General features: G+C 48.6%; 2 protein-coding genes across 2 annotated transcripts; one reads left to right on the top strand and one right to left on the bottom strand.

Moving 5' to 3' along the window:
* Window positions 1–24,384: 24,384 nt before the first annotated feature.
* Window positions 24,385–30,842, bottom strand: pcna (proliferating cell nuclear antigen). Its single transcript, XM_041209013.1, has 6 exons — window positions 30,450–30,842; window positions 28,438–28,535; window positions 27,529–27,596; window positions 26,748–26,942; window positions 25,756–25,879; window positions 24,385–24,709 (listed from the first exon to the last, which is right to left on the bottom strand). Exons 1-6 carry the CDS (start codon window positions 30,668–30,670, stop codon window positions 24,630–24,632), a joined length of 786 nt encoding a protein of 261 aa, XP_041064947.1. The 5' UTR covers window positions 30,671–30,842; the 3' UTR covers window positions 24,385–24,629.
* A 3,595-nt stretch (window positions 30,843–34,437) lies between these two features.
* On the top strand, window positions 34,438–69,855 carry cds2 (CDP-diacylglycerol synthase (phosphatidate cytidylyltransferase) 2). The gene is made up of 13 exons (XM_041209330.1): window positions 34,438–34,632; window positions 45,571–45,692; window positions 49,091–49,187; window positions 51,265–51,362; window positions 53,034–53,173; window positions 55,115–55,173; window positions 55,705–55,787; window positions 56,785–56,872; window positions 58,001–58,069; window positions 59,136–59,288; window positions 59,533–59,652; window positions 61,852–61,955; window positions 63,146–69,855. The coding sequence occupies exons 1-13, from the start codon at window positions 34,582–34,584 to the stop codon at window positions 63,267–63,269; spliced, it is 1,308 nt and encodes a 435-aa protein (XP_041065264.1). The 5' UTR covers window positions 34,438–34,581; the 3' UTR covers window positions 63,270–69,855.
* Window positions 69,856–70,243: the final 388 nt, after the last annotated feature.

The following is a 70,243-nucleotide window of genomic DNA, read 5'->3' as shown; positions in this document are numbered from 1 at the left end:
TGATGTATGGGCCATGTGCAGCAGTGAATAAAGGCCCGAGTGCAGAAGTGAAGTATGGGCCCGAGTGCAGCAGTGAAGTATGCGTTCAAGGGCAGAAGTGAAGTATGGGCCTGGGTTCTGCAGTGATGTATGAGCCTGAGTGAAGCAGTGAATAATGGGCCCGAGTGCAGCAGTGAAGTATGCGTTCAAGGGCAGAAGTGAAGTATGGGCCTGGGTTCTGCAGTGATGTATGAGCCTGGGTGAAGCAGTGAATAATGGGCCCGAGTGCAGCAGTGAAGTATGGGCCCGAGTGCAGCAGTGACGTATTGTCCCGAGTGCAGCACTGAAATATGGGCCCTAGTCCAGGAGTAAAGTATGGGCCTGAGTGCAACACTGATGTATGGGCCCGAGTACAGCAGTGAAGTATGGGCCCGAGTGCAGCAGTGAAGTATGGGCCAGAGTGCAGGAGTGAAGTATGGGTCCAAGTTCAGCAGTGAACGATGGGCCCCAGTGCAGCACTGAAATATGGGCCCTAGTCCAGGAGTGAAGTATGGGTCCGTGTGCAGCTGTGAAGTATGGGCCCGAGTGCAGCAGTGAAGTTTTGTCCCGAGTGCAGCAGTGAATTATGGGCCCGAGTGTAGCAATGAAGAATGGGCCCGAGTGCAGCAGTGAAGTTTTGTCCCGAGTGCAGCAGTGAATTATAGGCCCGAGTGTAGCAGTGAAGTATGGGCCCGAGGGCAGCAGCGAAGTATGGGCCAGAGATGCAGCAGTGAAGAATGGGTCCGAGTGCAGCAGGGAAGTATGGGCCCGAGTGCAGCATTGAAGTATGGGTCCGAGTGCAGCAGTAAAGTATGGGCCCGAGTGCAGCAGTGAAGTATGGGTCCGAGTGCAGCATTGAAGTATGGGCCCGAGTCCAGGAGTGAAGTATGGGCCCGAATGCAGCAGTGAGGTATGGGTCCGAGTGCAGCTGTGAAGTATGGGTCCAAGTGCAGCAGTGAAATCTTGGTCCGAGTGCAGCAATGAAGTATTGGCCCGATGCAGCAGTGAAGTATGGGCTCGAGTGCAGCAGTGAATTATGGGCCCAGGTGCAGCAGTGAAGTATGGGCCCGGGTGCAGCAGTGAAATATGGGCCCGAGTGCAGCAGTGAAGTATGGGCCCGAATGCAGCAGTGAATTATGGGCCCGGGTGCAGCAGTGAAGTATGGGCCAGAGTGCAGGAGTGAAGTATGGGTCCGAATTCAGCAGTGAACGATGGGCCCCAGTGCAGCACTGAAATATGGGGCCTAGTCCAAGAGTGAAGTATGGGTCCGAGTGCAACACTGAAATAATGGCCCGAGTGTAACAGTGAAGTATGGGCCCAGGTGCAGCAGGGAAGTATGGGCCCGAGTGCAGCAGTGAAGTATGGGTCCGTGTGCAGCAGTGAAGTATGGGCACGAGTGCAGCATTGAAGTATGGGCCCGAGTGCAGCAGTGACGTATGGGCCAGAGTGCAGGAGTGAAGTATGGGTCCAAGTTCAGCAGTGAACGATGGGCCCCAGTGCAGCAGTGAAGTATGGGCCCGGTGCAGCAGTGAATTATGGGCCCGAGTGCAGCTGTGAAGTATGTCCCCGAGTGCAGCAGTGAAGTATGGGCCCGAGTGCAGCAGTGAAGTATGGGTCCGAGTGCAGCAGTGAAGTTTGGGCCCGAGTCCAGGAGTGAAGTTTGGGCCACAGTGCAGCAGTGAAGTATGGGCGCGAGTGTAGCAGTGAAGTATGGGCCCGGTGCAGCAGTGAATTACGGGCCCGAGTGCAGCAGTGAAGTATGTCCCCGAGTGCAGCAGTGAAGTATGGGCCCGAGTGCAGCAGTGAAGTATGGGTCCAAGTGCAACAGTGAAGTTTGGGCCCGGGTCCAGGAGTGAAGTATGGGTCCGTCTGCAGCTGTCAAGTATGGGCCCGAGTGCAGCAGTGAAGTATGGGCCCGAGTGCAGCAGTGAAGTTTTGTCCCAAGTGCAGCAGTGAATTATGGGCCCGAGTGTAGCAATGAAGTATGAGCCCGAGTGCAGAAGTGCAGTATGGGCCTGAGTGCAGCAGTGAAGTATGGGTTCCAGTGCAGAAGTGAAGTATGGGCCCGATGCAGCAGTAAAATATGGGCCTGGGTTCTGCAGTGATGTTTGAGCCTGAGTGAAGCAGTGAAATAAGGGCCCGAGTACAGCAGTGAAATAATGGCCCGAGTGCAGCATTGAAGTTTGACCCCGAGTGCAGCAGTGAAGTATAGGCCCGATTGCAGCAGAGAAGTATGGGTCCGAGTGCAGCAGTGAAGTATGGGCCAGAGATGCAGCAGTGAAGTTTGGGCCCGAGTGCAGCAGTGAAGTATGGGCCCGAGTGCAGCAGTGAAGTATGGGCCAGAGATGCAGCAGTGAAGAATGGGTCCGAGTGCAGCAGGGAAGCATGGGCCCGAGTGCAGCATTGAAGTATGGGTCTGAGTGCAGCAGTGAAGTATGGGCCCGAGTCCAGGAGTGAAGTATGGGCCCGAATGCAGCAGTGAAGTATGGGCCCGATGCAGCAGTGAAGTATGTGTCCGAGTGCAACAGTGAACGATGGGCCCGAGGGCAGCACTGATATATGGGCCCTAGTCCATGAGTAAAGTATGGGCCCGAGTGCAACACTGATATATGGGCCCGAGTGCTGCAGTGAAGTATGGGCCCAAATGCAGCAATGAAGTATGGGCCCGAGTGCAGAAGTAAAGTATGGGCCCGAGTGCAGCAGTGAAGTATGGATCCGAGTGCAGCAGTGAAGTATGGGCCCGGGTTCTGCAGTGAAGTATGGGCCAGAGTGCAGCAGTGAAATAAATGCCCGATTACAGCGGTGAAATAAGGGCCCAAGTGCAGCAGTGAAGTATGGGTCCAAGTGCTGCAATGAAGTATGGGCCGGAGTGCAGCAGTGAAGTATGGGCCCCAGTGCAGCAGTGAAGTATGGGCCCGAGTCCAGGAGTGAAGTATGGGCCCGAGTGCAGCAGTGAAGTATGGGCCCGGGTTCTGCAGTGAAGTATGGGCCTGAGTGCAGCAGTGAAATAAATGCCCGATTGCAGCGGTGAAATAAGGGCCCAAGTGCAGCAGTGAAGTATGGGTCCAAGTGCTGCAATGAAGTATGGGCCGGAGTGCAGCAGTGAAGTATGGGCCCCAGTGCAGCAGTGAAGTATGGGCCCGAGTCCAGGAGTGAAGTATGGGCCCGAGTGCAGCAGTGAAGTTTGGGCCCGAGTGCAACAGTGAATTATGGGCCCGGGTGCAGCAGTGAAGTATGGGCCGGTGTGCAGCAGTGAATAAAGGCCCGAGTGCAGAAGTGAAGTATGGGCCCAGGTGCAGCAGTAAAGTATGGGCCCGAATGCAGCAGTGAAGTTTTGTCCCGAGTGCTGCAGTGAAGTATGGGCCCAAATGCAGCAATGAAGTATGGGCCCGAGTGCAGAAGTGAAGTATGGGCCCGAGTGCAGCAGTGAAGTATGGGCCCGGGTTCTGCAGTGAAGTATGGGCCTGAGTGCAGCAGTGAAATAAATGCCCGATTGCAGCGGTGAAATAAGGGCCCAAGTGCAGCAGTGAAGTATGGGTCCAAGTGCTGCAATGAAGTACGGGCCGGAGTGCAGCAGTGAAGTTTGGGCCCCAGTGCAGCAGTGAAGTATGGGCCCGAGTCCAGGAGTGAAGTATGGGCCCGAGTGCAGCAGTGAAGTTTGGGCCCGAGCGCAACAGTGAAGTATGGGTCCGGGTGCAGCAGTGAAGTATGGGCCGGTGTGCAGCAGTGAATAAAGGGCCCGAGTGCAGAAGTGAAGTATGGGCCCTAGTCCAGGAGTGAAGTATGGGTCCGTGTGCAGCTGTCAAGTATGGGCCCGAGTGCAGCAGTGAAGTATGGGCCCGAGTGCAGCAGTGAAGTTTTGTCCCAAGTGCAGCAGTGAATTATGGGCCCGAGTGTAGCAATGAAGTATGAGCCCGAGTGCAGAAGTGCAGTATGGGCCTGAGTGCAGCAGTGAAGTATGGGTTCCAGTGCAGAAGTGAAGTATGGGCCCGATGCAGCAGTAAAATATGGGCCTGGGTTCTGCAGTGATGTTTGAGCCTGAGTGAAGCAGTGAAATAAGGGCCCGAGTACAGCAGTGAAATAATGGCCCGAGTGCAGCATTGAAGTTTGACCCCGAGTGCAGCAGCGAAGTATAGGCCCGATTGCAGCAGAGAAGTATGGTTTCGAGTGCAGAAGTGAAGTATTGGTCCGCGTGCAGCAGTGAAGTATGGGCCCGAGTGCAGCAGTGAAGTTTGGGCCCGAGTGCAGCAGTGAAGTATGGGCCCGAGTGCAGCAGTGAAGTATGGGCCAGAGATGCAGCAGTGAAGAATGGGTCCGAGTGCAGCAGGGAAGCATGGGCCCGAGTGCAGCATTGAAGTATGGGTCTGAGTGCAGCAGTGAAGTATGGGTCCGAGTCCAGGAGTGAAGTATGGGCCCGAATGCAGCAGTGAAGTATGGGCCCGATGCAGCATTGAAGTATGTGTCCGAGTGCAGCAGTGAACGATGGGCCCGAGAGCAGCACTGATATATGGGCCCTAGTCCATGAGTAAAGTATGGGCCCGAGTGCAACACTGATATATGGGCCCGAGTGCTGCAGTGAAGTATGGGCCCAAATGCAGCAATGAAGTATGGGCCCGAGTGCAGAAGTGAAGTATGGGCCCGAGTGCAGCAGTGAAGTATGGGTCCGAGTGCAGCAGTGAAGTATGGGCCCGGGTTCTGCAGTGAAGTATGGGCCTGAGTGCAGCAGTGAAATAAATGCCCGATTGCAGCGGTGAAATAAGGGCCCAAGTGCAGCAGTGAAGTATGGGTCCAAGTGCTGCAATGAATTATGGGCCGGAGTGCAGCAGTGAAGTATGGGCCCCAGTGCAGCAGTGAAGTATGGGCCCGAGTCCAGGAGTGAAGTATGGGCCTGAGTGCAGCAGTGAAGTTTGGGCCTGAGTGCAACAGTGAAGTATGGGCCCGGGTGCAGCAGTGAAGTAGGGGCCGGAGTGCAGCAGTGAATAAAGGCCCGAGTGCAGAAGTGAAGTATGGGCCCGAGTGCAGCAGTGAAGTATGCGTTCAAGGGCAGAAGTGAAGTATGGGCCTGGGTTCTGCAGTGATGTATGAGCCTGAGTGAAGCAGTGAATAATGGGCCCGAGTGCAGCAGTGAAGTATGCGTTCAAGGGCAGAAGTGAAGTATGGGCCTGGGTTCTGCAGTGATGTATGAGCCTGGGTGAAGCAGTGAATAATGGGCCCGAGTGCAGCAGTGAAGTATGGGCCCGAGTGCAGCAGTGACGTATTGTCCCGAGTGCAGCACTGAAATATGGGCCCTAGTCCAGGAGTAAAGTATGGGCCTGAGTGCAACACTGATGTATGGGCCCGAGTACAGCAGTGAAGTATGGGCCTGAGTGCAGCAGTGAAGTATGGGCCAGAGTGCAGGAGTGAAGTATGGGTCCAAGTTCAGCAGTGAACGATGGGCCCCAGTGCAGCACTGAAATATGGGCCCTAGTCCAGGAGTGAAGTATGGGTCCGTGTGCAGCTGTGAAGTATGGGCCGGAGTGCAGCAGTGAAGTTTTGTCCCGAGTGCAGCAGTGAATTATGGGCCCGAGTGTAGCAATGAAGAATGGGCCCGAGTGCAGCAGTGAAGTTTTGTCCCGAGTGCAGCAGTGAATTATAGGCCCGAGTGTAGCAGTGAAGTATGGGCCCGAGGGCAGCAGCGAAGTATGGGCCAGAGATGCAGCAGTGAAGAATGGGTCCGAGTGCAGCAGGGAAGTATGGGCCCGAGTGCAGCATTGAAGTATGGGTCCGAGTGCAGCAGTAAAGTATGGGCCCGAGTGCAGCAGTGAAGTATGGGTCCGAGTGCAGCAGTGAAGTATGGGCCCGAGTCCAGGAGTGAAGTATGGGCCCGAATGCAGCAGTGAGGTATGGGTCCGAGTGCAGCTGTGAAGTATGGGTCCAAGTGCAGCAGTGAAATCTTGGTCCGAGTGCAGCAATGAAGTATTGGCCCGATGCAGCAGTGAAGTATGGGCTCGAGTGCAGCAGTGAATTATGGGCCCGGGTGCAGCAGTGAAGTATGGGCCCGGGTGCAGCAGTGAAATATGGGCCCGAGTGCAGCAGTGAAGTATGGGCCCGAATGCAGCAGTGAATTATGGGCCCGGGTGCAGCAGTGAAGTATGGGCCAGAGTGCAGGAGTGAAGTATGGGTCCGAATTCAGCAGTGAACGATGGGCCCCAGTGCAGCACTGAAATATGGGGCCTAGTCCAAGAGTGAAGTATGGGTCCGAGTGCAACACTGAAATAATGGCCCAAGTGTAACAGTGAAGTATGGGCCCAGGTGCAGCAGGGAAGTATGGGCCCGAGTGCAGCAGTGAAGTATGGGTCCGGGTGCAGCAGTGAAGTATGGGCACGAGTGCAGCATTGAAGTATGGGCCCGAGTGCAGCAGTGACGTATGGGCCAGAGTGCAGGAGTGAAGTATGGGTCCCAGTTCAGCAGTGAACGATGGGCCCCAGTGCAGCACTGAAATATGGGCCCTAGTCCAGGAGTGAAGTATGGGCCCAGGTGCAGCACTGAAGTATGGGCCCGAGTGCAGCAGTGAGGTATGGGTCCGTGTGCAGCTGTGAAGTATGGGTCCAAGTGCAGCAGTGAAGTCTTGGTCCGAGTGCAGCAATGAAGTATGGGCCCGATGCAGCAGTGAAGTATGGGCCCGGGTGCAGCAATGAAGTATGGCCAGAGTGCAGCAGTGAACTTTTGTCCCGAGTGCAGCCGTTAATTAAGGGCCCGAGTGTAGCAATGAAGTATGAGCCCGAGTGCAGAAGTGAAGTATGGGCCTGAGTGCAGCAGTGAAGTATGGGTTCCAGTGCAGAAGTGAAGTATGGGCCCGATGCAGCAGTAAAATATGGGCCCGGGTTCTGCAGTGATGTTTGAGCCTGAGTGAAGCAGTGAAATAAGGGCCCGAGTACAGCAGTGAAATAATGGCCCGAGTGCAGCAGTGAAGTTTGACCCCGAGTGCAGCAGTGAAGTATGGGCCAGAGTGCAGCAGTGAAGTATAGGCCCGATTGCAGCAGTGAAGTATGGGTCCGAGTGCAGCAGTGAAGTATGGGCCCGAGTGCAGCAGTGAAGTATGGGTCCGAGTGCAGCAGTGAATAATGGGCCCGAGTGCAGCAGTGAAGTATGGGTCGAAGTGCAGCAGTGAATAATGGGCCCAGGTGCAGCAGTGAAGTATGGGCCTGAGTGCAGCAGTGAAGTATGGGCCCGATTGCAGCAGTGAAGTATGGGTCCGAGTGCAGCAGTGAAGTATGGGCCCGAGTGCAGCAGTGAAGTATGGGTCCGAGTGCAGCAGTGAAGTATGGGTCCAAGTGCAGCAGTTAAGTCTTGGCCCGATGCAGCAGTGAAGTATGGGCCCGAGTGCAGCAGTGAAGTATGGGTCCAAGTGCAGCAGTGAAGTCTTGGTCCGAGTGCAGCAATGAAGTATTGGCCCGAAGCAGCAGTGAAGTATGGGCTCGAGTGCAGCAGTGAAGTATGGGCCTGAGTGCAGCAGTGAAGTATGGGTTCCAGTGCAGAGTGAAGTATGTGCCCGATGCAGCAGTAAAATATGGGCCTGGGTTCTGCAGTGATGTTTGAGCCTGAGTGAAGCAGTGAAATTAGGGCCCGAGTGCAGCAGTGAACGATGGGCCCGAGTGCAGCACTGAAATACGGGCCCTAGTCTACGAGTGAAGTATGGGCCCGAGTACAACACTGAAGTATGGGCCCGAGTGCAGCAGTGAAGTATGGGCCAGAGATGCAGCACTGAAGTATGGACCCGGGTGCAGCAGTGAAGTATGGGCCAGAGTGCAGCAGTGAAGTATGGGCCAGACTGCAGCGGTGAAGTATGGGCCCAAATGCAGCAGTGAAGTATGGGTCCAAGTGCTGCAATGAAGTATGGGCACAAGTGCAGCAGTGAAGTATGGGTCCAAGTGCAGCAGTGAATTATGGGTCCAAGTGCAGCAATGAAGTATTGGCCCGAGTGCAGCAGTGATGTATGGGCCCGAGTGCAGCAGTGAAGAATGGGTCCGAGTGCAGCAGGGAAGTATGGGCCCGAGTGCAGCATTGAAGTATGGGTCCGAGTGCAGCAGTAAAGTATGGGCCCGAGTGCAGCAGTGAAGTATGGGTCCGAGTGCAGCAGTGAAGTATGGGCCCGAGTCCAGGAGTGAAGTATGGGCCCGAATGCAGCAGTGAGGTATGGGTCCGAGTGCAGCTGTGAAGTATGGGTCCAAGTGCAGCAGTGAAATCTTGGTCCGAGTGCAGCAATGAAGTATTGGCCCGATGCAGCAGTGAAGTATGGGCTCGAGTGCAGCAGTGAATTATGGGCCCGGGTGCAGCAGTGAAGTATGGGCCCGAGTGCAGCAGTGAACTATGGGCCCGAGTGCAGCAGTGAAGTATGGGCCCGAATGCAGCAATGAATTATGGGCCCGGGTGCAGCAGTGAAGTATGGGCCAGAGTGCAGGAGTGAAGTATGGGTCCGAATTCAGCAGTGAACGATGGGCCCCAGTGCAGCACTGAAATATGGGGCCTAGTCCAAGAGTGAAGTATGGGTCCGAGTGCAACACTGAAATAATGGCCCAAGTGTAACAGTGAAGTATGGGCCCAGGTGCAGCAGGGAAGTATGGGCCCGAGTGCAGCAGTGAAGTATGGGTCCGGGTGCAGCAGTGAAGTATGGGCCCGAGTGCAGCATTGAAGTATGGGCCCGAGTGCAGCAGTGACGTATGGGCCAGAGTGCAGGAGTGAAGTATGGGTCCAAGTTTAGCAGTGAACGATGGGCCCCAGTGCAGCACTGAAATATGGGCCCTAGTCCAGGAGTGAAGTATGGGCCCAGGTGCAGCACTGAAGTATGGGCCCGAGTGCAGCAGTGAGGTATGGGTCCGTGTGCAGCTGTGAAGTATGGGTCCAAGTGCAGCAGTGAAGTCTTGGTCCGAGTGCAGCAATGAAGTATGGGCCCGATGCAGCAGTGAAGTATGGGCCCGGGTGCAGCAATGAAGTATGGCCAGAGTGCAGCAGTGAACTTTTGTCCCGAGTGCAGCCGTTAATTAAGGGCCCGAGTGTAGCAATGAAGTATGAGCCCGAGTGCAGAAGTGAAGTATGGGCCTGAGTGCAGCAGTGAAGTATGGGTTCCAGTGCAGAAGTGAAGTATGGGCCCGATGCAGCAGTAAAATATGGGCCCGGGTTCTGCAGTGATGTTTGAGCCTGAGTGAAGCAGTGAAATAAGGGCCCGAGTACAGCAGTGAAATAATGGCCCGAGTGCAGCAGTGAAGTTTGACCCCGAGTGCAGCAGTGAAGTATGGGCCAGAGTGCAGCAGTGAAGTATAGGCCCGATTGCAGCAGTGAAGTATGGGTCCGAGTGCAGCAGTGAAGTATGGGCCCGAGTGCAGCAGTGAAGTATGGGTCCGAGTGCAGCAGTGAATAATGGGCCCGAGTGCAGCAGTGAAGTATGGGTCGAAGTGCAGCAGTGAATAATGGGCCCAGGTGCAGCAGTGAAGTATGGGCCTGAGTGCAGCAGTGAAGTATGGGCCCGATTGCAGCAGTGAAGTATGGGTCCGAGTGCAGCAGTGAAGTATGGGCCCGAGTGCAGCAGTGAAGTATGGGTCCGAGTGCAGCAGTGAAGTATGGGTCCAAGTGCAGCAGTTAAGTCTTGGCCCGATGCAGCAGTGAAGTATGGGCCCGAGTGCAGCAGTGAAGTATGGGTCCAAGTGCAGCAGTGAAGTCTTGGTCCGAGTGCAGCAATGAAGTATTGGCCCGAAGCAGCAGTGAAGTATGGGCTCGAGTGCAGCAGTGAAGTATGGGCCTGAGTGCAGCAGTGAAGTATGGGTTCCAGTGCAGAGTGAAGTATGTGCCCGATGCAGCAGTAAAATATGGGCCTGGGTTCTGCAGTGATGTTTGAGCCTGAGTGAAGCAGTGAAATTAGGGCCCGAGTGCAGCAGTGAACGATGGGCCCGAGTGCAGCACTGAAATACGGGCCCTAGTCTACGAGTGAAGTATGGGCCCGAGTACAACACTGAAGTATGGGCCCGAGTGCAGCAGTGAAGTATGGGCCAGAGATGCAGCACTGAAGTATGGACCTTGGTGCAGCAGTGAAGTATGGGCCAGAGTGCAGCAGTGAAGTATGGGCCAGACTGCAGCGGTGAAGTATGGGCCCAAATGCAGCAGTGAAGTATGGGTCCAAGTGCTGCAATGAAGTATGGGCACAAGTGCAGCAGTGAAGTATGGGTCCAAGTGCAGCAGTGAAGTATGGGTCCAAGTGCAGCAATGAAGTATTGGCCCGAGTGCAGCAGTGATGTATGGGCCCGAGTGCAGCAGTGAAGTATTGGCCCGAGTCCACGAGTGAAGTATGGGCCCGAGTTCAGCAGGGAACGATGGGCCCCAGTGCAGCACTGAAATATGGGGCCCAATCCAGGAGTGAAGTATGGGTCCGAGTGCAACACTGAAGTAATGGCCCGAGTGTAGCAGTGAAGTATGGGCCCAGGTGCAGCAGGGAAGTATGGGCCCGAGTGCAGCAGTGAAGTATGGGCCTGTGCAGCAGTGAAATAAGGGCCCGAGTGCAGCAGTGATGTATGGTTCCAAGTGCAGCAGTGAAGTATGGGCGCGTGTGTAGCAGTGAAGTATGGGCCCGGTGCAGCAGTGAATTACGGGCCCGAGTGCAGCTGTGAAGCATGTCCCGAGTGCAGTAGTGAAGAATGGGCCCGAGTGCAGCAGTGAAGTATGGGCCCGAGTGCAGCAGTGAAGTATGGGCCCGAGTGCAGCAGTGAAGTCTTGGTCCGAGTGCAGCAATCAAGTATGTGCCTGAGTGCAGCAGTGAAGCATAGGCCAGAGATGCAGCACTGAATTATGGTCCCGAGTGCAGCAATGCATTATGGGCCGGTGTGCAGAAGTGAATAATGGGCCCGAGTGCAGAAGTGAAGTATGGGCCCGACTGCAGCAGTGAAGTATGCGTTCAAGGGCAGAAGTGAAGTATGGGCCTGGGTTCTGCAGTGATGTATGAGCCTGAGTGAAGCAGTGAATAATGGGCCCGGGTGCAGCAGTGAAGTATGGGCCTGAGTGCAGCAGTGAAGTAAGGGCCCGAGTGCAGCTGTGAAGTATGGGCCCGAGTGCAGCAGTGAATAAAGGCCCGAGTGCAGAAGTGAAGTATGTGCCCGAGTGCAGCAGTGAAGTATGCGTTCAAGGGCAGAAGTGAAGTATGGGCCTGGGTTCTGCAGTGATGTATGAGCCTGAGTGAAGCAGTGAATAATGGGCCCGAGTGCAGCAGTGAAGTATGCGTTCAAGGGCAGAAGTGAAGTATGGGCCTGGGTTCTGCAGTGATGTATGAGCCTGAGTGAAGCAGTGAATAATGGGCCCGAGTGCAGCAGTGAAGTATGGGCCGAGTGCAGCAGTGACGTATTGTCCCGAGTGCAGCACTGAAATATGGGCCCTAGTCCAGGAGTAAAGTATGGGCCTGAGTGCAACACTGATGTATGGGCCCGAGTACAGCAGTGAAGTATGGGCCCGAGTGCAGCAGTGAAGTATGGGCCAGAGTGCAGGAGTGAAGTATGGGTCCAAGTTCAGCAGTGAACGATGGGCCCCAGTGCAGCACTGAAATATGGGCCCTAGTCCAGGAGTGAAGTATGGGCCCAGGTGCAGTAGTGAAGTATGGGCCCGAGTGCAGCAGTGAGGTATGGGTCCGTGTGCAGCTGTGAAGTATGGGCCCGAGTGCAGCAGTGAAGTTTTGTCCCGAGTGTAGCAGTGAATTATGGGCCCGAGTGTAGCAATGAAGTATGGGCCCCAGTGCAGCAGTGAAGTTTTGTCCCGAGTGCAGCAGTGAATTATAGGCCCGAGTGTAGCAGTGAAGTATGGGCCTGAGGGCAGCAGTGAAGTATGGGCCAGAGATGCAGCAGTGAAGAATGGGTCCGAGTGCAGCAGGGAAGTATGGGCCCGAGTGCAGCATTGAAGTATGGGTCCGAGTGCAGCAGTAAAGTATGGGCCCGAGTGCAGCAGTGAAGTATGGGTCCGAGTGCAGCAGTGAAGTATGGGCCCGAGTCCAGGAGTGAAGTATGGGCCCGAAAGCAGCAGTGAGGTATGGGTCCGAGTGCAGCTGTGAAGTATGGGTCCAAGTGCAGCAGTGAAGTCTTGGTCCGAGTGCAGCAATGAAGTATTGGCCCGATGCAGCAGTGAAGTATGGGCTCGAGTGCAGCAGTGAATTATGGGCCCGGGTGCAGCAGTGAAGTATGGGCCCGGGTGCAGCAGTGAAATATGGGCCCAGGTGCAGCAGTGAAATATGTGCCCGAATGCAGCAGTGAAGTCTTCTCCGGAATGCAGCAGTGAATTATGGGCCCGAGTGCAGCAGTGAAGTATGGGCCAGAGTGCAGGAGTGAAGTATGGGTCCGAATTCAGCAGTGAACGATGGGCCCCAGTGCAGCACTGAAATATGGGGCCTAGTCCAAGAGTGAAGTATGGGTCCAAGTGCAACACTGAAATAATGGCCCGAGTGTAACAGTGAAGTATGGGCCCAGGTGCAGCAGGGAAGTATGGGCCCGAGTGCAGCAGTGAAGTATGGGTTCGTGTGCAGCAGTGAAGTATGGGCACGAGTGCAGCATTGAAGTATGGGCCCGAGTGCAGCAGTGACGTATGGGCCAGGGTGCAGGAGTGAAGTATGGGTCCAAGTTCAGCAGTGAACGATGGGCCCCAGTGCAGCACTGAAATATGGGCCCTAGTCCAGGAGTGAAGTATGGGCCCAGGTGCAGCACTGAAGTATGGGCCCGAGTGCAGCAGTGAGGTATGGGTCCGTGTGCAGCTGTGCAGCATGGGTCCAAGTGCAGCAGTGAAGTCTTGGTCCGAGTGCAGCAATGAAGTATGGGCCCGATGCAGCAGTGAAGTATGGGCCCGGGTGCAGCAATGAAGTATGGGCAGAGAGCAGCAGTGAACTTTTGTCCCGAGTGCAGCAGTTAATTAAGGGCCCGAGTGTAGCAATGAAGTATGAGCCCGAGTGCAGAAGTGAAGTATGGGCCTGAGTGCAGCAGTGAAGTATGGGTTCCAGTGCAGAAGTGAAGTATGGGCCCGATGCAGCAGTAAAATATGGGCCTGGGTTCTGCAGTGATGTTTGAGCCTGAGTGAAGCAGTGAAATAAGGGCCCGAGTACAACAGTGAAATAATGGCCCGAGTGCAGCAGTGAAGTTTGACCCCGAGTGCAGCAGTGAAGTATGGGCCAGAGTGCAGCAGTGAAGTATAGGCCCGATTGCAGCAGTGAAGTATGGGTCCGAGTGCAGCAGTGAAGTATGGGCCCGAGTGCAGCAGTGAAGTATGGGTCCGAGTGCAGCAGTGAATAATGGGCCCGAGTGCAGCAGTGAAGTATGCGTTCAAGGGCAGAAGTGAAGTATGGGCCTGGGTTCTGCAGTGATGTATGAGCCTGAGTGAAGCAGTGAATAATGGGCCCGGGTGCAGCAGTGAAGTATGGGCCTGAGTGCAGCAGTGAAGTATGGGCCCGATTGCAGCAGTGAAGTTTGGGTCCGAGTGCAGCAGTGAAGTATGGGCCCGATTGCAGCAGTGAAGTATGGGTCCGAGTGCAGCAGTGAAGTATGGGCCCGAGTGCAGCAGTGAAGTATGGGCCCGAGTGCAGCAGTGAAGTATGGGCCAGAGATGCAGCAGTGAAGTATGGGCCCAAGTGCAGCAGGGAAGTATGGGCCCGAGTGCAGCATTGAAGTATGGGTCCGAGTGCAGCAGTGAAGTATGGGCCCGAGTCCAGGAGTGAAGTATGGGCCCGAATGCAGCAGTGAGATATGGGTCCGAGTGCAGCTGTGAAGTATGGGTCCAAGTGCAGCAGTTAAGTCTTGGCCCGATGCAGCAGTGAAGTATGGGCCCGAGTGCAGCAGTGAAGTATGGGTCCAAGTGCAGCAGTGAAGTCTTGGTCCGAGTGCAGCAATGAAGTATTGGCCCGAAGCAGCAGTGAAGTATGGGCTCGAGTGCAGCAGTGAAGTATGGGCCTGAGTGCAGCAGTGCAGTATGGGCCTGAGTGCAGCAGTGAAGTATGGGTTCCAGTGCAGAGTGAAGTATGTGCCCGATGCAGCAGTAAAATATGGGCCTGGGTTCTGCAGTGATGTTTGAGCCTGAGTGAAGCAGTGAAATTAGGGCCCGAGTGCAGCAGTGAACGATGGGCCCGAGTGCGGCACTGAAATACGGGCCCTAGTCCACGAGTGAAGTATGAGCCCGAGTACAACACTGAAGTATGGGCCCGAGTGCAGCAGTGAAGTATGGGCCAGAGATGCAGCAGTGAAGTATGGACCCAGGTGCAGCAGTGAAGTATGGGCCAGAGTGCAGCAGTGATGTATGGGCCAGACTGCAGCGGTGAAGTATGGGCCCAAATGCAGCAGTGAAGTATGGGCACAAGTGCAGCAGTGAAGTATGGGTCCAAGTGCAGCAATGAAGTATTGGCCCGAGTGCAGCAGTGATGTATGGGCCCGAGTGCAGCAGTAAGTATTGGCCCGAGTCCATGAGTGAAGTATGGGCCCGAGTTCAGCAGTGAACGATGGGCCCCAGTGCAGCACTGAAATATGGGGCCTAGTCCAGGAGCGAAGTATGGGTCCGAGTGCAACACTGAAGTAATGGCCCGAGTGTAGCAGTGAAGTATGGGCCCAGGTGCAGCAGGGAAGTATGGGCCCGAGTGCAGCAGTGAAGTATGGGCCTGTGCAGCAGTGAAATAAGGGCCCGAGTGCAGCAGTGATGTATGGTTCCAAGTGCAGCAGTGAAGTATGGGCGCGTGTGTAGCAGTGAAGTATGGGCCCGGTGCAGCAGTGAATTACGGGCCCGAGTGCAGCTGTGAAGCATGTCCCGAGTGCAGTAGTGAAGAATGGGCCCGAGTGCAGCAGTGAAGTACGGGCCCGAGTGCAGCAGTGAAGTATGGGCCCGAGTGCAGCAGTGAAGTCTTGGTCCGAGTGCAGCAATCAAGTATGTGCCTGAGTGCAGCAGTGAAGCATAGGCCAGAGATGCAGCACTGAATTATGGTCCCGAGTGCAGCAATGAATTATGGGCCAGTGTGCAGAAGTGAATAATGGGCCCGAGTGCAGAAGTGAAGTATGGGCCCGAGTGCAGCAGTGAAGTATGCGTTCAAGGGCAGAAGTGAAGTATGGGCCTGGGTTCTGCAGTGATGTATGAGCCTGAGTGAAGCAGTGAATAATGGGCCCGGGTGCAGCAGTGAAGTATGGGCCTGAGTGCAGCAGTGAAGTATGGGCCCGAGTGCAGAAGTGAAGTATGGGCCCGAGTGCAGCAGTGAAGTATGGGCCCGAGTGCAGCTGTGAAGTATGGGCCTGAGTGCAGCAGTGAAGTATGGGCCCGAGTGCAGGAGTGAATTATGGGTCCAAGTGCAGCAGTGAACGATGGGCCCGAGCGCAGCACTGAAATATGGGCCCGAGTCCATGAGTAAAGTATGGGCCGAGTGCAACACTGATATATGGGCCCGAGTACAGCAGTGAAGTATGGGCCCAGGTGCAGCAGTGAAGTATGTCCCCGAGTGCAGAAGTGAAGTATGAGCCCGCGTGCTGCAGTGAAGTATGGGTCCGAGTGAAGCAGTGATGTATGGGCCCGATGCAGCAGTAAAATATGGGCCCGGGTTCTGCAGTGAAGTATGGGCCTGAGTGCAGCAGTGAAATAAATGCCCGATTGCAGCGGTGAAATAAGGGCCCAAGTGCAGCAGTGAAGTTTGGGTCCGAGTGCTGCAATGAAGTATGGGCCAGAGTGCAGAAGTGAAGTATGGGCCCGAGTCCAGGAGTGAAGTATGGGCCCGAGTGCAGCAGTGAAGTATGGGCCGGTGTGCAGCCGTGAATAATGGGCCCGAGTGCAGAAATGAAGTATGGGACGAGTCCAGGAGTGAAGTATGGGCCCGAGTGCAGCAGTGAAGTTTGGGCCCGATGGCAACAGTGAAGTATGGGCCCGGGTGCAGCAGTGAAGTATGGGCCGGTGTGCAGCAGTGAATAATGGGCCCGAGTGCAGAAGTGAAGTATGGGCCCGAAGCAGCAGTAAGATATGGGCCTGGGTTCTGCAGTGATGTTTGAGCCTGAGTGAAGCAGTGAAATAAGGGCCCGAGTACAGCAGTGAAATAATGGCCCGAGTGCAGCAGTGAAGTTTGACCCCGAGTGCAGCAGTGAAGTATTGTCCCGAGTGCAGCAGTGAAGTATGGGCCAGAGTGCAGGAGTGAAGTATGGGTCCGAGTTCAGCAGTGAACGATGGGCCCCAGTGCAGCACTGAAATATGGGCCCTAGTCCAGGAGTGAAGTATGGGTCCGAGTGCAACACTGAAGTAATGGCCCGAGTGTAGCAGTGAAGTATGGGCCCGATGCAGCAGTGAAGTATGGGCCCAAGTGCAGCAGTGAAGCATGGGCCCGAGTGCAGCAGTGAAGTATGAGCCCGAGTGTAGCAATGAAGTAAGAGCCCGAGTGCAGAAGATAAGTATCGGCCCGAGTGCAGCAGTGAAGAATGGGCTAGAGTGCAGCAGTGAAGCATGGGCCCGAGTGCAGCAGTGAAGTATGGGCCCGGTGCAGCAGTGAATTACAGGCCCGAGTGCAGTTGTGAAGTATGTCCCCGACTGCAGCAGTGAAGAATTGGCCCGAGTGCAGCAGTGAAGTATGGGTCCGAGTGCAGCAGTGAAGTTTGGGCCCGGTGCAGCAGTGAATTACGGGCCCCAGTGCAGCTGTGAAGTATGTCCCCGAGTGTAGCAGTGAAGTATGGGCCCGAGTGCAGCAGTGAAGGATGGGTCCGAGTGCAGCAGTGAAGTTTGGGCCCGAGTCCAGGAGTGAAGTATGGGCCACAGTGCAGCAGTGAAGTATGGACGCGAGTGTAGCAGTGAAGTATGGGCCCGGTGCAGCAGTGAATTACGGGCCCGAGTGCAGCAGGGAAGTATGTCCCCGAGTGCAGCAGTGAAGTATGGGCCCGAGTGCAGCAGTGAAGTATGAGCCTGAGTGAAGCAGTGAAATAAGGGCCCGAGTGCAGCAGTGAACTATGGACCCGAGTGCAGCTGTGAAGTATGAGTCCATGTGCAGCAGTGAAGTATGGGCCAAAGTGCAGCAGTGAAAAAAGGACCCGAGTGCAGCAGTGAAGTTTGGGCCCGAGTGCAGATGTGAAGTATGGACCCGGGTGCAGCAGTGAAGTATGGGCCCAAGTGCAGCAGTGAAAAAAATGCCCGATTGCAGCGGTGAAATAAGGGACCAAGTGCAGCAGTGAAGTATGGGTCCAAGTGCTTCAATGAAGTATGGGCCCGAGTGAATCAGTGAAGTATGGGTCCAAGTTCAGCAGTGAAGTATGTGTCCGAGTGCAGCAGTGAAGTATAGGCCCGATTGCAGCATTGAATTATGGGTCCAAGTGCAGCAGTGAAGTATGGGTCCGAGTGCAGCAGTGAAGTATGGTCCCGAGTCAAGGAGTGAAGTATGGGCCCGGGTGCAGCAGTGAAGTATGGGTCCAAGTGCAGCAGTAAAGTCTTGGTCCGAGTGCAGCAATGAAGTATGGGCCCGATGTAGCAGTGAAGTATGGGCCCGATTGCAGAAGTGAATTATGGGCCCAAGACCAGCAGTGAAGTATGGGTTCGAGTGCAGAAGTGAAGTATGGGCCCGATGCAGCAGTAAAATATGGGCCCGGGTTCTGCAGTGATGTATGAGCCTGAGTGAAGCAGTGAAATAAGGGCCCGAGTGCAGCAGTGAACTATGGACCCGAGTGCAGCTGTGAAGTATGAGTCCGTGTGCAGCAGTGAAGTATTGGCCAAAGTGCAGCAGTGAAGTATGGGCCAGACTGCAGCAGTGAAATAAGGACCCGAGTGCAGCAGTGAAGTTTGGGCCCGAGTGCAGCTGTGAAGTATAGACCCGGGTGCAGCAGTGAAGTATGGGCCCAAGTGCAGCAGTGAAATAAATGCCCGATTGCAGCGGTGAAATAAGGGCCCAAGTGCAGCAGTGAAGTATGGGTCCAAGTGCTTCAATGAAGTATGGGCCCGAGTGAATCAGTGAAGTATGGGTCCAAGTTCAGCAGTGAAGTATGTGTCTGAGTGCAGCAGTGAAGTATAGGCCCGATTGCAGCATTGAATTATGGGTCCAAGTGCAGCAGTGAAGGATGGGTCCGAGTGCAGCAGTGAAGTATGGTCCCGAGTCAAGGAATGAAGTATGGGCCCGGGTGCAGCAGTGAAGTATGGGCCCGAGTGCAACAGTGAAGTATGGGCCCGAGTGCAACAGTGAAGTATGGGCCCGAGTGCATCAGTGAAGCTTGGGCCCGAGTGCAACAGTGAAGTATGGGCCCGAGGGCAGCAGTGAAGTATGGGCCTGTCTGTAGCAGTGAAGCATGGGCCAGAGATGAAGCACTGAATTACAGGCCCGTTTGCAGCAATGAATTATGGGCCGGAGTGTAGCAGTGAAGTATGGGCCCGGGTGCAGCGGTGAATTATGGGCCCGAATGCAGCAATGAAGTATGAGCCCGAGTGCAGAAGTGATATATGGGTCCGAATTCAGCAGTGAAGTATGGGTCCGATTGAAGCAGTGAAGTATGGGCCCGATGCAGCAGTATAATATGGACCCGGGTTCTGCAGTGAAGTATGGGCCTGAGTGCAGCAGTGAAATAAGGGCCCAAGTGCAGCAGTGAAGTATGGGTCCCAGTGCTGCAATGAAGTTTGGGTCCGAGTGCAGCAGTGAAGTATGGGCCCGAGTCCAAGAGTGAAGTTTGGGTCCGAGTGCAGCAGTGAAGTATGGGCCCGAGTCCAAGAGTGAAGTATGGGCCCGAGTGCAGCAGTGAAGTATGGGTCCGAGGACAGCAGTGAAGTCTTGGTCCGATTGCAGCAATCAAGTATGTGCCTGAGTGCAGCAGTGAAGCATAGGCCAGAGATGCAGCACTGAATTATGGTCCTGAGTGCAGCAATGAATTATGTGCCGGTGTACAGCAGTGAATAATGGGCCCGAGTGCAGAAGTGAAGTATGGGCCCAAATGCAGCAGAATGTATGCGTTCGAGTGCAGAAGTGAAGTATGGGCCCGGGTTCTGCAGTGAGGTATGGGCCTGAGTGCAGCAGTGAAATAAGGGCCCAAGTGCAGCAGTGAAGTATGGGTCCAAGTGCTGCAATGAAGTTTGGGTCCGAGTGCAGCAGTGAAGTTTGGGCCCGAGTGCAGCAGTGAAGTATGGGCCCGAGTCCAAGAGTGAAGCATAGGCCAGAGATGCAGCACTGAATTATGGTCCCGAGTGCAGCAATGAATTATGGGCCGGTGTGCAGCAGTGAATCATGGGCCCGAGTGCAGAAGTGAAGTATGGGCCCGAGTGCAGCAGTGAAGTATGCGTTCAAGTGCAGAAGTGAAGTATGGGCCCGGGTTCTGCAGTGATGTATGAGCCTGAGTGAAGCAGTGAATAATGGGCCCGAGTGCAGCAGTGAAGTACGGGCCCGAGTGCAGCAGTGAAGTATGGGTCCGAGTGCAGCAGTGAAGTATGGGCCCGAGTGCAGCAGTGAAGTATGGGCCCGAGTGCAGCAGTGAAGTATGCGTTCAAGTGCAGAAGTGAAGTATGGGCCCGGGTTCTGCAGTGATGTATGAGCCTGAGTGAAGCAGTGAATAATGGGCCCGAGTGCAGCAGTGAAGTATGCGTTCAAGTGCAGAAGTGAAGTATGGGCCCGGGTTCTGCAGTGATGTATGAGCCTGAGTGAAGCAGTGAATAATGGGCCCGAGTGCAGCAGTGAAGTACGGGCCCGAGTGCAGCAGTGAAGTATGGGCCCGAGTGCAGCAGTGAAGTATGGGCCCGAGTGCAGCAGTGAAGTATGGGTCCGAGTGCAGCAGTGAAGTATGGGTCCGAGTGCAGCAGTGAAGTATGGGCCCGAGTGCAGCAGTGAAGTATGGGCCCGAGTGCAGCAGTGAAGTATGGGCCCGAGTGCAGCAGTGAAGTATGGGCCCGAGTGCAGCAGTGAAGTATGGGCCCGAGTGCAGCAGTGAAGTATGGGTCCGAGTGCAGCAGTGAAGTATGGGCCCGAGTGCAGCAGTGAAGTATGGGCCCGAGTGTAGCAGTGAAGTATGGGTCCGAGTGCAGCTGTGAAGTATGGGCCCGAGTGCAGCAGTGAAGTATGGGTCCGAGTGCACCAGTGAAGTATGGGTCCGAGTGCAGCAGTGAAGTATGGGCCCGAGTGTAGCAGTGAAGTATGGGTCCGAGTGCAGCTGTGAAGTATGGGCCCGAGTGTAGCAGTGAAGTATGGGTCCGAGTGCAGCTGTGAAGTATGGGCCCGAGTGCAGCAGTGAAGTATGGGTCCGAGTGCACCAGGTACAAAAACACCCAGATCGCGTCTGACCTGCTGAGCAGCTTTTTATCCACAGTGCAGGTTGAGTGCTGCTCTCACTGTCTGCTTCACCCCAGCTACCCGTTCCTTCCAGCTTCTGACACACATCCTGCACAGCCGCTTCAAGTCTTACCGCCAGCAACTGCAAGTGGTCAGATGCGACAGGGAGAGAGAGAAATTATCGGTCAGCTCCGTTTTCTAAATCGTGTGCTCACACTGGCCACAATTTATTTTGACTCCCACGGCCAGATTAACCTGCTTGCAGATGCTCAGCAGCCTGTGAACCGACAGTGGGAGTGAGCGGACACTTTCAGACTATCTGCTCTTCAGCCGTCCATTCACCTGAGACACTCCTGGCCTTTGGGTGTGTTTCTGTAGCACCATCCTGTACACAAACTGTTTCAGTGGGTTGCAGAACACTCTCCTGGTCTGCCCTGAGAGGGCAGTTCCGACTGGCTGTTGGTGATGAAAGCAGGATGTTTGGGTGCCAGGGTACGCTGGCTAATTCGGAATTTCTGGTGCTGGGGTACGCTGGGTAGTTCAGAGTTCCCAGTGCCAGGGTACGCCGGGTAGTTTCGATGTTCCCTGTGCCAGGGCACGCTGGGTAATTCGGTATTCCCGGTGCCGGGTAATTCGGTGTTCCCGGTGCCAGGATACGCCAGGTAGTTCAGTGTTCCCGGTGCTGGGGTACACTGGGCAGTTTGGCCTTCCCGGTGCCGGGGTACGACGGGTAATTCAGTGATCCTGGTGCTGGGGTACGCTGGGTAATTCGGCGTTCCTGGTGCCAGGGTACACTGGGTAATTCGGCATACTCGGTGCCGGGGTACGCCAAGTAATGCGGCGTTCCCGGTGCCGGGGTACGGTGGGTAATTCGGCATTCCCGGTGCCGGGGTACACCGGGTAATTTGGTATTCCCGGTGCTGGGGTACGCTGGAATTCTCACTCCACGTGTCAGCTTGTTGTTAGGGCTCAGGGGTCTCGTCATTCCTCCTGCTGGTGCTGTCTTCATTGTCCTTTCCCCCGTGAAGAGGGGCTGCCATTGCTGGGTGTTACGGGCAGGACTCACCTCTCGTCACTGGTTTGGGAAGTGGTTCCAGCCTCTTCTTAATGTGTCTTCTTTTTCATAACCAATTGTCAATCACCTGCTGGCTCCTCTCCCATTGGATCGGTGCACCAAGGAGGCGGGGCACCCTTTTTTCTCTCCTAGACCCTTCCTGCAATCGAGTTTGCGGGGTGAGGGGAGGGGTGCGGATTAGGTCAGGGGGATGGCGTTGATGGTCTTCCTTGCAGATCACCAATCACCCTGTCTGCCCGTCCCTGATCCAAGGGGCAAGTGAGACAGCCTTTTGGGCAGGTCTTGGAGAGGTGACCCTGATCCATCCTGCCGGTTCCAGCACTGCCTCTTCCTTGCATTCCTCTGACCTTCCTGGTTGCAGTTCTTGCAAAGGACCAGGCTGCAGGTGCCTGTGATGCATGTGTGAAAAGCCCTCCAATTGTTGAAGGGTTCTTTGGGCTCAGTGCTCTCCCCAGCCAATCTGACACAACCAACAATGAAAAAACACATATCCATGGCAGGACCATGCGGCGGGGTAGGTTTGTAATGTCAGTCACAACACAGTTCCATTGTGACAGCACCAGAAATGGAGGCTAAGGTTGCCAACCCTCCAGGAATGGCCTAGAGTCTCCAGGAATTGAAGCTCATTCTCCAGGGCACTACTGGAGAAAATCATAGGGACGTTTAATAAGTTTGGGGTTTTTTTTGGAATTTACTTTCTCTTTACCTGATATAAAAATATTGAAAATGGATGTGGGGAGAGAGGCTGTTTGGCTGAGTCAAGCATTATCCAATTGGATAATGAATCTTCCTGCCTCTGGAGAGTTCCGCCACATCCTGGCTTGTATCTTGTTGGCGCTTTTAGCCTGGGGAGTCACAAGGTGTCTCACTCCCTGAATACACTGCCTTTGCCTTTCTCTCATTGCCCTAGGATTTCTGTGATTGACGTTTGAGGCCAATGCTGACAGTGGGCAGTTTAGTGATGCTGGTTTCACAGGGAGACAGTAAGGGGCCCTCTCATTAGTCATTTCCCAGCACAAAGACGACTCAAGTGATTCACAGCCCAAGACCGGTGCTGTCCAGACCCTGCTCTGTACAGGAATGCACTGCTTCAATCTCATAGCCAATGGCATTGAGCTCGTGCTACCATTGGCGAATGCCCCACTTCTTATCTTCTCATGCTAAGGAGGCCAGAGATGGTGCTGACCCTCCACCCCCTCTACAGAAACATTCTCTGACTTGAGTAATTCACCTTCCAACAATCACTGACCACGTGGATGTGGAGGAAGCAGATACAAGTGTCCACTTCTCCTGGCAATCTTGGTGAAAAGTCCCCCAGCCTTCTGCAATCTTCTATTTTCACAGAAGCTCCAAGCAGGATTCTGAATGGCAGAGTTTTTGTGTGTGAAATCTAACTTCACACCTTCTCTGTTTGAAAGAAAGGGGCCAATGTTTTGGCAGGTTATCAGTTCCACCATTTTGGAAATTAAATGGTTAGAGGTTGATTCCTTGTAATTTGATGTGACATTTCTAATAAAAATGGTCGCTTTTCTGCATTGCCACTTCTGTCATGACAATATTAATGAACATAATGTTATTGGAAATTGTTTTAAATTGGACTTGTATTGGGGTCTGTGGGTGAGTGTGTGTGTCTTCTTTGGATTAAAGCCAGCAAGTCTGGGTGTTCTGATGTATAGTTTTGAGATGTTAAACAATAAGGTAAAGAGGACATTTGCTTTTTGTTGAATAAGCCATTCAAAGACCGGGGGTGAAATCTTGCACCTGGCTAGCAGACACCAAGCAATATGTTTATATTACTAATAAAATTGGTAACATGAAAGGGGTTTCATTGTTGGAAGAGGTGAAGCTCAAAGGGTCTGGTAATACAATGAGAATTTACATTCAAAGGGAAGGCTAGATTTTTACAGGAAAGAGTTTTGTGTGGGTCAGAGGCATGTAATATCTAAGTCTGTAAATCTACCAGTGTCTGCGAAGGAACAAATTGAAAGGAGCCTCATTTTGAATCTGTAAAATGTGCTTTGCCTGCTGTCTGTTTAAGTCTATGGGTTATTGTTGCCTTGATGAAGATTTACCTCGGAGTGATTAATTTTGGAATTTGCTTGAAAGTTATTATGGTAGTAATTTGTAGACATGTGTATGTATTTAAATTTATTAAATTAATAAATGTTTAATTTATATAAGAAACCTCTTGAGGCCTAGTGGTTTTATTCCTGAATTCAGAGCTGCACCTTAAACATACCAATTGAAAATATAGATTATGAGAGTTGTTTAAAGTTTCCCTCTGGGATTTTAAAAAACTCAGCCTTTACCACCCCACTATTTAATTTAAATGGAAGCGAGAGAAACAGGGGGAGGGACAAAATGCACACTATACCTGGTGGTTTTACCTGATACATGTCCTGTGGGGTTCTTTGTGGCAAAGCACAAACACGACAGCTTTAACAGGGTTGTGGCACCATCATGCATACGATGGACTTGCAACAGGCTTCACATCCAATTGCCAGTTGAAGAAACACTGCCGAATGCACCTTTTGACATCCAGTTTGTCAAAGTGTCATAGATGATAAACAGTGAGATGCAAAACAGCAACTAAAACGCACTGATTATCCTTCACTTTTAATTAAAATTGATCGTGTGAAATAAACAATTGGGACATACAGATGCGATTAAGGTAGAAGTTTAGGATTAAAATAGAGCCAGCGCTATTAATTTTGGGAATCACAAGTAGGCCAGACCAGCTAAGGCCAGTCCATTTCCTTCCCTCAAGGGAGTTAGCGAACCAGACAGGGTGTAACAATATCCTGGCAATTTCATGGCAAGCATTCCTGAGACGGGCCTGGTCTGAACTCTGGAACATTAGTCCAAATGCGCAGTAACTAACAGATTCTCAGCATCAGCAAAGGGGCAACAGCGGTTCAGCAGCACCTGTTAATTTACCTGTGCCTATCGAGAGCGGAACTGAAAACCATTCATTCAGTCATCACCCTCGACTTGACTGGGCGAGCTCTGAACTTCACTTTTGTCCCATTTTCCTGCATTTTAAAAGGCGAGAGCACCAGTATCATTGAAAACATTTTATTTTCTGCCTTTTCCCTCGTCTTACAAAAAGCAATTTAATGTTGGACAACATATTTACATAAAATATCTACAAAAACTTTCGAAAGGACAGGAAGACAAGCGTATGTAAAGGAGCAATGTTGGAACTGAGGCAAGGTCAGTGAAAACCTTCCACACAAGTTTCAGAGCTATCTCCGATGATTGTTTCTCAACCACCTCCGTCCGACGCTCAGTCTCCACCATACAGTCTTAAGAGGTCTCCTCATCCTCAATCTTGGGTGCCAAGTAGTATTTGATGTGACCCATGTCAGCAATCTTGTATTCCACCACTAGGAGGCAAACAACAGAGCATGAAGTACAGGCAGCAGAGTACAACAGACCAATAATAGTTACTGAAAAACTCAACCGGCTGCTCCTCAAGGTCTGCTGCGCTTGGCAGGATCTCGGGATGTCACACAATGTCCAGCGACAGCAAACGCAGCAACCAATCGGCACACAGGGCAAGGTGATGATGGCATGGATGGGCAGTTTAGTCAGGTTGATTGAGGGAGACATCTTGACCAGGGCGCTGTTCCACTTTCCACCAGAGGGGGCAGGCGGGGCTTTGGCGTTCATCAAAGAGGTGGGCACCTCCGGCAGCGCTGCTCTCCGCTCCCTCAGTACTGCACCAGACAAGTCCAGTGAGATTTTTGTGTTCCAGTCTCTGGTGTAGGACTTGAACTGCCAAGCCCCGTGGTTCGGAGAAGCCTGCACTATCCAATGAGTCACAGCTGACCCACTCGGGTATGGCGGCTCTCGTGTTGGTCAACACCCTGGCTCAGGCCAAACTGGCATTCCCCGTGCGCCAAGTTTAACCGGCAGCAGAGTGCAGCGCGACCGAGCTCCGTTCCCGAAGGGATCACCGGCAGCATCATCACCCACCCACCCAGCCACCGTCCTGTGCTTTATTTCCCAAAGCTGTTTCAGTGCTACAGCCATCACTCACCTTGCTCAAACTGTTTGACAAAGGAACACATCTCGCTGACTCGAGTTCAAACCAGGGAGGGGTGCGACTAATTGGATAACCCAAACCAAGAGCTCACAAAGGCACCATGGTCAAATGGCTTCCCTCTGTGCTTTGTCATTCTAACCAGCCCATGAGTTGAGAAGCATTAAGAATCTAACATGTGGACAGCTTCCTGCATTTCAGCAGAGTGGAGGGAGAGCACATGGTCAACGCGTTCACCACCTCTAACAGGGCAAATCACCTTGCTGAAGCAAGCTTGAAGTAAATGAGCACCGAGTGGCCAACAGGGAGTTCAAGGGGGTAGAAAGACAAGAGGGAGAAAACTCGGGAATAGCGCACACAGGATGTCAGAACCAATGCAACACATACCCAGAGGAATATCTGCAGACATGCTGAGTGTGACTGTTGGGGAGAGGGGAGTGGCTTTGGTGAAGAAGTTCAGATACCGCAGGGCAAAGGTCAGCTGGACAGGCTCATTCATCTCAATGGTCACCTGAGAGAAAAAGAAAAGGTTTTCATTTCATTTCATTACCCTCAGCCGCTCCAGCACAAGATGCAGGTGCACACTTCCCAAGGACATGCACCCACCCGGGTCCATACTCTGCCATGGAATTCAGGCTGCAACAGGCCAGTGAAACAAGGGTGGATTCTCAGGCACAACCCTTTCATCCAGGAGCAATCCCTTTGGCTGTCTACATTCAAAACCTGAGCTGGAACCTTCCAGTAATAAAAAAAAGTGCTTCTCTCAAACTCACAGGAATTTCTCGCGTCCTTACTAATAGTGTTGGGGGCTACGAGTCCCTTGAGCTGAGTGGCTGGCTAAGCAACTACATTGCTGTGGGTCTGGAGTCACATGTAGGCCAGACCAGGTTAAGGACTGCAGATTTCCTTCCCCAAAAGGCATTGGTGAACCAGATGGGTTCTTACAACAACTGATGATAGTTGTCATGGTCACCACGACTTGAGACGAGCTTTATATTCCAGATTTTTATTAACTGAATTTAGATTCCACCAGCTGCCGTGGTGAGATTGAACCCATGTCCCCAGAGCACGAGGCTGGGCCCTCTGGGTTTCAATTCCAGTAGCATTACCACTGGACCACCATCTCCCACCGAGTGTCAGTAATAAGCATAAGAACGAGCTTAGATCAATCAATCCATGTGACCCAGATCTGGGATTAACCACAGCTCTGAATCTTTCAGGAGATAAATTGCTCTTACACCTCAATTTGGATTGGTGAACGAGGATGTCACGAGGCAGACATATCCTGGCATTTGCATAGGTTTATCAGTTCAATCCGTTGGTTAACATGTTCATTCTCACACGACCCTGAGATACAGCAATGAATCATAGGCACTTACTGCCTCTTCCTCCTTGTCGACATTGCTGGTCTGGGACAGTTTCACATTGCCCGTTCCCAGTTCCCCACTGGCAGAAAACTTGACCCCATCCTTGGCGCAGGAGATGACGACAGCATCGCCAATCTGGCTCAAATCTCGGCAGATCCGGGCAAACTCCCCAGATGGCATCTTCACCACGCAGCTGTACTCTTGCTCCTGAATGGCGCACAGGACACAAGGGGTCAGTCACATTGTATCGGACAAGATAAAACACAGGCTGCATCATGGATGCCATATATATCCGAGTAATGGTTCATCTCATGCAAAAGGCAATTCCCTGGCCTAAAAACTTGCCTTTCCAGACACCGTGTAAAAATCAACCCCGGACTTCAAGGATCAATGCCCCAAAACTTCAAAACCAAAGGATCATCCCAGAGAGAGGTTCATGATTTGATTGGATTGTCAATGTATCATGAAAACCAATCAGTAAATGTTCAAAACATTTCTAAATTGATCTTTTCTTTTCATTAGAAGCCATCAGATTAGGAGTGATATCTATTTTAACTCTTCCATGCTGTCCAGTTTTGGACTTGATTCCATTGCAGTGCTCTGGTCTGGGCCCAAATCAAACATACCTGCCAACCCCACAAAGACATGAACCTTGTGAGGAGTTGATCTCATGACTTCTGGCCGAAAAAGAATTGGGGTCATGAATGCGAATTTCACATGAGTATGCATGGGTGCACATCATCAATGCCACTGCCCAACCAGACCATTGGTGAAGGTGCCCAGACCCACTTACCGGAATTCCAAGCTGCTCAACATCCAAATCCATGAGCTTCATCTCATAATCAGAGACTTTCTCCTGATCTGTAACGAGAGACAGTCAGCTGAATGCACCAAAGTTTACTGTCCACAACATTTCAGAGTTACCCTGTTGACATAAGAGATATGGTCAACCGTTATACCTCACTGCAGTATTCTGCACACAACTCTTCAGGTAAGAGTTACCAGGATGCCATCAAGGGCTGCGGAAGTCAGGCTTGTTCTCATTTGAGTACAGGAGCTTAAGAAAGACCACAAAGATGTCAAAAACAATGATGAGCCTTGATTGAGTCGACGGAGGTCAACTATTGTCTCTGGCAGGAGCGTTTGGAAGCAGAGGGCATGTTTACTGTAACTTGCAGGAGAGCTAGAGGGAGCTGAGTTTTTTTTTGAAAACATGAGTTCTAATGTTCTGGAATGCACTGTCTCAAAGGGTTTAAAAATAGATTCAATAGAGATTTAGAAAAGAAAATCAGGCAAATACTCTAAGAGGGAACACACTACGGGCTATGATAGAAGTGCAGGGGAGGGAGTGGAATTATTAGAATAGCTCTTTCGAACAGCTGACCCAAGCACAGTGGGTCAAATTGCCCCTTTCCATGCTGCAGAATTCCATTCCATGATAATTCAAATGATCAGACAGGGGACTCCTTCAAGTCTACTTCTGCAGCCATTGGCATCACTTGTCCACCAATGCAAAGCTGTTTCGGCTCACCCAAGCGTACAATGTGGTACAGCTCTGACACTGAATGAGGGGAGCTAAACCGAATCCATTTCACCTTCAAACTAGCTGCAGTACAACTGCGACCAGCACAGTTCTGCTTTCACGCACAGACTTGAGAGAATGACAGTGGGAGTGCCAGGTTAATACGAGTGTGATACTCACTCTGCGACTCAAACACCAGCGCCAGTGTGTCCGCGTTGTCTTCAGCTCTCAGTGTGATGATGTCCTCATTGCCAGCACATTTGAGAATTTTGGACATGCTGTAACAGAAACCAGAACACTCAGAATCGCAGTCATTGCTCAGCCCAATGTCCATATGAGTTAACTGTAAACCTATGAAATCCTTTATTCCGAAAAGCCAACCAATTGATCAGCTAACAAGATGACCATCCATATGTTAGTGACATGGTTTAATTTTCATTCTGTACTCGGCTAACTACTCCATTCTAACAAAAGGCCATATTGACCCAGAACATCAATGCTCACCCTGTTTCTTTGTCTGTTTCTCTGTTTTTTATCACAGAGCCTGGCCGACCTGTTGATTATTTCCAGCATTTGTTGTTTTTTATTTAATTCCAGTATCTGCAGTATTTTGCTTTTGTACTGGACTGGGGAACAATGGGGGTGGGTGAGGGAGGGAGATGTGCCTGGGGGTGGGTCAGGGTTTGTGATGTGTCTGGCGTGGGATTGGGGCCATGTCTTTGTAGGTTGGGGCTGGTGGGGAATGGTGTTTTGGCAGGGGGATGGGGACAGATGTCTGGGATGGGAGAGGGGAACACTCTGTCCGGAAAGCAGAGGTGAGGAGCTGGGGGGTGGCTGTGGGGGTTCAGGGTTGTCGTGACAGGGGCAAGGAGCACAAGGACAAAGATGTCTGCCTTCAACACTGCTTTTCAATACAATCAGAGAAAAGGTCAAGGAGACAAGTCAGCTGTGCTCTCCCAGAACATCTTGCGAATAGTTCTGGTGGTCACAGGAGGAACATCAGTCATCCTGATGACAGTACTGTACCAGCATAAGATAAACAAGAAGGATCCATGATGACAGAAGAGCTGAGGAGTCATGGTTGAGAATAAACAACAATGTCAATTGACAATGAGAACGGTGTGACGATTTGAGTCCACAACCATTGTGAATGTGTTACACAGAGGGGGGGGGGTTGAGGAGCTGGGGTGCGGGGGGGGGGGGCGGTGTGACACCATGGGGGTTAAGGAACTGAGGGTAGTGTCATGCCTTGGGGGGGGGGGGGGCGGGGCGGTTGAGGAACTGAGGGTAGGGGTAGGTGTCATGCCTTGGGGGGGCGGGGGGGTTTTGACCAGGGAGCTGCTGAGGGTTATACCATAATATAACAGCAAAATACTGCAGATATTGGAAATCTGAAACAAAAACAGAAAATGCTGGAAAAAGTCAGCAGCTCTAACAGTATCTGTGGGGAGAAAAAAATAACCGAGCTAAAGTTCGCATTAACTCCTGTTTTTCTCTGTACAGGGGAGTTATATTATGATCGTCTGTAGCATAACAGCTCAGAGAATCTGCAAGTACAGGAATTCTCAAATGGGGAAAAGCAATGAGATAAATCGCGATGAGTGCGGGGGTTCAACAAGAAGAAAAAGGGATCCGTATGGATTGAGTGAGTGAATGAATGAACTTGTAACAAGTCTGCGCACGTTCCCGCCAACTCAGGTCTTTGTCCTTTCGCGCGCAAATGACGTCAGGGCAGGGCCGGTGGCGCCTTTTTGTAACAAAAAAAGGGGAGGGAAATTGGGGGGGGGGGGGTTGAAAAAAGTCGGTGTAAAGTGGCAAAAGGAAAGCCCGAAAACGGCCCATTCACCCTTTTTAACCCCCCCCCCCGACCGCTTCAAACCCCCCCAGACTCTCCAGTCAAATTACCAATCAGCTGCCGAAACTCACATTAACTTGTTACTTTGCTGCATTACAAGTCGAAATTTATTCTCTGCCTAATACGATTATATTTGAAAAATATATATATATATATATATACATGCTGCATGGAAATAAAATATTTGCACTATTTACAGCGAGATACACATCTTGAAAGTAGCAATTCTTTTTGCAATGGTTTCTTGTCTTATGCTCCCACCATCACCCGCCCCCCCCCCCCCCCCCCCCGACTGGTATTAAATTACTGGAATAAGCCCGTTGTGCAAATGCCCTACCTGCTGAGGTTTACCCCCATGGCCAGGTTTCTGTCACAGCGGTAGGTATCGAAGCCATCGCTGCGGAGAGTCAGCTGCACCAGGGAGACGTGCGAGCTGTCCATGGACTGCAGGCTGATGCCGGTCGAGCTGATGTCCCAACAAGCCTCGGTGATCAGATCCTTCAGGGCCTCCAGCACCTTTTTCAGGATGCTGCCCTGCACCAAGCGAGCCTCGAACATCTTTGCAACGAGTTATCCGTCACGTTAGCAAACAGCGTTGGTCTGGGAATAGGACGAGGGGTGCAAAATAATCAAAAGTCCACAGCAGGGGCAGTGGAGTGAGTTGGAGGAGGAGAAGGAACGACAGCAACTCACAAGCAGCCAGTCTCAGCAACAAATGAGAGGGCTTGTAGCTCCCTCACTTCCTGATATAACCTCATGCAAATTAGCCTTGCCATTTATGGTAAGGGCGCGAAATGCGTCTTCTAAATTTAAAAAAATAAATCTCACAAACATCTATCCTTCTGCAGCCTTCACTCAAATCCTGTGTTGGTTTGAACTGCAAGCTTCACCTGACTGTCTCTCTAATATATATATATATATAGAGAGAGAGAGATAATTTATAGATAATATATGCACAATACATTCTCACCTTGATCGTCTGTGAAACTGACATTTGCAAATGATTCTGTCATTGGGCCAAGGGGGAAGAAGTTTGAGATAGCTGTCTCGTTTTCCAGTTTCATCACATCTGGGCTTCAGCTCTTAGTGCACTGAAACCCCATTCAACATACCACAATTTACAAACTTTTCCTGACAGTTTCCAAGTTGTTTTTAACACTTCGATTGTGTTCAGACATGGTTTTGCCTTTTCCCGCAAAGGACATTGCTCCAGTTAATAATGTCGAAGCTTCTTGCCGCCTCCAACAGAGCAGTGGAACCTGCTGCATCTTGGAGATGGTGTAAGCATGTAGCAGTTTCACATTCCAAGCCAACCGGATGGTAGTCATCTTGAGGTGGAATATATTTGGAGAAGGCCATTCAGCCCCTCCAGCTTGTTCTATCATTCAATCCCAACAGGACTGATCCAGGTCTTGACTCCATCAACACTCCCCACCCCCAACTCACTCCCCTGCTGATTCCAGAACCCTGAATTTAGAGACTCATAGAGGTTTACAGCAAAGAGGGCAATTCGGCCCATTGTGTCTGCGCTGGTCAACAAAGAGCTGGCTACCACTAATCCATTTTCCAGCACTTGGCCCATAGTCCTGTAGGCTATGGCAACACAAGAGAATATCTAAATACTTCTTAAATGTTACAAGAATTTCTGTCTGAACTACCCTTTGGGTGAAAAAATTTCTCCTCAACTCCCCTCTTATCCTTCTACCTTTTACCTTAAATCTATGCCCTCTGGCTATTGGCCCCTCTACTAATGGAAAAAGTGCTTTCCTATCCACCCTATCTCTACCCTCATTCTTACACTCATCCAAAACTCATCAATCTCAACCGTGATTGGGGGAGGGACTTCCAGGTTTATACCATCCTTTGTGGGGTGGGGTGAAATCCTTGGAATTCCCTACCCCAGAAGGTTGTGGATGCTCCATCATTGAATACATTTAAGGTTGGGGTAGACAGATTTTTGGTCTCTCGGGGAATTAAAGGATCTGGGGAATGGGCAGGAAAATGGAGTTGAAGATCAGCCATGATCATATTGAATGGCAGAGCAGGCCCAACAGGTCGTGTGGTCTACTCCTGCTCCTATTTCTTGTGTTCTTGTGAAGAACTGCTTCCTGAAAGGCCCAGCTCAAATTCTAAGATCTCATGCCTCTGTTCTGGACTCCCTTGCATCATTATAAACCAGTCAGTGGTGGGCAAGTTACTGGAAACAATTCTGAGAGACAGGATAAACTGTCACTTAGAAAGGCACAGATTGATTTGGGATAGTCAGCATGGGTTTGTTAGGGGAAGATCGTGTCTTATTAACTTAATAGCATTTTTTGAGGAAGTAACAAGGAGGATTGATGAGCGTGGTGTAGTGGATGTTGTCTACCTGGATTTCAGTAAGGCATTTGACAAGGTTCCACATGGCAGACAGGTCAAGAAAATGATTTCTCATGGGATACAGGGGAAGGTGGCAGCTTGGATCCAAAATTGGCTCAGTGACAGGAAACAAAGGGATGTTTTTGCAAATGGAAAACAGTTTCCAGTGATGTTCCACAGGGCTCAGTGTAGGTGCCCTTGCTGTTTGTTGTACATATTAAAGATTTAGACTTAAATGTGGGAGGCAAGTTTGGGAAATTTGCAAATGACACAAAAATTGGCCATGTAGTTTATAGATAAGAGGATAGCTATCGACTCCAGAATGATATCAATGGTTTGGTTCAGTGGGCAGAGAAGTGCAAATGGAATTCAATCCAGAAAAGTATGAGGTAATTCATTTTGAGAGGGCCAACAAAGCAAGCGAATATTCAATAAATGGGAATTGAGAGGATTTGAAGAAGTGAGAGACCTTGGTGTGCATGTCCACATGTCCTTGAAGGTGGCAGGACTGGTGGACAATGTGGTCAAGAAAGCATATGGAATGCTTTACTTTATTGGGTGAGATATTGAATACAAAAGCAGGGATGTAATGATGGAACTGTATGAAACGTTGGTTAGGCCACAGTTGGAATTTTGTGTACAGTTCTGATTGTAACCTTACAGGAAGGGCATAATTGCTCTGGAGAGAGCACAGAGGAGATTTACAAGAATGTTGCCAGGGCTTAAAAATTGCAGCTATGAGAAGAGATTAGATAGGCTAGGATTGTTTTCCTTAGAACGGAGGAAGCTAAGAGGTGACCTAATTGAGGTGTACAAAATTATGAGGGGTCTAGATAAGGTAGACAGGGAAAGACTTGTTTCCCCTAACTGAGGGGTCAATTAGAAGGGGCATGGATTTAAGGTGATTGGTAGAAGGATTAGAGGGGGCATGAGGAAAACCTTTATCACCAGAGGGTGGTGGGCATCTAGAATTCACTGCCCAAGTTAGTGGTTGAAGCTGAACCACTCAATTGATTGAAGTAGGCCAACAGGGGCTGGAAAGTGGGATTAAAATGAGCAACTAGTTATGTTCTCTTTTGGGCCGGTGCAGACACTGGCCTCTTTCTGAGAAAGTTATCCAGCCACGAAGCTCACTCTTACTACCTACAGGTCAGTGTTGGAAGGATTTACTCGGGGGTTAATACTCAAACAAAAACAAAAACACCTGGAAAAACTCAGCAGGTCTGACAGCATCTGCGGAGAGGGATACAGTTGACGTTTCGAGTCCATATGACCCTTCATCAAAACTAAGACATATAGAAATGAGATGAAATATAAGCTGGTAGAAGTGATAGGTGGAAGCCAAGAAGATACTGCCAAAGATGTCATAGACAAAAGGACAAAGGGGTGTTGACGGTGGTGACATTATCTAAAGGATGTGCTAATGGGGACATTAAGGGAAGCAAGCTAGTGGCAGATAGCCCTGGTGGGGGTGGGGTGGGGGGGAAGGGATCAAAATGGGCTAAAAGGTGGAGATGAAACAATAGATGGAAATAAATTTAAAAATAGGAGGGAAAAGAAAAAAATATATAGTTGTAAAAAAATGGGAAATCATTGGAAAAAGGGGGATCGGATGGAAGAGAGTTCATGATCTGAAATGGCTGAACTGAATATTTAAGTCTGGAAAGCTGTAAAGTACCTAGTCGATGCTGTTCCTGCAGTTTGCGTTGAGCTTTACTGAAACATTGCAGTACTCAAATAACTTAACACTCAAAACCTTCTTTGAGAACGCAGCGCATCGTCTATAGACGGGAAACGCTGACACAGGATTCGAAACCCCAACCTCTGAGCTCGGAAGCGGAGACGCTACCCTTGCACCACCAAGTTCAGCTGGCCAGTGGGTGGCGGTGTGGAGGAGCTTTGCAGCGGGCGCCTCCCCTGCCCCCTAGCCGGGGGGGAGGAGCGGAGGGAAATCTCGCGAGAAGAGGGCGGCGGCTGGACTCCGTGTGAGGCGGTCGTTGCTGAGCGGCGGGTATCGGAGCTTCTCTTCTCTTCTCTATCTCTCCCAGTGCTCATCCCCATCCCGGCGGCTTTTGGGTAGCTGGGGGAAGATAGGCCGCTGAGCCGCCACCATGACGGAGCTGAGGCGCAGGGGCCGCGAAGAGGACTTGCTGGAGGAGCGGGTGAGAGGGGGCGGGGGTCGGCCAATTTCCTTCAGCCCGGCTCCTTTAAATTAAAGGGATGAGGGAGATCATGGGGGAGAGAGGGGGTGAGGAGGGGAGGGGGGGATCATGGGGGAGAGGAGAGGGGGTGAGGAGGGGAGGGGGGGATCATGGGGGAGGGAGGGGAGGGGAGGGGGGGATCATGGGGGAGAGGAGAGGGGGTGAGGAGGGGAGGGGGGGATCATGTGGGAGGGAGGGGAGGGGAGGGGGGGATCATGTGGGAGGGAGGGGAGGGGGGGATCATGGGGGAGGGAGGGGAGGGGAGGGGGGGATCATGGGGGAGAGGAGAGGGGGTGAGGAGGGGAGGGGGGATCATGGGGGAGGGAGGGGAGGGGAGGGGGGATCATGTGGGAGGGAGGGGAGGGGGGGATCATGGGGGAGGGAGGGGAGGGGAGGGGGGGATCATGGGGGAGGGAGGGGAGGGGAGGGGGGGATCATGGGGGAGGGAGGGGAGGGGAGGGGGGGATCATGGGGGAGGGAGGGGAGGGGAGGGGGGGATCATGGGGGAGGGAGGGGAGGGGAGGGGGGGGATCATGGGGGAGGGAGGGGAGGGGAGGGGAGGGGGGATCATGGGGGAGGGAGGGGAGGGGAGGGGAGGGGGGATCATGGGGGAGGGAGGGGAGGGGAGGGGGGGATCATGGGGGAGGGAGGGGAGGGGAGGGGAGGGGGGATCATGTGGGAGGGAGGGGAGGGGGGGATCATGTGGGAGGGAGGGGAGGGGGGATCATGGGGGAGGGAGGGGAGGGGAGGGGGGGATCATGGGGGAGGGAGGGGAGGGGAGGGGGGGATCATGCGGGAGGGAGGGGAGGGGGGGATCATGGGGGAGGGAGGGGAGGGGAGGGGGGGATCATGGGGGAGGGAGGGGAGGGGAGGGGGGGATCATGTGGGAGGAGAGGGGGGGGATCATGTGGGAGGGAGGGGAGGGGAGGGGGGGATCATGTGGGGGGGAGGGGAGGGGAGGGGGGGATCATGGGGGAGGGAGGGGAGGGGAGGGGGGGATCATGTGGGAGGGAGGGGAGGGGAGGGGGGGATCATGTGGGAGGGAGGGGAGGGGAGGGGGGGATCATGTGGGAGGGAGGAGAGGGGGGGATCATGTGGGAGGGAGGGGAGGAGAGGGGGGATCATGTGGGAGGGAGGGGAGGGGAGGGGGGGATCATGTGGGAGGGAGGGGAGGGGAGGGGGGGATCATGTGGGAGGGAGGGGAGGGGGGATCATGTGGGAGGGAGGGGAGGGGGGGATCATGTGGGAGGGAGGGGAGGGGGGGATCATGTGGGAGGGAGGGGAGGGGAGGGGGGGATCATGTGGGAGGGAGGGGAGGGGAGGGGGGGATCATGGGGGAGGGAGGGGAGGGGAGGGGGGGATCATGTGGGAGGGAGGGGAGGGGAGGGGGGGATCATGTGGGAGGGAGGGGAGGGGAGGGGGGGATCATGTGGGAGGGAGGGGAGGGGAGGGGGGGATCATGTGGGAGGGAGGGGAGGGGAGGGGGGGATCATGTGGGAGGGAGGGGAGGGGAGGGGGGGATCATGTGGGAGGGAGGGGAGGGGAGGGGGGGATCATGTGGGAGGGAGGGGAGGGGAGGGGGGGATCATGTGGGAGGGAGGGGAGGGGGGATCATGGGGGGGGCGGAGGAGGGGGGGATGGATCATGGGGGGGATCTTGGTGGGGGGGGGGGGGACGACATGGGGAGCTGTTAGGCTTCCCCCCCAATTCTAGTAGCAATACACCCCCCCTAACCCATCCAGACAGCTCCCTGAGATTCCCCCCCGACTGATCCTCGACACCCCCAATCCCACCCCTTCCCCAGACACCCACCCCTTCCCCAGACACCCACCCCCCAGCCAGACAGCTCCCTGAGATTCTGCCCCCCCAACTGATCCTCGACACCCCGAATCCCACCCCTTCTCCAGACACCCACCCCCCAGCCAGACAGCTCCCCCCCCCTCCCAGCCAGACAGCTCCCTGAGATTCCCCCCGCCCCAAAACACTGTTTCCCCCTTGACTGATCCTCCACACCCCCATTCACAGGCACAATTCCCACCCCCCACCCCCTGCACCCAGACAGCTCCCTGAGATTCCCCCCGCCCCAAAACACTGTTTCCCCCTTGACTGATCCTCCACACCCCCATTCACAGGCACAATTCCCACCCCCCACCCCCTGCACCCAGACAGCTCCCTGAGATTCCCCCCTCCCCAAAACACTGTTTCCCCCTTGACTGATCCTCCACACCCCCATTCAAAGGAACAATTCCCCACCCCGCACCCAGACAGCTCCCTTAGATCTCTCCTCCCCCCCTCCCTAAAACACTGTTTCCCCTCCTCCCTGACTGATCCTGGACACTCCCAATCCCACCCCATCCCCGGACACATCCTTCCCTAACCCCGAACTCAACACAGTGCCAGTCTCCAACCACGTCCTTCCCCCAGCCAGATCCCACTCCCACTCAACCACACCCCCAGCCCAATACCAGATCCATCCACCACATATACTTCCCCCCCACCGCCCCCCAACTCCAAAGTAACCCCCCCCTGTCAAATACCACTCATCACCTATACCTCTGCCCCCCACACCCACACACACACACACACACACACACACACACACAAGCAAACCTTGCAAAATAGACCCCCATTTTACACCGACACATCCCACGACCCCATACCTTCCCTCAAGACACCCAGCTGGTACAAATATATCCGACCCACACTGGGATCTCACCCCAGGACCCAGAATTTCATTGTCAGGCATTGGATGACCTACGTGGGATGCCTTTGAGTGAATTTGCTATGTGTCTTGTGATGCAGAATGGGCCCGGTGGACCGGCATCTGTGTTTGCTGATTGCAAGATGTGGCTGGCAGACTTGGGATGTGTCTGGGGCGCGTGAGGCTTTGGTCTCTGGGCTGGGGAGGGGGAAGTGGGGAGAAGGGGGAAGGGAAGGAGGGAGGGAAGGGGGGGAGGGAGGGGAAGGGAGGTGGGGGGGAAGGTGGGGAGAAGGGGGGGAGATGGGGGGAGGGGGAGAAGGGAGGCGGGGGGAAGGGAGGCGGGGGGAAGGGGGGGGAGGGGTGTGGAGTGGAGTGTGGTGGAGGAACTCATTCTGTGGAGGTGGTTTTGGATAGGTGAGGGTACACTGTAGTACCAGAAGATCAAGTTCAGGAGGACAGAGTACAGAAGGTTGGTCCTTTCAACCTGGGTAGGTAACAACTTAGAGGTGAATTGATGGAAATATAAAATCTTGGGAAGACATTGAAACTGCTTCAGACAACGCCATGGTAGTATCAGACATAAGGGTGCAGATCGAAAACAGCATAACGTCAAGTTCAGAACTTTCCAATTCCCCCTTTTCCAATAATTTATAATTTTTTATATATGTTTCTTTTCCCACCTATTTGCATTATTTTTAAATGTATTTCCATCCATTGTTTTATCTCTATCTTTTGGCCTATTTTGATCCCTTCCCCCACCCCCACTAGGGCTATCTGTACCTTGCTCATCCTGCTTTCTACCCTTAATGTCACCTATTAGCACATTCCTTAGCTAATATCACTACCATCAGCACCTCTTTGTCCTTTTGTCCATGACATCTTTGGCAATCTCCTTTGCCTCCACCTATCACTGGCCCTCTATCCAGCTCTACCTGTCCTGCCCTCCTCAACCAGCTACTCGCCCTTCTCAACCAGCTAATATTCCACCTCATTTCTATATTTTTTAGTTCTGATGAAGAGTCATACGAACTCGAAAGGTTAACTGTATTCCTCTCCGCAGATGCTGTCAGACCTGCTGAGATTTTCAGGGTATTTTTGTTTTTGCTTCTATTTCAGATTAATCTTTGCAACTGGGTAGATTCATGAATGAAGATAAGCTTGGATAGAGGTTTTGCAGGTTGACCAGTATGATAGAGGAACTCTTTTTTTCTTGCATATAGATGTTTGGCTGCATCAAGTATTTTTTTATCCATGTTTTGTGTTCCAGAAATTTGTGAGGAGACTTTATTTCTCACAATGATGTGTGGGGAAATGTAAGTTTGTGGTATTTAACTTCTATCCGGGCAGCAGTTTGGAAGATCTAACTTGCTTGTGAGTTGTCTGGGATCTCGAGCATAGTCACAATTCCGTGGTGTCTAATCTCTCATGAATTTATTTATTGGTTTTAGGGTTGTGGCCCTTCAATCTGGTCTGCCTCAACTGGGAACATCCTCTTGACATCTCCCCAATCAAATCAATTCATAACTTCAAAGACTTTAAACAGGTCACCCCTCAGCCTTTTCTTTGAGAAACAGCCCCACCCTGTTCAATTTTTTCTGATGGGTATCACCCCTCAGTTACAGTGTGATCTTTCTCCAGTGTCTCAGTAAGGTGGAGACCAGAACAATGCACAGCACTGTGTGGTCCAACCAAGTTTCAAGATAAGTTTAACATCATTTAGCTGTTTTTCAATTCTGTCCCTCTAGAAATGAATGACACGTGCCTGATAAACGGGCTTCCTTTACTCTTTGTGTACCCGTGTCCTAGATGCTCTTTACTCTCCTTCGACACTTAGACTCTTATTTTCCTAGTTACAGTGGCAACTGGGTTAGCTGGTGTCTGTAACATGACTGTACCACGGCATTCACAAATGACACTGACCTTGTTTAATTGTTTCAAATGTGCTTATGCTGTATATCTGCTACAGTGTGTGCTTCTGGGACCAGTTGTGGGAAAAACTCCCACATTATCTTCAGTCAAAATATTTAGGCTGTTTAAAAAAAAGTTTTTTTTTGTGACTATCTACCTGTTCTCATTACGCTGCCTGCTTTCCTTGCTTCTAAATCAGACCAAATGCTACTGTTCCGTATATTATTCGATCAAATCCTTTGACAGCCCTCAAAATATATTTCAAAATAAACCTTTCGGTGAAAGGCTTAGAGGGGATTTTAGGAAAAAACTTTTTCACCCAGAGGATGTCTGGAATTCGCTGCCTGGATCGGTGGTTGAGACGTTTAAAAGGTACCTGGGTCTGTACCTAAAGCGTTGTGACCGGCATGGCTACGGACCAGGCGCTGGAAGTTGGGCTTAGGATGGACGGCTAGTATTTTGTCAGCCGGCACAGACACGGTAGCTGAATGGCCTCTGCCATAACTTTCCTATGGGGAAAAAAAATCCTACTGAGACTAAAGGGGTTTGGATTGTTTCTTAAAATGTTAATTCACTGTCCTCTGCTCTAGAGCTGGGATCAGCTGTGCAATGGCTGATGTATAATAGCGTTGACTCTGAGAGAAAGTGTCTTCTCTTGACACTGCTGTTAGTCGGCTTGCAGTCACTAAAGGTGATTTGCCAGGTTTAAAACAAGTGTTCATCCCAATAGCATTGCAGCCAACAAACAAAAAATTGCATCATAACACACAGCATGAGGCAAGAAGCTGAATGAAATGATAATGGAATATGGCCGTAGTCTGTACAACCTTAACTGTTAATGATTACAGGCTGATCGAACTGAGGGTTTTCAAATGATGACACCATTTGATAGGGAGAAACTGTTTTTGTCAGTCTGGAGTCCAGAGCAAGGGAACATAATCTTCCAATTCGAGTCAGGCTTTTAGGAGTGATGTCAGGAAGCACTTATTCACACAAAGGCTTGTAGATGTCTGAAAGTCTTCAGCCAATTAGTTGTTGAGGCTGAAGGTCAATTGTAAAATTGTCGACTGAGATTGCTAGATTTTTGTTTGGTCAGGTAAGAGGCGATATGGAGCAAAGGGCAGGTAAATGGATTGAATGGAATAGCAGAACAGGCTGAAGAGGCTGAATGGACTGTCTCCTGTGGGATTATTCCATTCCATTTTCATCACTTTTTAAAGTGTGGAGGGGGTGGTGTTGATGGGCATGTTTGATGGTACTGTTTCTGTCTTTTTTTGCTGTCTCTGGGCAGTTGGGTACCGTGAATGCTTCAGGAGATAGCAATGATTCATAGCTGACCAGGGGGATTATGGATTTATGATTATGAATCTATGATTCTCTGTTTAGTGTCAAGTCCAGGATGACTAATGGGACACAGTTTTCATTGCAACCACTGAATGTGGAATCATTCCAAATTTCTGCATTTAGTGACAGTTTCTGCAGGGTGAAACGAAGTCTCCATCTGGTACACACTAAACTTCACTTTGATTTGGACAGGGAACGGTTTACCCATTGTACCTCTATCCTGTACGACCAGCCTTTTGCAAGGAGGCTTGCTTTTTTTTTCACCCGAATCTAGGTCAGACAGAGAACATGGCGAGGAAGCAAGGTGGGTTTTGTGTTTGTATTGCATATCAACCATGCAATTAGAAGAAGATATTGGGAAACTCTCTTTGGCAGAGTTTAACCCTGAGAGCTGCCGCCTGATTGTCATTTGAAATCTTGGAGAGCAATCAAAGGTCATGATAATGGGCTCCATATGACAGTGGGCTTTGAGCAGGAGGTGCTCACTGCTTTGAGTCCATATAAGACTCAGAGGCTGAATGTGACAAGCCAATATAAGCAGTGATTTGCTTCTTCTTGAAACGAGGGTCAGGCTAAGAAGCATAAGCAGCAGAAGGATGGGTTGAACCTCTCAAACTGCTCATTTCATGATGCATTGTATAGGGCCAGTGGGTGTGTTTATGGAGACTGGAGAGTTTGCAGAGGAGATGTGCATGAACTTATTTCCTAGGTTGGTCTTTTGAGTCCTGACGTCTGTGCAAATATTTTGCATTTCTGGCAGAGCCAGTTGTGTTGGCTCCTCTGACACTCCCTCGTACCCTCAGTGACTCACTTTCAGGCTGGGGCTGTCACCATTTGAGCATTCTACCCCACCCACTGGAATGCAATCTGCTTCAAGATCTTGTCTGAGTGTAGCCACAGCGCGTTCCTTTCTTTGTGTGGCAGCTCTTTCAAATTTCCCATTCAGTGTCTTGACATAACAAAAGAGTTTGGCTCACAAGTGGTCAGCATCGCTGTTGACTTCCTCTGATGACTGAGTTCTTACTGCCCAGCCCAGTTCTCTCTCAAAGAGAAAATGCACTGTCGCTGAAATTGCACTATTACACTTTGCAGTTATCATGAACAAAAATTAAATATCCTTCCAGACCCAAATTTCCCTGTCATCTGAGTTCACATCTCAAAGGCCGTGACTAATAATATTGTACAGTGATTTACTCGTAAACAAATTAGACACTCTGATTTGCATAGCTCTTAAAGCCAGCTAATGAATGCAATTTATTGTGCACAGGAAAAAAGTAAGAAAGACTTGCTTTAGGTAGCTTCTTTCATGACCTCAGGATGTCCCAGAGCACTTGACATTCTAAGTACCTTATGAAGTGTGGCCAGCATTGTAGGGAACATGGCAATCAATTTGTGTACAGCAAGCTGCTCCACACAGATATGTGATACAATGGCCAGATAATCTGTTTTACTGCCATTTTCATTGGGCTGCACACTAGGGATCATTCCCTTTCTCTTCAAAATGGTGCCCTTGGATCTTTTACATCTACCACAGAGAGGAGATACAGCCTTGGTTTAACATCTCATCTCTCACAGTGTAGCACTCCCTCAGCACCAGAATGCCAGCTTAGATTCATTTCTGTGGAGTAGGTAGGACTTGAACCCACAATCTTCAAACTCGGTGGGATTGGGGAACATCGCAGTTTCACCTGGAGTACTGTGTTCAGAAATCATCCAGAACTCAGTCTGTCCCATCTACATGTGGCCTGTTGCCAGATTTCACTGTTGGTTGTTGGATAAGGGTGAGACTGAGTTTGGTTCTTACACCCTGCATTGCCCAAGAACTTGCCACGATTCACTTGACTCCAACTTGACTAGTTGGTTGGGCAGGGTGGAAGAATGTAAACCTTCAGGAGAGAGAAAAAAGGCGAGAGCTAGTCTCATCTGTGTCAGCAATAGACTCTAATCTCTGTCTCCAGTCTGCTTATTAATCAGATATAATCGAACCCTGATAGACATTGAATGGAAACGATGGGTTCAATTTGTTCATGAATTAACTGATGCTGCGTTTGTGTCACATTCATCTGCCTGATGCTTTAACTGCAGGCATGACTTTGTTTCCTCACCTTTCATTTCTCTTAAAATGACAGAGGAACAGCATTCAGAATACTCCCCCAATCATTTTGGCCCTAAGATTATTGCTGAACTTTCCTTCAAAATTTTGTGTCCTTTGGTGATTGGTCCTTCAGCTGTCTCACGATCAGCGATACACTGTGAGGCAGGGTGGCACCCAGGTTTGATCATCTGCCACCTCTCCATTTACGAGAAAACCACAGTTGCTGTTCTGAAGCTGGCATGAGGAGACGTGAGTTCAATTTTCTTGCATTGGTACAGCAGGAACACAGGGTGGGAGGCAGATCATAAATGGAGGGTAGAAACAATGTTTTTCATTTATATAGCAAGGCGCATCACAAGGCCTTGTCAAGCAAAATTTAACACTGAGCCACAAGGAGGTATTTAGCCGGGGTGGGGGGGGTGCGCTGGTTGCAGCCACTGAACGCTTTGTTAAAGATCTAGGTTTTAAGGAGGAGAGACAGGTAGTGAGGTTTAGACAGTTCCAAACTTTAGGAGCTTGGCAGCTGAAGTACTCATCTATCCCCTCTGTGGATTTATTTTTAATAAGAACTTGTTATCTGGTTTCATGCTGCCCCCCCCCCCCAAATTCTTTCATAGGGAGTTGAGTGAAATGCTTTGGGCAGACACAAAATCTGATAACCGGCATTGCACATAGTTGCAAGGTGCTGAGAGATCACTGCAGAGATTCTTCTGCCTTGTCAGAAACTTCTGAAATGCTTGTACTGTTGATGGTAAAATGGTGGAAGAGAGACAGGCACACCCAGCAAGGTGTTGTACCTGAGGGGCCAAATGACTAGGGGTTCACTCCATGCTGCATGCTGAGCTGTCTGCTCATGGGACTTGCTTCTGATCACTATTCAGTGTCTCTTGCTTGTGAGTGTCGCTCTGTGAACTTCGGATGAGAAGAGGATGAGCCTTGGCTGTGATAATGGTCCATCATGATCAAGCAGCTTGTTGACCAACATTGACTGTGTGCACATAAATAGTGCTCAGGTGAGCTCATGCCATTGGTGACGCTTTGTGCCCAGCAGGAGAAGTTAAACGTGGGAGAGAAGGTAAAGTTTAGGGGAAGGGAAATCTGCATCCCTTTCTCAACTGATTTAGCAACTAATATTGTGCCTGTCAGTTCTGGCCTAATACATGCCAGATAATTGTACTAGATCTTGGCAAGGGTCCAATCAGTGCAGAAGGAAGGAACAGCAGGCTGATGTAAAATAACAGATTGAGCAACAAAGCAAATGGAGGAATATCAACCTTCTGACTGGAAATGGGAAGAGACATACATATAAGTCCAGCAGTGGTAACAAACAGTGTGAAGCTACTCCGGAACTAACCTGCTGCTTCACTTTGCGTCTCAGTCAAAAGCACCTCCTGACTCACATTCTCCCACACGCTGTTAGACCACAAACGACTGTTTCCCTTCATAACCTGAGGTAATTTCAACTTCAAATGTCTGAAGAAAAAATGCATTTATTTTACCACAGTGCTGTTGCTGTACACTTCAGTGCTCCGCTCTGTCTCAGCAGTCCCAAAGAAAGGTGTTGACGAGCTTGGTGTGTATTGGAAAAATGGTCTTCTCCCATGAATGAGAACACAGTTGACATTCCACATCCATTTTAAATGTTGACTTTCTGTGGCTTCACTTGCTGAAGTGCAGCCATCTTGTGCCTTTAAAACTGTTTGAGCCAATATGAACCACTGGAAAAGTTTTAGAAGTATTCAAGATCCAGAATTGAGGCAGTCCTATAATTGCTGCCCGAAGTAAATCTATTGTCTGTTTTCCTTTTGGACACAAACAGATGAATTTGGAGCAGCAGTAGGCCACTCGGCCCCTCGAGCCTGCTCCACAATCCAATAAGATCATGGCTAATCTGATTGTACCTACCTGCCTACCTCCCAATAACCTTTCACCCCCATATTTATCAAGAATCTATTTACCGATGCGTTAAAAATATTGACTCTACTTCCACTGCCTTTTGAGGAAGAGAGTTCCAAAGACTCTGCCCTCAGAGAAAAAAATTCCCTTTCATCTCTGTTTTAAATGGGTGACCCCTTATTTTTAAACAGTGACCCCTAGTTCTAGATTCTTCCACAAGAGGAAACATCCTCTCCACATCCACCCTGTCAAGACCCCTCAGGATCTTATAAGTTTAGACATGACCGTGCAAGTCTAACACAAAAACATTGCTTTCCCCATGGGCCAGTCCCTGGTGCCCAGGATTCATTTCCCATGTACTTTCGGCCAATGCCTGTGCAATGAACCTTGGATCAGATCAACAAACTCAATTCATATCTGATGTTTGTGGGATTTTCTGATGTCTCTGAATTCCATCATGGCATGGTGTTTTTTTGAACCTTCCCTTCACCCACTGGAAGTGCTCTGTAGCAGCATTTGCCAGAGTGCAGAAGATGTGCAGTATACACACACACTGAGCTGGAAGACCAAGACCTTACCCTCTTTTATTCACACTCTGTAAAAACTCTGCACTGCACGCATGGAGGATCGAAGGATAACTTGCAGTGCATCAGACTAGCCCCACTCTGATGACCACGGTCCTGTGTTAAATCCTGTTGTGTTAGTTAAAAATAGACTTTATACATTGCCAAACCCTGGTGAACTAGGTTTGGGTTGCAGACTTAGACATTAAAAAATCCTCAGAAGATGGTGTGATCAGCACCTGAAAGTTGAAGGTTTGATTATGGGACCCTTCAGCAGAAACATTCACCTTCCTCTTTCAGATGCTGCCTGACTTAGTATATGCTTCCGGCATTTTTCCTATCCATTCAGGTTTTCAATTAATCTGCCTTGCTTTTGTTTTATGTATGTACAGGAATCCGAATCAACGACCTCTGGAAGTGAGGTAAAGCTGGACTCTGGCAGTTTGGACACTGCTTCTTCTGTGGATAATACTCCAGAGGTGCTGAACAAGGCTCTGTCAGGCCTATCTTCAAGGTGCAGTATTCCCAGCAAAGACAACAGTTTACATTCTGGCTCTGGATGTGCAATATGTGGCCGTATTTTGCCGACTCTTCCTTTCGCATGGTACTTGGAACAGCTTGGAGTTAGTATGGGGATAATAATGACTTAATTCACCCGACCAGGTCTGATGCAAAGCTTTCTTTATCCCTGTAAACTTTACTTCCGTTCCAGCCAACTGAGAGTAATACTGGACGAGGTGTAAAACTGGAGTAGGACCTCATTAGACCATAAGACATAGGAGCAGAAATTAGGCCATTCGGCCCATCGAGTCTGCTCCACCATTCAATCATGGCTGATAAGTTTCTCAACCCCATTCTTCTGCCTTCTCCCTGTAACCTTTGATCCCCTTACCAATTAAGAACCGATCTATCTCGGTCTTAAATACACTCAATGACCGGGCCTCCACAGCCTTCTGTGGCAATGAATTCCACAGATTCACCACTTTCTGGCTAAAGAAGTTTCTCCTCATCTCTGTTCTAAACGTCTTCCCTTTACTCTGAGGCTGTGCCCTTGAGTCCTAGTCTCTCCTACTAATGGAAACATCTTCCCCACGTTCACTCTATCCAGGCCTTTCAGTATTCTGTAAGTTTCAATCAGATCCCCCCTCATCCTTCCAAACTCCATCGAGTATAGACCCAGAGTCCTCAAATGTTCCTCATATGTTAAGCCTTTCAATCCTGGGATCATTCTCGTGAACTTCCTCTGGACCCTCTCCAGGGCCAGCACATCCTTCCTGAGATACGGGGCCCAAAATTACTCTCAATATTCTAAATGTGGTCTGACCAGAGCCTTACAAAGCCTCAGCAGCACATCCCTGCTTTTATATTCTAATCCTCTCGAAATAAATGCCAACATTGCATTTGCCTTCCTAACTACCGCGTCAACCTGCAAGTTAACCTTAAGAGAATCCTGGACTAGGACTCCCAAGTCCCTTTGCACTCCAGATTTCTGAATTCTTCCCATTTAGAAAATAGTCTATGCCTCTTCTTCCTACCAAAGTGCATGACCTCACACTTCCCCACGTTGTTTTCCATCTGCCACTTCTTTGCCCATTCTCCTAGCCTGTCTAAATCCTTCTGCAGCCTCCCCGCCTCCTCAATACTGCCTGTCCCTGCACCTATGTTTATATCATCTGCAAACTTAGCCAGGATGCCCTCAGTTCCTTCATCTAGATCATTAATGGATAAAGTGCAAAATTGTGGTCCCAACGCTGACCCCTGCGGAACTCCACTAGTCACCAGCTGCCATCCTGAGAAGGACCCCTTATCCCCACTCTCTGTCTCCTGCCAAACAGCCAATCTTCTATCCATGCTAGTACCTTGCCTCTAACACCATGGGCTCTTACTGAGCGGTACCTTGTCAAAGGCCTTCTGGAAATCCAAATAGATAACATCCATTGGCTTTCCTTTGTCTAACCTACTCGTCACCTCCTCAAAGAATTCTAACAGATTTGTCAGGCATGACCTCCCCTTGATGAAACCATGCTGACTTTGCCCGATTTTACTATGCATTTCCAAGTATTCTGAAATCTCATCCTTAATAATGGATTCTAAAATGGATTCTGTGGCTTTCCTGCCCAATGACTTTGGAATTAACCTGCTGTTTTCACCATTGTCTCAAGTCAAAGTATGAGGAGGGAACAAATAACCTTTTAAAAAAAAGAAACGCAATACTTCTCACACATCAAATGGAGCACAGAGGAAGCCATGTGGCCTATGCCAATCCTTTGACAGAGCTAGCAGTTAGACGCATTCCATTTCACCACCCCCACACACATGCCCTGCACCCCACCCCCACTACTGCCTTGCTCATTTCCCCTTGTTAATGTACAGTCTCATAGTCCACATTCCAGCAGCACTTGAGGAACCTGTGGGATTTCTCTCGGCCTCAACTACTGGCTGTCTGCACACTTTGGTCTGGCCACATGTGGCATTATACAGGCCAATAGGGCGGGGAGGGTATGACTCCATTGCATGCGAGCTGTGAGGAAGACAGTTTTTATTTGAAAAGAACATTTGATTAGGGGTCAAGCACTGGGTAATTATAAACTCCGAGCAGATTCTTGTCTGCGTTATTTTAACAAAAATGAACAGCGATAATGATTTCATTCAAAGAGACAGATAGGATCCCCGCAAGTGGAATTTCAGTCCCTATCCTGGTGTCTGGCTTAGAGCTCAAGACACTGCGAAAACTCCCCTGCTCCTATTTGAATCATGCTGTGGGATCTTTTAGGCTGACCTGGGAGTGTTAACTTAGATGGAATGACTTCGAACGTACAGCCAATTCAACCCAGCTGATGCATTGTTGTATTTATGGTGCACACACAGTCCTTCTCCCATCCGACTTTATCTGACTGTGTCAACATAACTGCTATTCCCTTCTGCCTCATATGTTTATCTAGCTTCCTGTTAAATGCTACTATGCTGTTCACTTCAACTACTGCATGGGGAGTGAGCTCCACATTCTAACCACTGTCTGGGTTAATGAAGTTTCTCCTGAATTCCTGACTGCATTTATTTCGCCTGAATTCCCAACTGGACTTTTGTGTACTAATGGCTCCTGGTTTTTGACTTGCATCAATTCCTTTCATTGTCTTCGAGAGCTCCATCAACCGTCCAGAGACAAGGTCCCCACCCTATTCAATCTTTACTGACCATTTCAATATCATTCTTGTAAAAACATTTTGTATCTTATCCTGCACACCTCTCTCCTTTTTATAACATGGTGGCCACAACATTGCACAGTATGCCAAGTGTGATCTAACCAAGATAAAAACAAAAAAACTGCGGATGCTGGAAATCCAAAACAAAAACAAAAACAGAATTACCTGGAAAAACTCAGCAGGTCTGGCAACATCGGCGGAGAAGAAAAGAGTTCTGTCGAAGGGTCACGAGGACTCGAAACGTCAACTCTTTTCTTCTCCGCCGATGTTGCCAGACCTGCTGAGTTTTTCCAGGTAATTCTGTTTGTGATCTAATCAAGGTTCAGTACAAGTTTAACTTCTCTGGTTTGCAGTTATGTTTCTCTAGAAATGAACCCTAATGCTTTGCTTGCTTTTAATATGGCCCTTGTCATTACTTTGAATTGTATGCAGAAATGGAATTGGATTAAGGTCTCATTCAGAAAGTGTTAGAGCCAATACTGCAGTCATTGCAGCAATCAAGTGCCTGGAAGGGGTGGGTGCAGGCAAAGGGGGAAGTGGTGGTGTCATGGCACCTAGCTGTGAAACCCATGAGCTTGAGAGTCAAGAGGAGAGTGCTACCCCTGAGCCAAGCTGACATTTATTGAGGAACCATGCAGGTCAAGGTAAGAGAAATGGATTGACTGATGGTGATTTGGGATTATAAAGCTCTTTTTCTCACTTTTGACAGATGGAAGAACTGGTGGGTTCGAGGAATCCTCACGTTGGCCATGATCAGCTTCTTCTTCCTCATCATCTACCTAGGACCCATGGTTCTCATGATGATAGTAGGTTATAGTGCTGCACTTCACTCTCTCTGCCCTGTCTGTATTTGCTCTGTCTCAGTGAAAACCGATTCCTAGAAGTTAGGTTTAGCCACAGTCGTGCAGGAAGTGCTGTTTACTCCACTCATCTCCCTCCCTCCCCCTAGATTGGCGATTTCTACCTGATTTGGTGCCTTACTTATTGTTTGCTATTCACTACCTCTCTCCCCTCACCAAAAAAACAAAACTTGCATTTCTGTAATGATTTTTCAGACCTCAGGACCTCTGCTGCTTTTGAAGTGTAGCCACTGTAGTAATGTACGTGACCACATAATCTGTTTTTAGCAGATAATTGCTGACCAGGATACCAGGGAGAACCCCCAAGCTCGCTCTTCAATTAGTGCTCTGGAATCTTCTGTCCAAGTGAGAGAGAAGACTCTCAGTTCGAGGACTCACTTCCGATCGTGCAACGCTCCACCAACTTATCAACTCGGACTATGTGCTTAAGTCTCTGCCATGGGTCTTGGACCCACAACATAGTTACTGACAGGCAGGAGTTATATCCACTGAACCAAGACTTGGAGCCATTCCTCGGAAAGGCTTTGCCTGTGGAACGAATGGCATTTGAGTCCAGTGCTCCTGTGACCTGATCCACGTTTCCACGTACACATAGACGGAAGCATGACTCAGTGAATAGTGTCTAGGAGCAGAAATCCTGACTGATTCTGTCCCTCATCAGCCCAGATGCACCATGTGTGATTGCAGCACATCAGTTGATACCTCAGCTGAAGTCAGCATGAGCACAGTGTTTAAACTCAGGCCCAGTGGTTGTGTCTTGTTTTGATCTGCACAGGTGCTAAGGCCTTTCCTGCAATGTTAGAAGGGAGCTAACAAATTTTTCATTTCATTACTGAAGCTGAACCTGATATTTAGGGTTGAGATGGAGACAGTGAATTAAAGAGCGAGTGAAAATACACAGGCAAATAATGTAATCCTGTAAACATCTGTTACTGCAAAATACTTTCACAAAATCTATTCCCCAGTTAAATAAAAAAACTACTGTTCTAAATTACTGGAATTCTGCAAATATGTATTTTCATCAGTAAAACAAATCCCTTGGTGTTCTGGTGCAAGCTTTCTGATTTTTTCTTTTGGTGAAAAAAAATGATGGCACAAGGAGAGATAGTAAACATTGAAATCATAGTAAAATCATTTGGTTTGCAGTATACAAGAGCAGTACTCACAAACTAACACATATACTTGTATAATAGCGATAGAGACCAAGCTACACTGTGTGGCAAAGTGATCCTGAAATACTAGTTGAGCATTGTACTTGGAGTTTGAAGTGTACAACGTGCTTAGAGCTTCAAATAAAATGCAACTGAAAACGGCATTGTGCCAGTGTGAACATACAAAGAGTTAATAGTGTTGCAAATATCTGTTCTGTTCTGATGAAGAGTAATACGGACTGGAAACGTTAACTGTATTCCTCTCCTCAGATGCTGTCAGACCTGCTGAGTTTTTCCAGCTATTTTTGTTTTTGTTTCAGATTTCCAGCATCTGCAGTATTTTGCTTTTATTTTTGCAAATATCTTAGTTTGTGCACAGTCTTAAGGCAGTTGTTAATTTACATATTTTAAATGGGTTAATGTCTCCATTGAAAGTTGTAGACAGGATTTGACCTGAAGGAAGCTTTAGCATGATTATGTCAGAGAATGTCATTGCCAAACTAATGCCCTGTGATACACTTGGTTTCTAAGCCAGAGTTCAGCCAGTGATCCCTTGCGCTCCATGAATTGGAATTAAAAATGATCCCACAACTCCACGTGTGTGAATTAAAGCATAAATACAATGGGATTCAAGGATGCTGGAAATTCACGGTCTGGAGTGTGATATGAAGCCATCATAATGTATTTGGAGCCAAAGTATTTCTCCTTACTTAACAGATCTCCAGATATTTGTTCCATGCTGAATTTGCGTGCACTATACAACTAAACATGTGCAACAAGTGGTCGAATGTGACAACACCTGCTACATTTAGGCTTGAATATAACTTGGGCTGAAAAGCACAGATCATCAATTTGTTCTTTTATTTCCTTAGGTTCTCTGTGTGCAGATTAAATGCTTTCATGAGATTATTCTCATTGGATACAACGTTTATCATTCCTACCATCTGCCGTGGTTCCGGACTCTTAGCTGGTGAGCAAATGACAGACGTTGGGGTACAAATGCAGTAACAAAGGCACAATTTGAGAAGCCTGGCTGTAAAATAAAACCCTTACCATCTCACAAAGTTCAAACAGAAATCCACACATTCCTCATGGAAACAGCCACAAGCTTTACTTGGTTTTTAACGGGAGTGCCACTCTTGCTTCCTCCAGCTGAGGTATGATTTTATTCACAGCTGGGTAGATGATGCTCAAAATGCAGCCTCCTACCCAGTCAGGTGAAGAACTGCAGAATAAGCAATAGCAAGTTATCCAGGAATGTTGGGGTACATAGGAACATGAGAACTAGGAGCCAGCCATTTGGCCCCTTAAGTCTTTTCCACATTTCAAGAAGATCATGGCTGATCTAATTGTGCTTAGCTCCACTTTCCTGTCTGTCCCCCACAACCCTTGGCTACCTGTCAATCAAAATTCTATCGAACTCAGCCCCTAATGCACTCAATGCCCCAGTCACCATGCCCTCTGGGGGACAATTCCAAGCACTGACAACTGATAAGCACTGACAACTGATAAGCACTGACAACTGATAAGCACTGACAACTGATAAGCACTGACAACTGATAAGCACTGAGAAGAAATTCCTCATCTCCATCTTAAATGGGACACTCCTTATTTTTAAACTGTACCCCCCCACCCCGTTCTCGATTCCCTCACGAGAGGAAACATCCTTTCAGCATCCATCCTCTCAAGCCCCTTCAGAATCTTGTATGTTTCAATGAGATCATCTCTCATTTCTCCAAAACTCCAATGCGTATATAGTGGGAGTGGAAATCACATCAGTGTTTAAACTTGAGTCGAGAGTCTTGATCTGGTCACCTGGACCGACCTGGGATGGTGTTTAAGATAAGTCCGCCCAGTCATTGTGCCAACAGTGTCACCGTTGAATCTGCTGAAGCACTTCTATTTCCGTAAACTTGTTAATAACTGACAGTGTGTTGACAGGTACATAGAAGTACCCACATGGAATAATTTATGTTGAGTAGTTTTCCAAGACTTGCTGCCCTGGTTGTCTTATTTCATGAGCTCCGCTGGTGTTTCGCGCTATGCTTGTCATTTGCTCGGAATACCATTTTTGAGCAAACAACAACAGCAACTTTCCCATAGTACCTTTAACGTAGTAACAAATCCCAAGGTGCTTCACAGAAACGTTATCATTCAAAATTTGACATTGAGCTACATAAGGAGATACTGGGTTCAGGTGACAAAAAAATCTGATCAAAGAGGTCATCTCTGAGCCAGGTATGTCTAAAAGCAGGAGAGGGAAGTAGAGAGGCCAGAGAGGTTTAGGGAGGGAATTCCAGAGCTTGACGCCAAGGTAGCTGAGGCTCAGCCACCAGTGGTGGAGCGATGGCAATCACAGATGTGTGAGAGGCCAGAGTTGAAGGAACATGGAGCTCCTGGTGGGGTGAAAGATAGAGGAGGGTCCAGAGAGATGAGTTGTTGGCGCTGGTGGGTGATGAGGCCATGGAGAGATTTGGAAACAAGTTTCAGAACGTTAAGATTGTAGCTTTCACAGACCGGGAATCAATGTTAGTGAACAAGTGCAGGAGATGATAAATAGGGCTCCCTGGGTTCACATAGGAGTTTCAGTTTCCCTACTTGAGAAGTTTGAAGATGAATCTTTTTCCCTGTTCTTTTTAAGGTATTTCTTGCTGTGTGCTAACTACTTCTTCTATGGTGAGACGGTAACAGACACATTTTTCGCACTGGTTCAGAGGGAGGAGCCGCTCCGGATCTTGAGCAAATACCATCGTTTCATTTCATTTGCTCTTTACCTGGCAGGTACTGATGCTTGCTTGTCTCAATCTGTGAAAATACCTTTCGACGGACCACATATTCTTTCAGTGAGCAGAGAACAGTTTGCCAAGCAACAGTGACATTGTCATTCTTTCTTACTGAGCACACAGGAATTGGTGCAAAACAATTTTCTAAAACTTCATAATTGAACATCAAATACATATTTACATGCATTGAGTCAGCAACTATTGAGTATGACAGGAAGGAAGTACACACTGTAAATAGAAAAGGCTCTGTGGCACTGGTCACACACCAGACCTTACGTTTTATCAGCTTCACAACTAGCTTTTTTTCTTGAAAAGAACACAGATAGAGAAATCTCAGCATTGATCTGGAAATTGAACTTCACAAGCATACCTACCGGTTGTGGTCTGCAGATAGCCTCTAGTTTCCATTTTAGATATCCTTTTCACAGCAAGTACTTGAGCAATGGTTGGAAAGGAACAGGTCAGATTGGCGCCCAGCATAATTGCAAATCCCGGGCTGTCATCAGTGTTGCACGAGTTCCATTTGTGTCTAAAATGGAACAGAGGATAACATTTCCATTGGAGGTCCCCTGTCAGAATTGGGAGATACAGACAGAATTGCCCCTATATTGTCTTTCAAAGAGACTTCTCCAACCTGAGTATGCAAGTTTTGATGCAGGGTATCCATTTGGTGCATTAAACTGTGTTTCAGATGATGACTGACTGCCTTCAATATTTCTAACTTGGCTTTGTCTCTGCACTCAAATCCTTCGATTATTCACTCAGTGATGGATGGTTCATGCCGGGAAAATCTTTAATGTGTACTTTTTACTGCAGTGAGCTCCCAGCAGGAATATATTAAACCTGTTTTTCGATTTATTGAAAGACGTGCTTGCCATTACAGAAAATACTGTTTGATAATCCAATGCTAATCTTTTCTTGGGTTAGAGTTAATGTTCAGTAACATGTTGGGGTTGCAGGATGTGTTTTGAGGTTGTTTGAACCCTTGAATCAGATGGCTGCAATGGAACAGGTGAACAGCGAAGGGGACAGAGGACCACAGCACAGGCTTTTTCCCCTGAACCTTTCCATCAAAGTGGGAAAATGAATTTGGATTTAAAGTGAGTGATTGAGTTAGGGGCAGAGGATAGTGCAGAGCTGGAGAATACCATTGCTGTCAATCTAGCCAGCCCCAGATGTGAAGAGCACTTCTCTTTGAAGTTCACCTTTCCTGCTCCCCTCCTCTGAAACTGTTGCCCCTAGTTGGGATGATATATCACAGATATTAAATGCATTCTGCTATCCCACTCAAGTGGCCAGTTTTACAAAGTGAGCTAGGTAATACAAGCTCTTTGAGGGTGGTGGGGTGGGCGGTGGATTTGCATCCAAACCTCATTCTGCTTTCACTTTCAATGTGAATTATGGGTTAGAGTCAGGAGTGTGTGTGTTAGATAGTTAAGAGAATTTCTTTTCCCCTCCCCTGTGATTGGGAAACTCGCTACAACAGGGAGTGGCTGAGGTGAATAGTATAGATGTACGCAGGGGAAGCTAGATAAACACATGGGGGAGAAAGCAATAGAAGGATATGTCGAAACAGATGAAGAAAGGTGGGAGGAGGCTCGTGTGGAGTATAATCGCCATCAGAGACAATTGGACTGAATGACCTGTTTGTGTGCTGTAGCTTCCATGTTTCATTCCCCTTTCCTGTGCAGCATTGCTGAACATCACTTACACACCCCACGTGCTGTCTCAGCAAAGACCAGCTAACCCAGTACAGACTGAGGATCAAAAGTTGGATCATCCTGGGAATCTAAGAGCAGCTCCTCAAGGGCCTGTCTAATTGCATATCAGAGGTACAAGCAGCCTAAGAACCAGCTGTCTCCACTTATTTGAATGGGACTGAATGAGTTTCAGCAAGTCCACTCAAGACATGGGACAATGACTTTTGTTTTGTTCCTAGGATTTTGCATGTTCGTCCTGAGCCTGGTGAAGAAGCACTACAGACTCCAGTTCTACATGGTACGTTAACTGCTGACCATCAGAATGAAACACAAAGTACATTGGTTTTTCAGCTGGCACTGCCACCTAGAGCCACCCTTGGTGTTGTCCGCCATCCCAATCTGCCAACTGGGATTGGTTTGCTCAGCATCTTGGATGGGCCGTAAGCTGGGGAGTTTATAGGGAGTTGCAGTTTGTTTGACACAACTGAATGGGGCAGAAGGAGTGGGACTAATCACCCACGAAGGCCAATCTGTGTTACACCTTAGATGCTCACTGGATGCAGAGCTGGTTCCCGTCTCCATGCTGCTTCCTACATCCCAAGATGTGATCCTCGTTCTATTCATTCCAGAAGGATCACCAACCCACCAGGGTTTAATCCCAGTGCTTGTAACAGCTTGGCGTCGTGTGCCATACCCTTGGAATCCTAATTTATGCACCATTTGGTTCTCAGTTGTTTACATTTCTCTTGGTTAAAAATGTTGCTAACCTGGTATTTGGATTTAACAACCCTGGCCAGAGGTTTATCTGATGTCCTTTGTTCCTTCACAGTTTGGATGGACGCATGTGACATTGCTGATTGTAGTTACTCAGTCTCATCTGATCATCCACAACCTCTTTGACGGAATGATTTGGTATGTGACAAGCCAGTACTTTCTTCCTTTGCCCATGATTGTGTAAACTCGAGTCATTTTGACAGTTGGATCATTTTCATTTGCTTCCATTTCTGTCCAGTTCAACCTTTCACCAACACAAGATTTCCTTGTAGGGGCTTTTTATCAGCTCTTGGATGTCCCAGTTAGTGCGAAGAGAAACATTGACGACGAGCTTTGTGGCATTGTTGAACTGCCCCTGAGCGCTTTGCACAATGCATTCCTTCTAAAGTCAGTGACTGGTATATGGCAAGTTGGGCAGATACTTGAGTGCAGCTCAGTGAGATGAACGATCATCCATCTCGTGTTTCGGTGATTTGGACTCAGATGTTAGGAGGTTTTTCTGTCACTGAAATTCCTATTTAAAGCATGTAATGATGTTACCACTGGGTCTCAATGGCACACTTCATTGTTGAACTGTCCTGCTATGTGGCAACACCAAACCAACACTTGAAACCTTCCCAACACCAGGGACTCCATGCTCAACTGCCTTAAGCCTTAGAAACATAATGTTGCTGTAACTGTACCACTCATCAGTCTAAGCCACATGAACTCCATGCATCCAATGGAACCCTGATCCTGTCTTATCATAGATCCTGAGCTTGAATTACAATGGTCCCCAAGAACTGTTATAGAAGACAGTGTGCACCATTGTCCCTGTCAGTCTCCTAGCAAGCCTACATTGGAACCATCCCGTTGCAGGATAAACTGTTAGAGCCTAGGTTGAGAGTCTCCACTTGAGCAATGCAGCCCTGATACTTCAAGGCCAATCACGAGTAACATGAACAGAATGCTGCATTGAACAGCAAAGGACACAGCTTCACAGAGTGTGTGTGTCATTCAGAATAGAATTGTCAGCTGCTGCTTTCAGTGGTAACTATGAGCAAGCTTGGGTGGATTAAAGATCCAGAGCCCTGATAGGTCAGTGTCTGTCTCCCAGATGTTGGTTTATTTTTTGTTCTTCTTTCTTGCTCCTCAGGTTCATTGTGCCCATTTCCTGTGTGATCTGCAATGACATCATGGCCTACATGTTTGGATTCTTCTTTGGCAGAACTCCACTCATCAAGGTCAGTGGGAAGTTGAAGAGACATGACCGCATATCGCAGAGAAACGTCCAGTTATATTTTTAACTCTACCATTGATAGAAATAGCCAATTCAGTACGAGTGGTGAGCTCACTCAGAAAAGGCCGTGAGATGATTAGTATGGGAAATGGCAGGAGTACTTCTGGTGGGAGGCTGAAGCACATTTTGGAGGGAGCTTCATGCTGCACGTTGTCTATTTCACCTGATTATGCTTGATGCTGGGACACAAGTACATGGCACTCTGAACTTGTCCTTTCCAACGAAAGTTTATATGCAGCAAACAATCACCCTAGATCCCAGTGTGGAAGTCACATCCTAATGTGATCTTTCATCACCCACTGATGCATTGTCACTTGATCAAATGTGAAGATGTTAAACTGCTAGAGCCTAATGAAGCAATGAAAGCTTAACAGAAGCTCTTAATGGTTCCAAACAGACAGAGGAAATAGGTCAGTGCGAGGATTTAGAGATTGCAGGGAAAAAGGCAGGGCATTGTGTTGAACTAGCTGGAGGAGAGTGTGTATTGCTCTCTTCTGCTGTGGCTAGGTTGCCCCTTGTTCAATTCTATTAACTGAAATACAAGTAAATCCACTGAGAGAAGTTAAGCCAAGTGCAGGCCTGGATGTCGGGAAGCATGTCAACACCAACCCAGCAATGAGTTCCTCGAATGGTTTTTCAGGTAGGCTGGGCAAGACAAATGCTCGAGAGTCATGCAAGAACCATTGGATGCTGCTGCAAAGGGAATCAGAGATTCCTGTGCAAGGGGTGACATGAGTGGGTGAAGGGCTGCCTCTTCTGTGCTCCACCTACAACTGAATTCAGATTCAGACTGCCCATATCAGGACTTAATAGAATGAAGGATGGGGGTGTGGAGGTAGACAGAGGGAACAGCCTTCCACCTGACGCAGCTTGTTTACACGTAACTGTGTGACACAGGATCACTTTGGCCTTTGTGAAAGTTACTTCTCTCCACTTCTAGTTGTTTATCAGTTTCTGGGATGGTATGGACACTTCACAGAACAAATTACAAAAAAAGGTTATATAACAAACCTTTCCATTTTCACATGTTGTAAAAATGATCTGATTGTCAGTTGTGTCCGTGTCTTTACAGTTGTCGCCCAAGAAGACCTGGGAAGGATTTATCGGAGGATTCTTCTCAACAGTTCTATTTGGCGTTCTGGTGAGAATCAATAAAATAGTCTATGTGGATGGGATTAGAATTTCAAAGCCACTATCATTTGTTATGACAATCTTGTCTCTCAACTGTCCCTTTTTAATCAGGATGTCTCTCCATTCAACCAAGTGGTTGAGAAAAACAACAACAATAACACACTCAGTGCCAGAGCCAGTAAAATGGGCTTTGGGAGATGTGAAGGAAAGGTTTCCATTTCTAATTTCATCCTTTCAGTTTGAGAGGCACAGGCATAAGTTACTTACTCACAGAGCTAACTGTTGCATGTGAACGGAATTACTGAAGTCTGTCTAATGTTATGAAAGAAAGGACTGAGAAAGAGGAGATTTACTAGAACAGTCCCAGGACTGGGGGAATTCAGCTACGTGGCGGAGATTGGAGAAGCAGTAATCCTGGGAACAGAGAAGGTTAACGAGAGATTTAATCGAGGTGTTCAAAATCAGGAAGATTTTGATTGAGCAAATAAGGAGAAGCTGTTCCCAAGTAGCAGAAGGGTCAGTAACCAGAGGACATGGGTCTAAGCGAATTGGCAGAAGAAGAGATGAGAATTTTTTTGAGTTCTTGTGACCTGGAATGCACTCTGTGAAAGGGGTGGTGCAAGCTCATCCAGATATAACTTTCAAAAGGGAATGAGATAAATACTTGAAAAGGAAAAATCTAGCCAAGTTAGACAGTTGGATAGCTCTCGGAAAGAGCTAGCACAGGCACAATATGCCAAATGGCCTCCTGTGCCCTCTGATTCTGAAGAGCTTTGTCTACATTGGGTCTACAGTGAATTACACAGCAGGCCATGTTCGCTCATCGTTCAGTGAACCAGCCACGCTTTCACAGTCATTTAATTGACTGTTAACATTCCTGCTCCAAGACAAGTGGACCAGTGTTAAATGCAGGACAGACAGAGAGGCTTGGAAGTAACTGGATAATATCACCAGGCAGGAAAGCACGTGGGGGAAGTGAGCTGAGCCAGTGGTATTGAAACACATCTGTGTCTTCTCTTCTAGCTCCGTGCCGGCCTGCTGTTCGCCTTCATTGCTGTGCCTTCTTGTTTTTGCAGCTTTCCTACGCCATGTCTGGATACAAATACTTTGTCTGCCCATTTGAGTTCAACAATGATGCCAACACTTTCAGCGTGGACTGTGAGCCATCAGAGCTCTTCCAGCTACAGGACTACACAATCCCCTGTGGTCTGCACTCCATTATAGGCTGGGTATGATGGCGTGAGTTCACCAGGTTTTCAGGGGCTGATCTTTTGACTTTGCACTGCTAGGAAATCATGGTTTTTTTTATTCATTAAAATAAAAGGACAGTAAGTAACGTGCCTGCCAATTCTTCAGTGTGTGTGCAGAACAAGGTCAGAAACTCAGCCCCTTGAAGTGAAATATTCCAATTTGAAAAGGGTAGAAGTTACTATTCATGAATTATTTGTGCTTTTTCTTGTCTCATTCCTGTAGCAAACTATCCGGCTGTACCCGTTCCAGATTCACAGCATCGCCCTTTCCACCTTTGCCTCACTGATCAGCCCCTTTGGAGGTTTCTTTGCCAGCGGTTTCAAGAGAGCATTCAAGATCAAGGTATTTTTAATCCTTTGTTTCCTGGCAAAGGGAAGAGATAATGCAGCACCTGAGAGCAGCCCGACACAGCAAGAGATTAAAACCAGCAAATCACCCAGCACACAAGCAGGCCATTACAATCTTGCAAAATAGCTGGGAGCACATGCTGTCTGTTTGCGCTTTATTCTTTTCATGGGATGTGGGTGTCACTGCCGAGACCAGCATTTATCATCCCGAACTGCCCTTGAGAAATACAAGGCCATTTCAGAGGGCAACCACATGGAGGCCAGGCTGGGTAAGAACAGTAGATTTCCTTTCAGAACACGAGTGAACCACATGGGTTTTTACAATAATCGATGATAGCTTCATGCTCATCATTACTGAGATTAGCTTTATATTCCACGTTTATTAATTGAATTTAAATGCCATGGTGGGATCTGAGCCTAGGTCCCCAGAGCATTAGTCTGGCCTCTGGATTACTCGTCCAGTGACATTAGTATTTTGCCTCGGTCTCCCCACTAAGCACCTGTCCTGCTCAATGAAAGGACTCTGCAGTTTGGTCCCACATCACAGCAGTTTTCCCAATAGCTCTCCAAATTAGTTGCCTTCAATTCCCTCTTGAAAGTTACTATGGAACGTGATTCTGCTGCACTTTCAGAGAACACATTCCGGATCATAACCCAACTATTGTAACTCTGTGACTTTTGGTCACCCACCCTTGTCTGAGGAAACAGTCTCCTCCTGCTTCCCCCACAGCTTGTCAATATTTTGAATACCCCTCTTTGGTCTTCTGTTAACTGTCTCTGCTCCAAGGAGGACAATCCTTGCCTCTCTGACCTCTCCCCAGAACTAAACTGGCCCATCCTTTCAGCCCAACATGTCTGTGCTACCTCTTCTAAAAAGCACTACCTAGTCAGTTCTACATGTCTCTGCTCTATCCCTGTAGCCCTGCAGATTTTTCCTTTTTGAAGTACTCCAGGTCCAAGAGAGAAAACAGTAGGGTTGTTCCAGGGCTGCCATTGTGAACCTTTTTGAGCCGAGTTTGGGATGAAGTTAGCCACTTGCTGTCCTGGTATAGATGTCAATCAGCCTATAAGTGATTTGGAGTAGAGAAGTCAGTATGAGAGGTCAAATGAGAAAGTACTTGAGAGATGAGATCCCTCCAATCGTGAATTGCAGTGCAAAAGTTGGTCCAAGTAAAAACAGGATGTCCCATTCTGTAATGATAGCAGCAGTGTGTACCATCTACGAGATACACTGCAACAGACAGCACCTTCCAAACCCGTGACCACTACCACCTAGAAGACTCTTGTCATAGATGTGTCTGTGACATGTATTCTCAGTCAGATGCTGTTCCATTGCAACTCTTCCTAAAACATTTTCTAAACTCTCTGGAGTTTTGAAGAATGAGAGTTGATCTTGTTGAAACGTACAACATTCTTCGAGGCCTGAAAGGATAGATGTTTAGAGGGTGGCTCCCCCCCGGCAGGAACATCTGGAATGAGGGCTTCTGGTTTCTGGATAAGGGCCCAGTGTTAGTGTCTGAGATGAGAAATTTCTTCATCCAGGGGATTGTGAATCTTTGAAATTCTTGACCCCAGAGGACTGTAGCTAATTGAGCTATTGAGCATATGCAGTGCTGAGCTCAGTTAGATTTTTGGACACTAAGGGGATCTAGGGATACGGGGAGGGGACAGGAAAGTGGAATTGAGGTTGAAGTTCAGCCCTGATATCAAATGGTGGAGGCTCGGAAGGGATGTATGACCCCCTCCTATTTCTTATGTTCTGAAAAGTGCCTTGGGGGGTGTTTACCTAGACACTGAAAACATCTTCCTTAAAACTGCTCAACTAATTCTGTCCCCTTTATCAGATCTGGGAGTGGTCATCTGGGAAACCAGGAGAGAGGCCTCGTGAACGGCTCCGTTGCACTGTGTGACCAGCAACCACTTTTCTTTTCACCTCAAAGAATCCCCATACCATTCAAGGGAGCTAGTCTGTTTCAGTTTAAACAGGATGGGGATCCCACGGAGATCTCCGGAGTTAGATGCCCATGGTTTTAGTGAGCTGATCTATGATTTTTTTTTTTATAGCTTGTTCACTATTTCAAAAGGAGATTGAGGCATCTGCCCAGTTTCACTCCACACATGCTCTTCAAATTGTCTGTTAACAGCAAGAAAAATGTGACATTCCCATGATGTAATTGGCCTGTTTTCTTTGCAGGACTTTGCTGACACCATACCTGGTCACGGTGGGATTATGGACCGCTTTGATTGCCAATATCTTATGGCGACCTTTGTGAATGTCTACATTGCCAGCTTCATTAGGTAAAAACCTTTCACTGACCCTGAGCTCCACCTCCCTGTAGTGAAGGCTTAACCTTCCAAAAGGAATTCATTGACTGTGGGATTTTTTGAGATGAGGTGTGATGTAAATCCATGAAACTTGCATTTATATAACACCTTGAACACAGCAAAACAACCTCAAACTGACATGATTACTGTGTAGAATAAAAACACTTCTACAACTAAGTGCTGAGAGAAGGGACTCTGATCTGTCAGTGCTGTAAATTGAATGATTGTGGGTGTATTAAGTGAGTGGGACACGTCTTTCATTTCTTGCCCCAACCTTTTTCTGTAACCTCCTGTAGCGTTACAGCACTTGGAGATCTCTCTCTCCCCAATTCAGTGCCTCTCTGATTGAGACTGTGACTTCAGTTGCCGAGGCTCCAGCCTCTGGAATTCCCTTCACACAGGATCTGCCCCTCCTCCTTTATGATCCGGGCACCTGCACGGTGTTAGTTTTTGATGTTTACACTCCTTGGGGCATTTTCCTTCCTTAGAGGTGCTATCTAAATACAACTGTTGTTTCTGCACTGCGCTGTGTCAATTAGAAAGAACATTTTCCATTTATCTACTCCTTGTGCTGAACCTTACCCACCAGAAACAACAATTGAAATTGTGCACCTGTAGCCAGTACACTATGGGATGCAAAGTTGGGCACTTTACCTTTGCGAGCTTCGGTGGTATCAGCCTCGCACTCTTGCCTCCGAGTCAGCTGGTTGGGGATTCACACCTCGCTCCAGAGACTTGAGCAATATCGAGGCCAAAACTCACAGCACAGAACTGAAGGAGCACTGATGCTGTCTTTCGAGTGAGACATGAAACTGAGGCTCTGTCTGCTCACTGAGATGAACATAAGAAATCTCATGACACTATTTTGAAGAGAAACAGAAGAGTTCTCATCAATATTTATCCCTCAAACATCACTATAAAACCAGATTATCTGATCATTATCACATTGCCGAGAGTAAATTGGCTGCTGCATGTGCTACGCTACAACAGTGACGAAAACTCAACAACTACCTCATAAGCAAAGTCCTGACGTTGTGAAAGGTAGCTATATAAATTCAAGCCTTTTGCCTCACTCAGTGAGCTGTCACTTGGAGAGTTCAGCTGCAAAGGATTCCTTTGGAAGTGGAGTTTAGAATTGTCATTATGCCTCTGCTTCTTCCTAGGGGCCCGAATCCCAGTAAACTGTTGCAGCAACTACTGGCCCTCCGCCTTGACCAACAGCTGCAGATTTTCAAGAGCCTGAAGGCGAATCTGATCCAGAAGGGGGTACTGCCAGCTGGAGCGTAGGAGTGGCGATTTCAGTCAAGTGGTTGCAGTGAAACAGCCTGGGGGGATGAATCCAGCCTGTGACCTTGCCTTCAGACACAGTGTGCATCCAAGCTAGTATCCTACCAGCGACTTCCTTATGTAACCGAGAGGTCCAAATCCCTTCAAACTCAAAAGCAAAGTTTTCTTCACGTACTGGTTGATGCAATAATTAGTAAGTAGGCATGAGTTTAATCACGGGGTCTCAGCCCATTAGTAGAAGGTTAGAAGCTGTAATGACCACTGTTGCGCTGAGCCTATGATTAACCGTCAAACCCACACAGACAAATTGCTTTCTTTAAAACAAAAATGACTCACCATCGCGGTTTGCACTGCAAAGCAAGTGAGGGGCTGTGAGGCTGAAACTTAACTCTGCATAAATCATGGATTTTACCCCAGTAGAATACCAACCCAAGCCTCTTCTGCACCAGAAGAGGAGTCTTGTGTTAAAGGTCAAACTGATATTCCACAATTACTTGCTCCTTAGCCAGAATGTATGCTTAGGGTGGATTAGATGTAGAATTTGGTGTAACACAGGCCTTGTCATTTTGAAAAAAACATTTGAGTTTTACATTTGCGTTCGTCAGGCTTCTTGCGGCAGCTGAAGGAGTCAAGAACATTGAATTTTACACTGGCTGTATTTTGGTAGGTAGAGACTCGGAGAAACAATTAAGAGCTTGCAACAGGGGGATTGGAGATCCCATAGGGTGTCTGAGGATAGATGAATAGATTGACAGAATTCCCCAGATGGTATGTCATTTCTCACAAATGATTGAACCGATGACTTCATGACCTGAATGATGCTAAAAGTATTATCCATGTCTTTTGAAATTTTCACAGACAGTTCCCTTGAAGGTGAATATCTCCATTTCACAGAACACAGTGACCCATCAGTTTTGAAAGCGGATGTTAGCTTTTACAGAAGTGTACATACATCCAAAAGGAGTATGTGAACAGGAGTAGTATTTAATTATTACCTGTAATTTTAACCTGTATGTCACGTGAGGTCTTGCAAGGGAACTGCCGCACAGTGAACACAATTCATTTCTGGAGTTGGTGATTCCTTTTCTGGGCCAGTTCCAAGAGCTGCAAGTGTCCTCTGGTACCTCAGCCTCGAGGCTGTTTTTTGCATGGAGGCCTACATGGCTGGTGCAGCCTGTTCCAATACACAGCAAAGACCAATCCATTACCCCTCCCCACTCCCAGTGCCCATACAGATATGCTGGATGGTTACCAGGAGCTGCCTGACCTCCAGCACTCTAACTTAAGGACCACAAGATGAGTTATAATGTGCCTATTGTAGCCCAGATGAGATCAGCTAGCTCGGTACAGATTTTTTACAATTGGCAGGTATCTGTGCTAAGTTCAACTCAGCTAAACTGGATGTTCTGGTTAGGGTGGATTGGATGAGCAATGCTTCACAAAGGTGGCTGGGGGCTGGCTCTTGGGCTTTTCTGAATCTGTTGCTCTTCAGCTGATCACGAGAATAGGTTGCAGAGTTCCCAGTGCTAACCTGCTGGCAGATTTACTCTTCCCTTGTCCACTGTGGTACAAGAAGGCAAGCTGATCCAATGATAGCACCCTTGAAAGTGGCAGGTTATTGTGGTGCGGAGATTGGCATCCATTTCTTTAGGTTACCGTAAGGATTGTATAGAGCCAAAAGGCAGGTACTGCCAAATGTTTAGCATGTGGTTAGCACACATCCAGAAGAACATTTAACCAGGAGAGTGGTGGCAGAGAAGACCCCCTCACCTGACCAGAACATGAAACATTGAGTGACCGTGAATAGATAGGAGAGATTTTCCAAGTGATCCTTTGGTCAAGAATCCAACAAAACTTACGTGAGAGAGAAATTCAATTCTTCCAAGTAACAGTTTTAATTTAGCTACCCTGCTGCCATGCTCCTACTGCTAACCTCTTCCCCTCGTTGATCCAGAGCTCAGGATTTCAAGTGACCCAAACATCTGTCAATTTGTAGTGTCCAGCTCCGTCGTTGCTGTGAAAGGTAGCTCACGGCAAAGAAAACAATGCACAAATGCTGTGTCTACAATCCTTGTGTTAACCGGGAAGGGCACAATTCTGAACAGTCAAGCTCACACACCTGGAGGAGCAAAGATTGTCCTGGAGCCTACCTGCATGTGTGCAGCTTCATGTACTATGCTTAGTGGGTAACAAAAGGTGACAAACATGTTGAAGTTGTCATATTTTTTGCTTGTGTTATTTGCTCTCTCATCAGCCTTCACTCCAATAGCTTTTTTTTTGTTTGTTGTATTATTAGTTGTCCTGCTGCATTGTTCGCTGCATGGTGAAGTGGTTAAAGACTTAGTGTGCATGCAGAAGAATGCAGCACATTGTGGGCTGCAGCCATCTTAAAGAGTCACCAGATACTGTGCCAGAGTTGGACTTCTTGCCAAGTTGGGATTGGGCAGTGTTGACGAGTGATTCTTTGTTTGGGATGGTGAGGGGACAGGACAGGACAGGACAGGTGAGAACAACTCAGGAATTGTTTCAGACTGGGTGAGCTTTCTCTCCAAACTGCTGGTTTTGTGGTTCAGTTTCACTCACGTGAGGGACTGCAGTGGAGAAGATAGCCACTATAACTTCATTCAGTTGGAGAAGTCCCACTTTCAAATTGATGAAATGGAACTGAATAAATTATTTCAGGTCATTGCAACAGGAATGACATGTTTCATGAAAGACAGTGACAAGACGCATTAATGATAGGCAAATTGTATTAAACTGACTGTAAACCAGTGGCCTTACTGATGAGCTTTGAAAGGTAGGGAGGAACCAGCAATATTGCTTCGGAAATTAAGGAGCAGACAAGGCCAAGTTCATTCTCAATGTGCCTCATCATCTCAAAATCACTTTGACAAAGCCGCAAGTGTCTTTGCAGCTCCCCTTTGTCAATGAATTTGAGACACTGCAGTGTGTTCAGCTGGCTTGGTCCCAACAGTTGTCCATCCAATTCTCAGACTCCGGTTTCAGTCTATCCCTGGACTGATGTGACTTGCTTATTGTTCAGCAGCAAGTATCCTGCTGTGCAAAGGGAGTGTGGGACACTTCCAGCCTCTGATCCTGCTGCTCAGGAACCCCTAATTTGGCATCAGTTCAGCAAGTGCACTGCAATAAAGTTGGTGCCTGACCAAACAAGTATTTCCTAGACTTTTTCAATGTAGTTCTGCCAAAGGTAGAAATGATGTCTGTTTCAAACAAATGGAAACAAAATGCCTTTTATCTAATGGCAGGTATATCCAGTTCCCATGTACATTCTGACTGAGACCAGCTCATTGTTGGAGAAACTTCCAACATATCATTTTTAAAATACTTTGATCAGGCAAATGCCAACTTTCTAAAATTCCGCGAGATCGTGGAACCCATAAAAGGAAAATCTGGAGATATGCAATCTCTGGAATTCTCAGAATGCTTCTGGCCAGTTGCTAAACATGGAGCCAATCCCTGCTTGTACAGCTAAACATGCAATTTGTGTAAGCCTGTTCGTGTGTTGGCGTCGCTGATGCTGATTTGAGCATGGATAGGAGGGGAGGGGCAGAACAAATCCTGAGTTGCTAGCTTCTCTTGTGCACAATCTGGTCCCAGGGCTTCGGGTTTTCTCTCAAACATTTACTGGCTAGCATGGATCCGTTCATCTTACAGCCGCACAAGCTGCATTGATTCCCTTGATTTCTTTCATTTGTCTTCACCCTGTGGGAATAATCAGCAGGATTACAACACAAACATATTCAGCATAATTCTTTTTGTACTCTGAAGTTTTGATTTGTTTGCTTTTCTGATTGTTTGAATATTCACTGTGTTACAAGCGTACGGGAAATAGTTTTACACAGTTTGCTGTTTAGTTTGAGAATTGATGGGCCAGTGGCAAGTGGCTGCACCATTATAGATCTGAAAATCCTGCAGTATCCCCCCTGTCAGAATTTGAACAATTGTCCAAAGAAAAAATCTGAAAACAACATCCAAACGATCTTTTAAAAAGAAGTTGGTTGGAAAATCACAACGATGTACCAAAAAAAAATCAGTTCTTGAAATACATTGATGTTTGGAAGCTCTATGAAGGACCAAGTTGTTAGTGTTTAGATTTGGTCCATTATAAAAACACTGATGTAAATTGCAGCCTAATACTAAATCCCCTTAAAATTGAACAGAAGTTCCTGTTTGATTCAAACGTGTAGAATTGCCTGCACTATAAAATTCAAGGTATATTTCATATTATTTGCATTTGTTATGCAGTTTATATATTATCAACGGGTCCAACCATTACACTAGATGGGACACAGGAATCCTCTAGACCCAGTCATGTCCTGAAAACCAGCCTATGGCACTAGTCCTAACACCTTAAGGAATCGAAAGCAAATGAACAAGTGCTGAAACTGCCTCTGTCACCTGGGTTGTTGTAGGATAAGCTGTATCGAGATGATGCCAAAAACCTGTGGGATAATGGCAACACAGTGCTTGATTTAAAAAAGGAATTAAAAATTCTCTGCCGAATTTTCACTGTAACTTTGTTATCATGAGAAATATTGGCCCCAGCCCTGTAGGGATGTACTCCAGTCATACACTGGCCAGCAATAATTAAGAGGTGACGTGTGCATAGCAGCACAGCAACCTGAAGCACCTCAGCATGCTCTTCACTGCCTGTGGTACCTGCTGACGAGGCCCCTGCAGCTTGCAGTAATGTGTTTCTTCCTCCTGCCCAGCCCCATCCCCATCCCACCATCCCAGTGCACTGCTCCTTGTTCAACATAGACACTGAGAGATGCCCACGAGAATCAGAGCAGCAATAGTCCAGTCTTTTTGAATTTCAGGGGTATTTCTTCATAAGCAAAATCTCTATCAAGGCGTGGGTATGAAGGAGCTTTCAGGGATTGTGTTAATTCAGAGTTTTGGAAGGCAGTGTTCTGTGCAAACTCTGTGACGTGTTCCAATTCCTTAAACAAAGTCCATGCACTATTGTCCAACATACGTTACAAGACCACCTAAGTGAATGCTGTGTCTGTCCGACCTTGGGGAGCTTCAACTCTGTTTCTTATGGGTCTTCTGCTTTGATAACACTTATTTAATTACCTGTTTGTAATATATTACTATGACTTGAGCAACTTGAAATGAATGAGTTAAAATGGTGCAGTCACAATTTCAACAAAACAGCGAGAAGCCTTTTTACATGCAATCTCCAATTGCTGCGTAAAGTACTTTGTCATCTTACATTTGAGAGAGGATACATGGACAGCAAGTGTGGGAATAGTAATGCATCTGCAGCATAATATCAGATGCTCTTTTGAGTTTGGGACTAATGCATTTTTGAGAGAAATCTTGCTTTGCAACTGAGCCACATGTGGGAAGTTGATTCCCAACCTTGCATGCAGTTTATCAAACTTATTCACAAGCAAGCTTGAATACATTTGAAGTGGGTTATGATTTTCTTAAAAAATAATATTGGGTGCAGCTTTTTCTTATTTTCATGGATATGATTCCCCTGCTTTATTTTTAAATTTCACCTGTCTGGACTGATCTTTCTGCAGCCAGGGCTAGCTCAGTCTCCTTTCCAGCTGGCCACCAGAAGGTTACAAGTACCCTGTGCTTCACTCCCTGCTGCGGGAAGACACCACAACCTCTACTTGGTGTCTTTCTGCTTGACGTGGTCCAGATTGGCAATGCACAGAGTAGAATTCGAACTCATTTCAAAGCGCTGAACATTAGCAGACAAGACCACCTGAGTGTGGCTCCTTACAAAAGTATGGCAGCAAATTAATATCATGTCTAAATTGCACTTCTGCAATTTTGGTTTTCTTCATGAGGTTGCCAGCTTAAACAAAACTGTCCAGCATCAGTCACATGTGTGACATAACATCAGCTGTGGCATCCCAAAAAGTGAATTTATGCAGATTTTTAAAAAAAAGTAGAGTGGATTATGTCTGCTCGTGTGTAATGTGGTTTCCAACAGTAAAATCTGATCGGACAACCTCATCTGGCCATCCAGCGAGCAGAATGTTTAATGGTAATTCACACTGTATTCCACGTGAGAGGAGTTTGGCGACAGGCAGATAGACAAGCGTGGGATGGCAAAAAACAGAACCCTGAGTCCAAGACAGGCAGAGCAGCTGAACACACTCCCCATACTGATATTGCATTCTAGTTTGATTTGTGATTTACAGCCCAAAAGAAGCACATACAGCAATGTACAAGTCCTGCAGCTTTTTAACATTTTAAAATGAAGGAATCTGCAATCATGTTGAAACTTCTCAATGGTCAGGGGCACAGCATTGCTTTCCAACTAGTCGGATTACAGAATGGACTACTACATGAGGTGAAGTAGTTGAGTAAATTGTTTATTTTATTAATGCTTCTTCATGTGTGTCTGTGTCAAGTATGAACCATTCAGTTCAAGTGATACCTGCTGTCACGTGTTACTGTATATGTGCTTGTTTTGTATTGAATATGTCTTGTGTGTGCGTGTGTATATATATATATTATACATATATATATATTTGATGGTGTTAAAGAGTACATAATATTTATATATGTTGCGAATAAAAAGAACCTTATTAAATGACAAAGTAGCCTTCTATTTCTTGAGTGATTTTGAAGCTGTAATCTTGCCTTCAAAACCCAATTGGTTCACTAATGTCCTTAAGGGAAGCAAACCTGCCATGAACTGTCAAGCTACTCAGTTCTCTCAAACTGCCAGAGAGTGCAGTGGTCTAATATGACACAGTCCCACATTCTCAGTGCACCTAGGGTTTGCCATTAAATGCTGGCCTTGTCAGTAACACGTGCACTGAGTTTTTTGTTTGAAAGTTGGCAAGGATGATGTAGAATGGACTTTGGGAGAGAGGATTAAAATTAGTCCAGTGGGTGCAACTGCCAAATGGATTTAAGAACAGAGAAGACATCCTGAATGAGAAACTAGTGTATTTGGGATTTGGCAGTTTCACATTGCA

This window comes from Carcharodon carcharias, chromosome 17 (assembly GCF_017639515.1).
Source record: "Carcharodon carcharias isolate sCarCar2 chromosome 17, sCarCar2.pri, whole genome shotgun sequence".
NCBI lineage: Eukaryota > Metazoa > Chordata > Chondrichthyes > Lamniformes > Lamnidae > Carcharodon > Carcharodon carcharias.
Note: the sequence above shows the minus strand (reverse complement) of the source record. Positions and strands in the feature narration are given on the sequence as shown.

What these genes read in the sequence shown, in the direction of transcription:
- pcna (XM_041209013.1), bottom strand. Translation starts at nt 30,670, where the DNA reads ATGTTCGAGGCTCGCTTGGTGCAGGGCAGCATCCTGAAAAAGGTGCTG. An exon ending in ATGGGGGTAAACCTCAGCAG is followed by an intron (nt 28,536 to 30,449) that starts GTAGGGCATTTG and finishes TTTCTGTTACAG; the next exon opens with CATGTCCAAAATTCTCAAAT. An exon ending in TTGAGCAGCTTGGAATTCCG is followed by an intron (nt 26,943 to 27,528) that starts GTAAGTGGGTCT and finishes TGCGCCATTCAG; the next exon opens with GAGCAAGAGTACAGCTGCGT.
- cds2 (XM_041209330.1), top strand. Translation starts at nt 34,582, where the DNA reads ATGACGGAGCTGAGGCGCAGGGGCCGCGAAGAGGACTTGCTGGAGGAG. An exon ending in TGGTTCCGGACTCTTAGCTG is followed by an intron (nt 51,363 to 53,033) that starts GTGAGCAAATGA and finishes GTTCTTTTTAAG; the next exon opens with GTATTTCTTGCTGTGTGCTA. An exon ending in GCAGAACTCCACTCATCAAG is followed by an intron (nt 56,873 to 58,000) that starts GTCAGTGGGAAG and finishes GTGTCTTTACAG; the next exon opens with TTGTCGCCCAAGAAGACCTG.